This window comes from Peromyscus californicus, unplaced genomic scaffold (assembly GCF_007827085.1).
Source record: "Peromyscus californicus insignis strain IS unplaced genomic scaffold, ASM782708v3 Scaffold_9__1_contigs__length_137607984, whole genome shotgun sequence".
Lineage (NCBI taxonomy): Eukaryota > Metazoa > Chordata > Mammalia > Rodentia > Cricetidae > Peromyscus > Peromyscus californicus.
Window position 1 is genome coordinate 53,780,122 of NW_026294617.1, and position 72,089 is coordinate 53,852,210.

The following is a 72,089-nucleotide window of genomic DNA, read 5'->3' on the forward strand; positions in this document are numbered from 1 at the left end:
CAACTTCACACAACTTGGACACACTTGAGAGGAGGGAACCTTAGCTGAGAAATCACATCCATCAGAGTGTCCTTCTAGTCTGTGGGGTATTTCCTTTTTCTTTTTATTGAAAATAGATTCTTTTTCACATAATATATCCTGATTAAGATTTCCCCTCCTTCTCCTCCTCCCAATTCCTCCACACATCCCCTCCCGTACAGATCCACTCCCTTTCTGTATCTCATTAGAAAAGAATAGACTTCTAAGAAATAATAAAATATTACAACATAGAATGTGAGATAAGACAAAAATTATCACATCAAAATCGGACAAGACAAACAGAAGAAAAGGAGCCTAAGAGAAAGCACAAGAAACAGAGACTCACTCATTCACACACTTGGGAATCCCATAAAAACACTGAACTGGAAGCTATAATATATGGAGAGAGGACCTGGTGCAGATCCATGCAGGCCCTGTGCTTGCTGCCCCAGTCTCTGTGAGTTCGTTGCTCCAGAAGGCCTTGTCTTCTTGGTGTCCTCCATCCCTTCTGGCTCTTATACTCTTTCTACTTCCTCTTTGGAGGGATTCCCTGAGCCCTGAGAGAAAGGTTTTGATGGAGACAGCCCAACTAAGGCTAAGTATTGCAAGGTCTCTTACTCTCTACATGGTGTCTGGCTGTGGGTCTCTGTATTTGTTCCCATCTGCTGCAGAAGGGAGCTTCTCTGATGAGGGTTGAACAAGGCACTGATCTATAAGTATAGCAGAATGTAATTAGAAATCATTTTATCTGTGGAATATTTTATTAATCAATGATTGATTTGAGAATTCCCACCCCACTGTGGTCAATGCCACATCTGGGTGGGCAGGTGGTCCTAAGCTGTACAAAAAATGCAGCTGAACAAGCCATGGGGAGCAAGCCAGTAAACAGCATTCCTCTGAGGTCTCTGCTTCAGTTCCTGCCTCCAGATTTCTGTTTTGAATTCCTGTCCTAACTTGCCTTAATGATGAACAGTGGAAGTGTAAGCCAAGTGAACGCTTTCCTCCCCTAACATGGTCTTGGTCAGCATTTTATTATAGTAACAGAGAAGCAAATTAAAACAAGAAGTGGTCCCAGAGAGTGGGCTATTGCTATGGCAAGCCTGATCATCTAGTGTTTGGAATGCTCAGCCAGAAGTCATTGAGAGCTCGATTCTTAACAGGCTGTTCTGGGGAACATATAAGTATTGGAGAAATTAGATGGTAGAGGCCTGGCTTATGAAGATTCCAAGGGAAGCAAATACTAACAGGGCTGTTTAAATGATACATTTGAATTAAGAATCTGTGGTTTCTGGTCTACTGAGGCTGAAAAATGAGCTGAGATTAATGAGAGACCAGTATCATTGAAACAAAATCTTCATGGAGGCATTTTCTCTGAGTCAGCACACAGAAGATATGGCCCAGTGATTGTTGGGGTGGGGGTCAGGGGGCAAGGCTGTATCTCAAGCTATCAACCCAACATGATAATGTTTAAGAGTCTTCCACACAGTAGTGGCTTTAGAAGCATGGAAATGGCAAGATTGAAGAGGTCATAGGGAGAAGCTGAGACTTGGCAATGTGTGGCAGGGTTTGAGTCCCCGCAGAAAGGCCAGGAAGCCACTGGTGAAGGTGTAATCTCAGCTGCAGTAGAGACTCCAAGGTATTAAAAATGCCAGGATCATGGGATAGCTACCAGGACAGGAACAGGTGTGGAGTGGACCTGGCCTGAACCTATGAGATGAGCTATATGTGCTGTGTTTGGCAGAACTGAAGATGTGAAGTAGTCCAACCTCTTTGGGGCCCAGAAGATCACAAGGGATTAAACTCAGCTACACTGCTGGACCCTGGTTGTGCTTTTATCTAATGACAACTGTGAGTCTTCCTTCTTGGAATAAATAGTACTTAACTTGCTTTTTTATTTACTAGGAGTCCACAGTGAAGATACTGGATATTTTAAAGAGACATCAAACTTTCAAGTGATAGAATATTTAAAAGACTGTGGAACCTTTAAAGATGTCTTATATTTTATATTGTGATTTTAATATTAGCATAATCACAGGAGCAAACAGGAATGGAAAAGTTATGATTTAATGCTGTGGGATGTTCTGTATGGCAAATGTGTTGCTGATTAGTAAAAAATAAAACACTGATTGGTCATTGGCTAGGCAGGAAGTGTAGGCGGGACAAGGAGGAGAATAAAGTGGGAAGTGGAAGGCTGAGTCAGAGAGACACTGCCAGCTGCCATGATGAGAAACAGCATGTGAAGATGCTGGTAAGCCACGAGCCATGTGGCAAGGTATAGATTAATGGAAATGGATTAATTTAAGATATAAGAACAGTTAACAAGAAGCCTGCCACGGCCATACAGTTTGTAAGCAATATAAGTCTCTGTGTTTACTTGGTCGGGTCTGAGCTGCTGTGGGACTGGCAGGTGACAGAGATTTGTCCTGACTGTGGGCCAGGCAGGAAAACTCTAGCTACAATTTTATATTGTGATTTTAATATTAGCATAATCACAGGAGCAAACAGGAATGGAAAGGTTGTGATTTAATGCTGTTACGTTTATGTATCAAGTTGACAAGGGGCCAATGATTCTGGTTAGCTTTTGTCAACTTAGCAAAAATGGAAATACCTGAGAAGAGGAATCGCCTCCATAAGATTGTCTTGCAGGTATGTCTATGAGGCATTTTCTTGATTAATGAATTATGCAGGAGGGCATGTGGTCCTGGATGGTTTAAGAAAGCAATCTAAGCAAGTTGTGGGGAACAAGCCCTTAAGTAGCATTCTTCCAACTTCTCTACTTCAGTTCCTGCCTCCAGATTCCTGCCTTGAATTCTTGCCCTAATGATAGACTTCCTTTGATGATGGACTGTGACATGGAATTGTAAACCAGATAAATGTTCTCCTCCACCAGGTTGACTTGGTCAGGGCTTCATCTCAGCAATGGAAACTTAACGTGGACAAACTTGTACTCCTTTTTCTCTATTTTCTGCTCACTCCCTAAGTGAGCTTGTGATGCTTTCAGTTCTGAGTACCTTGGTTTATAAACTTTCATATAACTGGCCCTAATCTCTTCCTTAATCTCAGCTTGAATAGCCGGTTGCCTGCTCAACATCTCCATTTGGATATCTGGAATGAGTCCCTAGTTCAGCAAATGCAAATTTTGAGCTCTTGATTTCCATGCCTAATTCCAAAGTACTTCTTCCCTCATGCCTCCCATCTGAGCAAATGCTCAGTCCCCCAGGTTAAAAACATGAGAAACTGTTATTACTTCTCACACCAGGAAATTCTGTCGGTTTCTCACGTTCCTCCACTTCTACCATTCTCTCTCTAGCTGCATCCACCTTACTTACCACTTGGACCATTTGCATCAATCTCATGTTTGTATTTTTATTCTTAAACTTTATTTTATACTTTATATTTATCTTTGATCTGAGCAACAACCAGCATTACAATTCTAATACATCAGTTAGATGGTGTCACATCCTTAGGGATATCCATCCAAATGTGTCTCATTAAAGAATCCAAAGATCTGGCCTTCTGATCTGGATAAGATACAGCATCTAAAGATGTTCTACCCACCCTCTTCATTCCTTTAATTACCAAACAACCAAAAAGAAAGCAGCCTCACTGGAGAGTTCAGGTCTGGAAGAATGATGCAAGCTTTGGTGTGTTTTGTGACATGTGTGTCCTAGTCTGTGCTCACCCGAAACACCAGCAAGTACACAGACAGACAGACAGACACACACACAAACTAGCCATTTGTTCTAGTCATAGAACAGAGCAGGAGAAATTGGAGAAGAGCATAAACATATTGACCATAACTGCTTCGTTCTAGGTGAATACCAGGAGAAAGAAACACACAGCCAACCATACTCTACAGATGCTGCAGCTTTCCGGATCTTGGCACTGTGTTGCCTCCACCTCTGCAGATGCTGCCGCCCTCTGGATCTTGGCACTGTGAAACCGTGCTCTACAGATGCTACAGCCTTCCAGATCTCGGCACTGTGTTGCCTGCACCTCTGCCCTGCTACAGTGAGGTACTATGCATTCTCCTTCCACCTAGAAGAAGGAGATAAGGAAATCTTGCAAAGACCTCTATGCATACACTTCAGAATCAACACTGCAGAAAATCCAAATTTAAATGAATTTGGAAGGCATTTTAGAATTTCTCTAGTCTCTAAAAAGCAAAAATGGGCCTAAGCCAGAATAACACTTCGCAGACTTTGAGAGCCAAACTGACATTTGAGCCACAGCCTACAAAGGTATGCTAGGATGAGCATTTTTAATATAAATGCTGAATCCTCACTAAAATAAAAGGTTTAAATAGAAAATAGAGTCTCATATTTAGTACTCACAATGCTCAGGATGAAATATAAAACTACTCATTGTAGCAAAATCATAAAAAAAAAATCTCAACTTGAGTAAGGAAAACTCGATAAAACACAACTTTATTTAGAGGTGCCATGTGTTGGAATTTTCTGTAATAAATCTGAAGTAGCCACAATAAAATGTTTACCATAAAAATTGTAAATTTTCTTTAAACAAGGAAATAAAAGACTTAGGAAAGAAATAGAAAATAGAAAAAAAAACCAGAAGTTTTAGACCTGAAAACTACAATTAATGAGATTGAAAATGGATCCACTCAAGAGCAGCCTGGAGATGAAAGAGTTAAAAAGTCAGTGTATTTCAGGGGATGACTGTGAGAGGCAGGGGGATAGAAGAACAAGTATAAAGATACATATGTATGAGCTCATCTCATGCTCACTTAAAAAATTATTAAAAGGAGACAGGAACTATAAGAGAGGTTGAAGAGGTGGGTCCAAAGAGATAGGAGAGGGAGGGGCAAGAGAGGGTAACGGAGTAGATGTGACATGAGGCAGCAGGATGGACTGTTTGGAAGGAAGAAGAAAGTAGCTCACGTGGGGAAAGGGTTGAAAGAAGGCAGAGGTGGAGATGAGGAAGAATAGAGTATGGGGAATTTTATACACACACATACACATATATGGAAATACCACAGCAAAACCCAGTACTTCATATGCTAACTAAAATTAGTTAATGATTTTATGAGAAAATAAGTCAGTGCAAAAAAAAAAAAGTGGGGGGATCAGTACATTTGAAGATGCATGAATAGAAATTATCCAATTTCAACAATAGAGAGAAAATACATTGGAAAATGAGCAGACCTCAGAGGCTACAAGGAAAATAAAGGATAGAAGAATATTTACATCATCTGTGTTCTAGAGAGGATAATGTAAGATCCTATGAGTGTGTGTGTGCACACGCACATTTTGTGTGTATATGCACAGGCATGTGTACACACACGTGTAGACTACAATTTCCCCAAATATAACACATAAACCTACAAATTCAAAGGTCTGAGCAAAGCTCTAACACAATAAAGTCATAGAAATCTAACCCTAAGCACACAATAACCAAATTGTCACAAACTAAAAGCTAAAAAGCAACTCCAGTAACAAGTAGAGGGAAAAGATCAGTACCTGAAGCAGAAAGAGTGTTACACGGCCGTTACAATGGTAGACAATGTATTCATCAGAAATCACAGGAGGCAAAGGAAGTGCTACTATATCCTTCTTAAGGAAAGAAAGAAAAGAAAAGCCATCAATCCGGAAATTTGTACCCAGTCAAAGATTTCTTCAGAAATGAAGTTCAAATGTTGGGATTTAGTCCGGTGACAGAATGCTTACCTCAGAAATGTTAGATCCCAGAGTCAATCCCAACACCAAAGCAACAAAAGAAAAGAAAAAAGGAAGAAAGGGAGAGAGGGATGGACGGAGGAATGCAGGGAGGGACGGAAGGAGGGAGAGAAAAGCTATAGTCATCATCAGGAAAATGAAAACTGAGAATTTTTCCCTGGAGTACCGGGTCTACAAGAGTGGGAAAGAAGAGGAACAAAAAAGAGAACTACAAAACCCTAACCAGAGCTGAGAAGGAGATGTAGGGCCTCCTCCCAACCCTCCTCATCCTGACCTTCCTGTGTGCAGACACACCTGCCTGTACCCTGCTGCTGTCCCAGCTCACCAAGCATCTCCAAGGCCTTCTCAGTGCAGCTAGCTGCCTGCCCTTTTCGGATCCCTGCAAAAACTCACCTGTAGTGAGACTTCTCTGAGCATTTCTTTTAAAATAGCACTGTCCCTCACTCTATTCCATAACTCAATTGCATTTTCGTTTGTAAAATTAATGATTTGATATTACATACTGTCCAATTCCGTTGTCTCTTCACTAGAGTGAAATTGTCGCTTATTTTTTTCACCAATATATCTCCTAGCATCAGAAAAAAGTGTTTGGTTACTAGTGGATATGAACTTTGTACCGCTAGACTTCTAAAAGATACCTTCCATTTTGACAAAAGTAGAACTCTCTGCTTCTGTGGCCATTGTGGGATGATATGGCGTTAAATTAACATATTAATGACTAAATTAGGGGGAAAACACAAAATGCAAATTAGATATGCCTGTTTACAGAGAAAATGAATCTAGAGAAAAAATATGAGCCATACAATTTTAGAAATGGTAGAGAATTCAGTCTAAGGAACGTTCAGAGAGGATGAAATGAAAAAAAAAAGTTGGTCAAATGGTACCAACTTACCCAAGATGGAAACACACTGTATACAATGATGACCACAGCTAGTAATAATGTACTCTATGCTTGAGCATTGTTGAGAGAATAGATCTTATGTAATAATAATAAAATGATAAATAATAATAACCTTTAAACTGACAAATAGGAAAGCTCACTGCCTCTGATGGCCCGAGATAATGGCATAAATGTTCAGAACAATAGCAGCATACTCCGACCAATGAGGAAGCAAGCCTACCAGCAAACCTAGGACACTCAGAATGAAAAGGCCCCAAGAAGACAAGGCGTCATCTTTATGCCACCTCATCTGTGAGCGAAACAGCTCTGAATTCTAACAGTGTTTCCTACTCACGATACTGTAAATTTTATCATTATTATTTTAAGCAATTCATAAAATAGTTTCTATTTGATTGTAATTGAGGATGGCTGAAGTTGTTTTTAGTTGGGGGCTTTTGATTCTTACAGATGAAATTATCTCTAATCGATACAAGATTTGTATTTTATTTCTCCTTTTAGGAATTTCTCTGAAAAAAAAATAATTGAAATATGTAGAAAATTTTGTTTAAAATATCATTATATAATTTTTTTACAATAGTGGAAAAGGAAACATCAGCATATAGGAGCATCCAAATGATTGCACAACAATTAAATTTAAAAATTTGCTTGTAAAGTCCCTTAACATAAAATATCATAATGCTAAATAAAATTAAAAAGCATAATGTTTTAGAAGTCATTCAAAGTCTGGCAGAAAATATACCTAAAATGTTTCCTTTGCAAATGAGTCATGAGATTATAACTGACAGATTCAATTTTGTTTTGTTTTTGTGTTGTTGTTTTTAGGTTCACTTTTTCTAGAAAATAAAAAATAAACTAAGAGCATGCAGAATTATGTTTATGGAAACAAAAAATGTTTCAATAACGTGGATAAATTTTAAAATATTCTAATTTATAACATTTGCAAATATTTATGCATTTATAAGGAAATCTATATCTTTTGTGTGAAGTAATAAGACTATGTATCTATGTGTTTCATGTTGCTCTCACAAAGAGCATTATTAAACTAAAAATCTTACGTGTATTCCTCCTCAGTAGGCTGACCAATTACCTACCAGTGTTCTGTTCTTTGTTTGTGACTGTTCATGCTAATTGAGCCAGATAAATGAAGGGCTTTTTCTTTCACATGGGGATGGGAGGGTGGGAGTGAAGGGTGGGGAGCTGGGGGTGTTGGGACAGGGTTTCTCTGTGTTGTGTAGCCCTATCTGTCCTAGAACCCACTCTATATAGACCAGGCTGGCCTCAAACTCAGAGATCTGCCTGTCTCTGCCTACCAAGTCCTGGGATTAAAGGTGTGCATTTTGTGGCTATTCATACAGTAATTCCACAAGTTATCACAAGCAATAAAATATATTAATATCTTCTTTTATCAAAAACTAATACTGTACAAAGATATAAATATATCGTAAGTGTAAAGTGAAAGAAGCCAGTCAGAATGGGCTACTACAGTGTTATTCTATTTATATGACATCATAGAAAAGGAAAAACTATGATAAATAAGTTGTTGGCTGGGATTTGAGCCAGCTTATCAAGTGGAGAGCCAGTTTATCAAGGGGAGAGCCAGCTTATCAAGGGGAGAGCATGGAATTTAGAGTGTGAATACTATTGCAGTAGTGAATTCATGACATTGTGCACTTGTCAAAATCCATAGAACACTGAAATACAAGGAATGAATTTCAATACATATAAATTAAAACAAAACACTAGGGGCTGGAGAGATGGCTCAGCGGTTAAGAGCACTGAATGCTCTTTCAGAGGACCCAGGTTCAATTCTCAGCACTCACATGGCAGCTCACAACTGTCCGTAACTCCCGTTCCAATGGATCTGATGCCCTCACACAGACATACATGCAGGCAGAGCAGAAAAGGAACAACCAGAAGGAGTGCGAACTGTGGGAAAATAAACTGTGACTGTTACCAACTTAAGGAAATAACCTCACAGAAGAGGGTGTCTAGGTAACTTTGGAAATTGGCAAAGTCTGTAAGACAGAAGGGAGAATGATTAGTACACAAACCCTGAAGCCTAACTGCTGAAATCATGCACTCAATTATATATGTATACTGGGACTGAGACTGTTAAATAAACAGGTGGCAAATCCTTTGGAGGAGACCACAGGCAAGGAAAGCAAGCCAGCCAGGATGATCTGTGTGGCTGTGGTTCAAAAGGGAAGAATGGATTTCTGCTTAGCCTAATGCAGACCCAGATGGTTGTGTTCTAGAAATACCTATAGATAAGTATGTAAAAGGCCACACACACACACACACACACACACACACACACACACACACACACACGCACGCTTCATCAGCCAAGAAGGATTAAGTGCCAAGACATCCCAGTAGGAGTAAACACAACTAGTGCCTACATCATGGCTTCTAGTTCCATGTTCTAATAAGAGGAACGAAAGTTACTTGGCATAATGACTTAATCATGAACTCAGGATGGATATAAGTCTAGGGAATGCTGAAGTGATTAAAAATAAGAAACACGGGACACAGGAACCAGATGAAAGGACAAAGTTGGAACTATCTGAGCAACAAAATAACGTACAAAAAACAGAGTACTGTCAAATTATAATTCTCCCGTTTGAGGTCATGGAATAGATAAAGGACAAGGTAAGCAGTACATCAACCCAGGAATTTAGAATTCAGTGAATATTAATGTATCACTACTACTACCGATCAATATATAATACCAATATACATTAATAAGGGGGAAGAAGATGTGTGTAGGAACTTTCTGCATTATTGTCACAATGTTTCTATAAATCTGGAATCTAAAAACTAAAATTTTGGGGTTTGTTTTTTTTAAGGCCAGTAATCTCAGGCAAACACTTCTGTCCCTGAGGTAGACAAGAAGATGGAGCTGGAAAACTGTCAAACTCAGTCAATACCAAGACATTCTGTCAAACAGTATACATGAATGAAATTCCCAAAGAACTAGTAACATAGTGTATTTTAAAACACACACACACACACACACACACACACACACACACACACACACACACTGTTCATCACAAGGAGTATTCTACAATAGCTGAATCCTGACCAAGGATTTGGACAGAAATTACTGGAATTAGGAAGAACCAGATAACGAAAACTCTAAAGATGCCCAGAAGAGCATCATGATATGGTTACTAAGTACAGAGACCTTAAAGTAGAAACAGCATTATTCATTGAAAACTATCGGGGACTATGGGGGTCCAGCCCCTCAATAGTCCCCTCCCAGGGTCCAGGAAGAATCTACAACCAGCTGATAATTAATCTTTGATGAGAAGAAATGAATCTATGTACACGAAACTCCTTAGTCCATATACTTTATTATTCTGTGTCAGTTACAAGCTTATATTCTGCTCTCATATTTAGGTCTTTTCTTGCCTGATTTCTCTCTACACTTGTCCGCGGTCCCCTCTGGGTTCTATCTTAATTCCTTCATCTTGTTCTGTCCCTTCTAGGTTCTCATCCATCTTGTTCCTTCCCATATCATCTTTTCTCCCATCTCCTTCTCTCTCCTCATCTGGCTCTTCCTCATCTTGTTGTTCCCCAACTGGCTCATCCTCATCTTCCATCTCATTCCTCTAGTACTCTCTTCTAGACCTTCAATCTAATTCTTCCCCATCTCAGTTTGTTCCTCTCAAGTTCTTACCCGTCTAGTTCTTCCATTCTCTTTTCTCTTCTCTGACCCTCTGTGCCCTGGAAGTCCTGGTATATATAGCCAGGCTTTCAGGGTCAAATGGAGGGGTGATAAGAATCACATAGGGAGGCAAGAGCCATTAATTATCATTTGCAACCCCAAAGGGAAGTGACCAATGGGGAAATGAATTAACTAACGGCTGAATTCAGGGAATATCTAAGAAGAGGGCTCTTATGTGCTCAACTATAATCTTAAACGTGATTGGTAGAAAATGTTAAGAATCTATAAGTTGCTAGGTCAATGGGAGGAAATAAAGCTGTCTTCTTTTTTCCTGTGGCTCCTATCTGTCCAAGCTATCTGCCGTTTTTCTGCAGGGTGGGGGAAAGTGTGCTCAGTCGCTAGGCAACCTGTGTACAGCTGGATGCCTCTGGTGATAGTTAAAGGGAGATCTGGAACTGGAGGTAAGGTTTGGGGAAGGAGGAAGTAAGGCTTAATTGGCACATCCGCCAGGCCTTCTCAAACAGGTAGCCTGGATGGTTAAGTCTGTTATTAGAGAATACAGAGGTATCTCTGATAAAGTACTCTTCTCCATCTGGGGATGGACCTGGCCGGATGCTGCTAATGATGATAATTACAGGGAGGCTTGAACTGGGGTTCTGGCTGAGCATAGCTGTCAGTGCAGGAGGTTATCTAAATATTCCTAGAAGTGGTTAGGTAAGGAGTTAGCGGTCTATAAAGTTAGTAAGGCTGTAAGAAAGGGGGGTCCGAGCTGAATTGTGTAAAGCTATTACTTAACGTCCACCTGACCTAGGTGGTGTCTCCTTGTGGAATTTACCTTAAATCAGGAGACTTGCATGTGGACTGTTATTACTGCTAGCCCTTGAAAGTGGCCAAGGGAGATATCTGATTCCAGACAAAGTCTTTCCTGAGGCTGTTCTCCAAATGCCTGGAATGTGTTTGTCTAGAGAGTGATCAGTGCACATTGTTAGTCCTTCTTAGGGAAAAATCAATTGGGAAAACTATGAAGGCACACATGATTTTCATAACAGAAGACAACTGATATATAACAAGCCAAGTAACACCAAAAACTCCTTGGGATTTGGCTTCCTCTGGAGGAATTCCCTGATTCCTCCAGGTAGTGACTTTGCCATAACCAGCTGAGTTCTTATGATATATTCCTGCAGCCCGCAGCAGAAAACACAATCTTTCTAAAAAACTAGCTCTTTATAAAATTATTCAAAGGGTTACTAATTCTTTTTCAATTTCTTAAATGAAAAGGAAAGAGATTTAATCAAGCCTGGGTGCAGCAACATTATATTCACGTTCTAGGTGTGAACGTGACCACTTTACGTCCTTACAAAGACAAAAGAATTAAGAGACGGAGTGTTTGGAAGCAAAATACTATCTACAAAGCCCCAACTCTACACATAATGACTAACAAAAAGTTTATTAAAGGTTAATAAAAATATTAAAATGTTATTTCTATGGGAAAATACAGACTGTCACGAAGCTGTCAGTTACATTGCTGAATTTATTTGGAAGCAAATCAGACACGTGAACTTTACAGCAGTGAGAAAAAATAATATAAAGAGAGCAGGGAAAAAATAATTATGTTGCTGGGCAGTGGTAGCACATGACTCTAATCCCAGTACTTGGAATGCAGAGGCAGGCAGATCTCTGTGAGTTTGAGGCCAATCTAGTCTACAAAGTAAGTTCTAGGACAGCCAGGGCTACACACAGAGACTCCGTCTCAAAAAAACAACCACAACCATACATGTTTTACTACAAATATTTTATTGCATCTATTTCAGATTTTGGCTTCTTGGCAATGTTGTTACAGTGAGAACCTTATCGTGAACCCACTTTTGAAAGAATTTGAATGGAGATACCCTCTATAAGTTGATAATATCCCCCCAGAAGCCACAGATTATGAGGTAAAAATCTCAGCGGCAGATGAGATATCACCTAGTAAATTTTTGTCTGTTTTAGGGAGGCCCCAGAATCCCCTAAGATGATACAGGGTATTGTCTTGCTCTTGGCTGCCCACTGGAACTTGAAAGTAAGAGTTTATTGCTGAGGACAACATACACTTTGGTGATAAGATATGGAGAAAGCAAACTAAATTTGCATGGGAACTTCTTCCCAGATGTTTAGCATTCATAGTACTACACAGGCTGCGGGAGAAAAAGTCACCAACAGTTTTAAACAGTTGTGAACCCTGTGAGCTACAGTTACACCTGTCAAACATGACAAATTCTATAAGGCAATGGTGGAATCACTGTTACAGGGGCACTTAACTGCTTTCTGATTGAATTTCAGACCCACTGCTAAAAGGGATACAGACGAATTGCTAAATGGTCTTATTAATAGAAAACACGGAGCCAGATATAGGGATGAAAACCTGAGAGAGATCAGAGGAATAGGAGCAGCCACAGCCAACCTCACCTCACCAACTCTGCAGCTTCCAAAAGAGAGACTTGCTGTCTACCCACGCCTATATGTCTTGCTGTTCTGTCATCTGATTTGCTCTCTCTGTCCAGCTACATCACTTCCTCTTCCCGCCCAGCTCTGTCACTTCCTCTTTGTCTGTACAGACCTCCAGACCTCCATGGTTAACTAGTGTTGGATTTTAAGGCATGTTCCACCACACCTGGCTCTGTTCCCAGCGTGGCCTTGAAGTCACATAGATCCAGACAGATCCCTACCTCCCAAGTGATAGGATTAAAGGAGTGTAGGTGTGTGCTAACATTGCATGACTTTTGTGTTTACTTATAACAGCTGGCTTTCTCCAGGCAAGCTTTATTTATTAGAGCACAAATAAAATATCACCACAGAGGAAACTTAGGATGGTCCTGCAAACCTATTCGAATGCCCATGGCTGTGGAGGTCATAGGCTCTGGGATGAACCTACTGTGACTGCTGTGCCAAGTGGTTATGTTGTCAAAGAAATTCCCGCGTTTATACCCATAGATTAATGTGACTCTCAGTCTTCATTAGAGAAGCTTCTTGTTGCAGCGGAGAGCAATTAATATAGAGAATAAATGACGTTGGAGGCCTTAAATGGGACATCTATATCTGCCACGTGCGGAGTGGAGGAGGCCATAAGTGTGTGAGGTCACAAGTGAATGTATGTGGTTGACACAGTGTTGTGTGACAAGACTTTCCCTGGGAAAATACAACACATATTTCTACTCACCCCAGATGGGGAGCCTACGACAGACCTAAGTACAGATACTAGTCTGTACTCACAAAGTCCAACCTGGTGAGCCAATGAGCTTCACTGGGGTTGCTTGCAGGAATATAGCTGAGAGGTTACTGACAGATGCAGAAACAACTCCAAGACAGTGCATCACCAAAGATCACTCTAGGCATGCGTGACACCTCACAAAAACTGAAAACCCTGTAGCCTGCTGCAGAGCCCATAGGCGGCTCAATGGGTTAGAGAGAGTCCCTTACAGGCACCTCAGCTGATCTGCACCCCTTCCAGACAGCTCAGCAGGTTGGAAACCATCCTTTCCAGTGACTTGGCTGGTTTGTACCTCTTCCAGGCACCTCCGCTGGTGTCTGCTTCTTTTTAGGCTGCTTGTTTTGTCTCAGAGCCTTCTTTGCAGCTTCTCTTGTCTGAGATTGATTCTCCTCAGTCTTGATGGTTTGTACTAGAGTATGTCCCCAAGGAAGCTTCATCCTACCACAGAGACGCTTGCTCAACCATGGTCATTGTCGCTCTATTCATAATAGCCAGAAATTGGAAGCAACCTAGATGTTTCTCAACAGAATGGAGAAAGAAAATGTGGTACATTTTCACAATGGAGTATTAATTAACCACTAAAAAATAAAATTTGCAGGTTGTGGCAAGCCACAAAAATATATCATAGAGGTTCAGCTGTGTATTAAAGCTATACTTTGACTGGCCACGGGTCTGTCAAGAGACAAACCATTTATTATGAATATTTGGTGTTATCCAGCTCTTAAAATTTCAGCTCTCTTCCGCTATGAAATTCTTGCATGCCCAAATATTTCCAAACCTGCTGAACTTCTAGGTTACTAACTCCCCTGGAGAGCCTAGGAGACAAGTGGGCTGGAGGCACATAGCTTTGCTTCTTGTGCAAATGAAGCTCAGGCCATCTCCTCACCTTGAGGCCTAGTGGCTCTCCAGAGCAACTGACTGAGAACAATAGAGGTTTTTACATATGATGGTGGAAGGTAGGGTGAAGGAATACTCCTGAGAGAGAAGACAGGCATTTTCTGTAGAGCAGACAGAATGGCATGGCAGCATGGAGAGAGAGAAGAGAGGAAGACAGAGGTTCCATAGAGGGAGAGCAGATCTCGGGTACAGTTTTCTGAGTGCCAGGCGTAGAGAGTAGTAGAGAGGAAGAGCAAGGAAACAGAGGACAAAGATGAGGCTGGAAACACAAGAGCTTAGTTGTTAGCAGGACTATGAGAGGGAACCGGACAGAACTAAAACTATGTAGACAGGATTTCAGACCAGAGAAATAAAGTAAATGGATAAAGAGCTTGGTATGTCTGGAGTTATTCCTGCCCTGAAACAGCCATAGCTGTATTGATAGAATTTTGTCTTAGAGGAATAAACTTAACAGACATAAGAACATAGTGTACGTAGATTTTTTTTCCCTCAGATATCCCACACTGGATGTATCGAAATCCCCATGACCCTGGGAATTGAAGAACAGGTACACAGATGGAACTAGAAAAAGTCACCGTGACTAAGGTAACCCAGACAAATATGTTGTGTTTCACTTACACATGAATATTAGCTTGGTTCCCACTGATAATACAGTCTGTATAACCACAGAGGTTAGGTATAGAGTAAGGGACTGGGGGGACAGACAGATCTCCCTAGGAAAGGAAAGGAGGATAGATGGTTTGGGGAGGTGAGGAAGTGGAGAGAGGGAGAGAAGAAGGGACCGAGGGAGGGGACACAGGGAGGAACAGCTAATTTGAGGGCCAGCTGAGAGCTAGCATAGAAACCTAATACAGTAGAATCTTCTTACTCTGTATATATATATTTTGAAGGTGATCTAAATGAAATTGCCAAATACTGGGGAAGACAGAGACCCAACTGGCCGTCTCTGGTCAACAAATACAGCTTCCAGTACTGGGACTGGGTTACATTTAATGGAGTTGTTGGCTCCAGGAGTCCCATGGGACCCCCAAACAACCCAGGCTGTTGCCAAGACTATAGGTTGCTCTCTGAAAACTAACAGCAAGGCCCCGTTGCTGAAGACAACACACACACACACACACACACACACACACACACACACACAGATTGCACACGGAGAAGTCAGGCTGGTGCCACCGCGGAGCATTCACTCTCCATGCTACAGTCCTTGGTACAGAAAGGTACTCTACATGCGGTCAAAGGGGAGATGTAGACACCAACACAGTTGCAAACGCTTTGATCTACAATTGTGTCCTACCTCCAAGATATGTTAATGCGATGGTACACAAGCTGGTGGGAGTAGCCAACCAATATCCGATTTGACCGAAGATGCCTACTGCAGGAAATGGAACTCAGACCCAACACTGCTTGGGTAACCGAGAACCTGACACTATATAGCCCAGAGACCTAGGGGGAAACGAAATACTACTGTTTCAAAATGTAGCAATAAAATGACTCTGATGACATTTTGCTATACTCCTAGAAAAGTTCCTTTCTCAGTCATCATCAGAGAAGCTTCCTCCCCACACCAGATGGGGAAAAAATACAGAGATCCACAGCCAGAGAGTGAGAGAACATACAGCCCTAAATGGAATGTCTCCATTAAATCCCTTTCCAGAATCAAGGCTCAGGAAACCGTGCAGAAGAGGAAGCAGAAAGAGTGTAAGAGCCAGAGACCATCGAGGAAGCAAGGATGGACCTCTAAATCATCAGCATTTAAGCACGTATGAACTCAAAGTGCCTGAGGCAGCATGCACAGGCCTGCATGTGTCTGCACCAGATCTGAAAGGAGAAGTGGACACATGCTCCCATCTCTAACCCAGAAGCTCTCTCCAATGGATAACCACATACAAATCAAAATTTAGTTCTCTCCAAGGGCGTCTCACTGGATAAACAAACTACTCTTAGGATACGCCTCATGCCCACAGTAATGGCCGACAGAAAATGAACTCCACAGCATCTCTGGGGGTTCCTTGTTTCATACTGTCATGTCAGGACATTTTTATTTTAGATCTTATTTCTTTAATTTTATTTTTTCTTTATTTTAATTTATTTATATATTTTTAAGGTTTTTTTTTTCTTTCTTTTTACCCTTGGTCCTTTGTGGCTTCCAATTTAGTTAGTGTGTTTATGAGATTCCTGAGTGTGTAAATGAGTGAATCTGAGTATATATCTGTTTCTTGTGCCTTTCCTTGGGCGTTTTTTCTTTCTGTTTGTTTTTTTTCTGTTTCAGTGTGTTCATTTTTGTTTTGTTTTGTTATTTATTTTATTATTATCACTTAGAAGCCTGTTTGTTTATTTTCTAAAGAGAGACAGAAAGTGGGTAGGTTTGGATGGGAGGGAGATTGGGGAGGAACTGGGAGGAGTAGAGGGAGGGGAAACTGAATCTATTTGTAATAAAAGGGAAATAATAAGTATTAATAAAACTAATAAATCAGTTCTTGGTAAGTATCCATTATGTAAAACTGAATTTCTTCCACTATAAACTTGATTTCAATCATAGTGAACACTAGTCAAGAAACTGCGGTCCTAACTGAAAAAGAAAATGGAAATGTAGTTTCAGACTGGAGGATAACTTTTGAGATTAGTTGATGTTTCATACATCTTATAGGAAACTGTTTTAACCCACAATTTGCTGGACAGAAATACATTATGCGGTACCACCTTGTCGTAGCATGCCTTATTCATCTACCTAACTCAGACTCTAATACACAAAGGGGCTCAGTATTTCGTTAAATTCGTTTGCCCTGCTGTTCCCTCCTCCTGAGGGTTTTTAAAGGATAGTTTATCCCAAATTATGTAATATTCCATTCCGAGTTAATACTGAGCCTGACCCTCGGAACCCTGAAGTTCCATGTTTATTTTACCGATCTGTTTAATCCAAGAGAAGGCTCTTCTGCTACAGTGACAACCGACCATGCCTTGCTCTGCTCTCTGCCAGCTTGCTTTCCTCCCATCCCCTGCACATACCAAGATCTTTCCTCTTTTTTTCATAATTTTTTATTGATTCTTTGTGAATTTCACATCATACACCCCAACTCCTCTCTTTTCTAAATCCTTCCATAGCTGCTGCATTGCACCCTTGTAACCTCCCACACCCATCAAAAAAAAATAGAAAATAATTTTTAAAAAAAAGTCTCTCTGTGGGAGCTGCAGGGTGTCATGGTGTGTCACACAGGATACCCTTTTGTCTAGCCAGCTTTCCTTGTAAATGGTCTCCACAGTGAGTCATTGGTCTGGCTCAAGGCCAATGTGTTGTGCTACACCATCAATACTGGACCCTCAGTGAAACTCCTTGGCCTTGACGGGCCATTTCAAATTTCATTATTCCTCTAGTCACCGGCCGATTTAAGGTCATTCTCAATACTCCTGGGTCAGTGTTTGTTGGAACAATCTTCTTGCACACTGCGTGAAGATATGTCTTCTTAAGGAAGACAGTGAGAGCAGTCAAAACCAATGGAGCCGACAAAATGAATGTGAATTTAGGCAACTGATAAAGGTTAAATACAATAAAGCAGAGTATTATACAAGGATAATGAGAAACACTTGCAACAAGTCTTTCTTTGGCCCGCCAGATCCCAAATAATGATGCAGAGACTTTTTATTAATTATGAAAGCTTGGCCTTAGCTTAGGTTTGTTCCTAAGTAGCTCTTAAAACTTGAATTAACCCATTTATATTAATCAACACTCTGCCACATGACTCTTTACCTTGCCTCAGTATCATATGTCCAACCTCCTCATCTGGCTGGTGAATCTCCCATCTCAGAGTCTTTCCTAGAGTTCCTATCTCTGCCTGGAAGTCCCATCTATCCTCTTCTGCCTAGCTATTGGCCATTCGACTTTGTATTAAACCAATCAGAAGTTGACTTAGGCAGGCAAGGAAGGACAGAGACACATCTATACTTTCTGCGGAAGGTTGTTGCAAGAATAAAATTTGAATAGCAAACCCATATGATGCATGATTTAAATATGTCAAATTGTTTCTTTGTTGGGGAGGAAGAAGGTGGCTGATGGAGTAAAAACTGTCTCAGCATTATGAGATAAAGGAAAAAATAAGGAATAAGATTTCTGAACTATGAGGCCACTTGTGTATGTACCCTGCCTGCTGAGCAGTGAACACTGGAGGAGAAAGTGGAGTTCTCCTCAATTAAAAGTGGTTTATGAAGGATGAGATTGGAATCACAACAAAATCGTGAGTGAGTAATTTTACTTCCAACTATGAGGACCAGTTATCTATCTTCTAAACTATGAAACAGTGAATCTGGAACAGAGGCAGTGTGACTTGTTTTTGCTTTTGTTTTAGTAACCTAACTTTCCTAGGTAATTCAGATGGCTTAACTAGAGAATATCTTATTTTTATTTATATTATATATTAAATGTGTAGATTTACGGCTTATAAAGGTCAGAGGAAGGTCAGAAAAGCATTCTTAGTCTTGACCTATGTCCAATAAGTCATGAAACCCAAATGGCAGAAAAAGAATGATGCTTAGAAGGAAATGGTGGACCCAGTTAAGGTCACAATTTGGTATAGCATGCTCTGAACAAGATGAATGTTCAATCGCATGTTCTGGTAGTGCGGCATAGAGAGAGGAAAAACCCACCCATGCTCTGAAGGCTCCACAGCCAAAATAGAGTGGTCCATTTTAATTTTCAGAGGAATTTGGTGAACAAATGACTAGATATCCACCAAACCTTGGTACTAATGAAAAATACAGTGCATTCTGAGAAAATCAATATATAGTTTGCCTGAAGGTATCCCAAAGGAAACATTCAGTTATTGAGGTTTAAAATACGTTAGCCCCAGAATAATAAAATTCTTGAATTGCAGGCGTTTGCAAGAACAGCAAAGGGGTTAAAGACATTTTATATTTTATCAAAGCTCTAAGCTGCTGTGCAGAGTCTTTATGCATTTCAGATTTTCCTTGCGGCTTCTTCCTGCAGAAGCCTTGGCCACGCCCTCGGAGCACTGCTTTCTGTTCAGGCCTTGTCAGTTTACCCTTCAAATTAAACACTCTCAACAGCATGCCCACCTGTCTCCTACAAGTTCACTGGGTCACTGAAGGTCAGGTTGGGAGAACTGGGGACATATCTTAAGGAGCAGGTATTTGTCAGTATCTCAGTACTGTTTTTGTTTTGGGAAAATAAGTACTTTCTTTCAAAGCCATTTTCTTTTAACTTTGATTTTAATTACAGATCTTATTTAGTTCAATGGCATGAAGAAATGAGAAATCATTTTATAAATAAATGCATGAAAAATGTCAGTACCAAATATAAAGGTCTAAAGTTATTTCTGCGAGGAAAGAAATTTAAAGCACCCTAAAATATAGGTTGGAAAATTAGCACTTCCATTTGGATCAAATCGTGAGTTTAACTCCGAAAATTTGACCTGAGTGATCTATATTAATCAGTTAGTTAGCTCTTCAGCATCAATTTACAAAACTGTGACCTGAAATCCTCCCAAGGAAAGAAAATAAATTGTCTCAGAAATAAATCAGACACGATAGAGATAGGTTGCCTGTATTATATATTGCATTTTCTTTACCAAGTTAAAAAATTATCAGCAATCGAAGGGATGATTGAAGATAAGCATTTTTTTTTTTTTTTTGGTTTTTCAAGTAAAGTTTCTCTTTTTTTTCTGTGTAGCCCTGGCTGTCCTGGACCTCACTTTGTAGACTAGGCTGACCTTGAACTCACAGAGATCCACCTGCCTCTGCCTTCTCAGTGTGAGCCACCACTGCCTAGCCAAAGAGAAACATTTTTAAAAGCCTAATTTTGTAGAATCAATTATAAATTCAATGCAAGTATTTAAAAGTAGTTTTTAGTAAAATAATTTTTCTTCTAATAAAAGAATTTCTTGTGGATACTAACAAATGTTTGTCTTTTCTGAAAATGCTAAGTCATCTACCTTCACCCATGGGAAGACCTTTGAGAAAGTATTCATGAAACTATCTTCACAATAATGTTAGTAGCCACAATCTCATGGACCTTGATTCATAAGCAGAAATGCTAGGGTTGCTGTATCCAGAACTTTCCACCAAGAAACAAGTCTTTATAATTGTGCCAATGTAACCCCAAGCTGTTTATTCTGCTCTCTTATTTTTGAACTCTTCAAAACTCCCCAAACTGAGCAGATACTATGAAATTCTTTATATGCCAAAAGGAATTGTAGTTCATTCTCAAAAAAAAAAAAGCGCCCCGGTACTACAGTATATGCTACTTAACCCTGACTGTAGCAAAGACGGTGTTATAACTCTAAAGAGCTTGAGTTCCACTCTTCCAGTATTGTTTGCACTAAATTGACCTGAATGGCTGTAATCCATGACTGTCAGTCCACTGTGTTGTTCTTAATACTTAATACTAACCTTAAGCATTGAAAACAGTTATTCCTTAAATAACACAGAGTAACAACTATTTATGTATCATGCCCAAGTATAATGTGTATTACATATAGCCTAGAGATGATTAGGGAGTATGTGCATAGGTTGGAAATAGACCTCCATTTCACGGAAAAGATGTGAACTATGGATTTGGTATCCATGATGGGTATAGATCCTGTAACCAATTCCCCAAAGGTGTCAAGATTCCTGTACGGTTCTAGTCATGTGTTCATGAAACATGACAGAAAACAGAAATGGCTCTCCACCAGTTGAAAGACTGGTCTATTCTCTAGGGTGTCCATAGCATGAAGAGATTTTGCTGATGAATTTTACAGTCAAATGACTGAAGAGGATGTTCTCTAAATACAACTAGTAGAAAAAGACTTGCCATCATCTGGTAGCTTTGTCCAATGGCAGTTACCAGTACCTGATGTGAGCAATGAACTACTAAGTTATGTATCCCTCATCAACATACAGCTGAAACCATGCTGATGTTTTGCTTCTGAAATTTGTACAGGAATTCTTCTAGAATTATATTAAACACACAAACTCACACACAAGCACAAAATTCTACCACAACCCATTTGAAAATTTTCATGAATTTAAGTCTACCTACCATGATTTAGTTTATTGTTATTAGTGAATTAAATATAAAACTTTTCAATTTCTTTTGCATTTCAGAGACCTTGGCTAAGGAGAATATAAAATAATCTAACGAGAGACCATATTTGACAACCATGTGGGTGAATTTGCAAATAATTCAGCTCCTGAGTGATTTTGTTTCATAAGAATTCCTTGTACTAGGAGTTGTCATTTAGTCCCATTAATTCATTTGCATCTAAAAATAATGAGAAATTTAAAGATTACAGATTTTATAGAATAGAATGAAAATCATACTGAAACAGAAACCATGCAACACAGAAACGTGAATTTTTAATTAACTGTGAGGGCAAATGCCTTATAATATGCACTTAGGATTCCTGCAAATTCTTTTTGTTTGTTTGGTTTGTTTTTGTTTTTTTGTTTTTTGAGTTTGTTGTTGTTGTTGTTGTTTGTTTTTGTTTTTTTGAAACAAGGTTTCGCTGTGTAACCCTGGCTGTCCTGGAACTCACTTTGTAGACCAGGGTGGTCTCAAATTCACAGAGAACCTCCTACCTCTGCCTCCCAAGTGCTGGGATTAAAGGTGTGTGCCACCACCACCTGGCTAGGATTTCTGTGAGTTCTAAGTCAAGCTGAGTCAGTCACATAGTAAGTTCCAAGCCAGCCTAGGCGAAACATACGCAATGAAACCCTCTTTCTCAAAAAAAGTGAATTTTAAACTAATACTGACATATTAAGAATTGGTGAAAGAAATCTATGTTTTTATGGGATGCATTTTTTAAAAAGCTAGAGGTTTGAGAGGTGCCTCCATCAGTAGAGTCTGTACCACACAAACATGATGACCTGAGTTCAAATCCCCAGCACCCACGACAGGGTAGGGCTGAGTGTGTCTATAACAGTAGGACCAGAGAGTGATACATACACAACGAGATTTACACAGCCATAATAAAATGAAATCATTGCATTCACAGAAAAATGGAGGGTACTAGATATTATTATGTTAAGTAAAACAATCCAGATTCAGAAAGACAAATACCACATTTTCTGTTACACACAGAACCTACATCTTAAATTACAGATGTTTGTGTCTTTGTATAAAGCTGTGTGCGAAGTGCAGTGAAACCAGAAAGAGGATCAAGAGAGGGTGGGAAATGGCCTCAGGGGAGAGAAAGCGATGCTGGTTGGGGCTATCTCGGGGAAAGAAGGGAATCAGAGAGGGACATAGGGCCGCAGAAGCCAGAACAAATGACAACAGAGTATAATGCCGTTTATAGGTGAAAATCCCACAAGGAAACCCATCACTCTGTATGCTAGCCTAAACTAATTAACAAAATAATTTTAAAAGATTTTTAAAGATAGGTAGCTTTCCCTGCGTACTCAACACACTCCCTGGTGTTAGAATTCTACTTGGATAAAGCTTCCATTTTTCCATCTAACTAGTGAGTGAATATTTGTTGATAGATGCCTAAGAGGTAGCTCAGCAGGGTGGGAACGATGCAACTTTGATGACCAACACATCCATGTCAGTTGTGACCACTTTTCTTCAGCTCTGTGACAATCCATAAATTGTTTTATTGCTCGAGATAACCATGAGAATTAAATGAGGCTGCTCATGAAAAATATTTGGGGCAGTGTCAGCGTTTTTCAGTCGGTCTTTCCTTTTTTCAGTTCTCTTTATGTGATATAGATATTTTCTGCAATTTTCCACACTGACAACTAGCCAACACAGTGGGTGATTAGGACAGTTACATGGAATTTTAGGATAAGACCCTGCGGTCCTGCTTACATGGTACAACCTAAGGTGCATCTATATCAAAGATAAACTTTTTTTGTCTGTCCCTTAAACAAATAAAAAGATTTGGAAATAAACTTCTGATAGTTTGGAGGTAATGTTTTGATCTCTGCCATTTTATTATGAATTGCTAATTTGTTTGCTTCTTGATTATATAAACAAAGTTAATGAGAAAAGTAATAAATGTAGATATTTTATAATTTTGAAAAAAATCTTCATATAATTCATGAAATGTTCCAGATGTTATGAAAGAATATATAAATAAAATATATTGAATAATTCAACTGTCTAAATTAATATCGTTCTAAAATGAAGTGTTTTACTTAAAATTAAGATGTTAAATTATAGAAAAGTAGGTAAAGTTTCAAGTCACAATATAAAAGAAACTAACACCAGATCCAAAAACACAGTGAGCTATACATCAGTCTTATTGACTATAGAAGTCTCTGTCTACAACACTAAGTTCAGAGTAACTTTGTGGGTGATGTTTTCACTATCTGTTTATTTTTAAAAAGAAATAGCGATAGCATTCTTCCAATCTTTTCAGAGCCTCAATCATCCCTTCCCCCATAAAATTTTCCCCGTTTTTAAAAATACTCTGTGAAATACAGAGTAAGGTTAACGGCACCATTCTGTTTTTAGACCTTCCGTAGGCAGAAGCAAAAATGTTAGTTTCATATATTTTGGCCTGGAGAAAGACTAATGGCCAAAACATCAGTTTTAGAATGGTTTCTGTTTCTGAGTAGTCTGTTAGCCAACCTGTCCTGTATTCTTTGGTCTAAAATGGGGTTTGGCATTGTACCTGTATCTTGGCTCTTTCAAGCACCCCTAGAAAGTCAGTATTAGTAGCTTTTTCTCTCTTTGGTATAAGGACAGCAAATGAATGTTAGAGAAGTTGCAAAAGAAATAATTCGATTGGCTGTTTTATGTGTGTTCAAAACTTAGAATAGCTTTGAGTGTGTTTGCATTTTTCAACTATTAGTTTGTGCTTTCTCGTAACTGAGTATTCATTAATTCACATGTTCTAAACATGGGATCACTTGAAGGGAGAATACAGATACCATAGTTGTTTTGAAGGAGAAAATTTTACACTTTATTAACTCTACATTCAAGATATCAAGGCAAGATCTCTTTTTGAGGTTGAGACTCATGACAAGAAATTACAGACTGGACGTGGAGCGATGACTCAGTGGTTTAAAATATTGGCTGTTCTTCCAGAGGACCCAGTTTTCATTTCCAAATGCACACGCAGTCTTACAACCATCTATAACTCCAGTCCCAGGGAATCCTACACCCTCTTCTGGCCTCTGAGGCCCCTCATACACCATACATGTGGTGCACAGATATACATGCAGGCAAAACACCTATACAACCAAAGTAATAATCACAATAAAAATTACAGACCATCAGGACATTCCAATCCTTTCAGATTTAACTTTACCACTGAGTCCATCTGTGTCAAAGACTAAAAGCAGTTGACAAAGAAAAGCAATGAGATGAGTGAGTCTCTGTGGAAGTACAAAACACCCTCTCACGGGCTTTCTTTCACTGGTTCCATTGTATTGAGTTTGGGTTTCTGCACTAATTTGTATCCTATTTTCTTGGCTGGTTTTCATCCAATCTAATGTATCTATCATTCCAGCCTCTGTACTTAGAACTATTTATAGGAACACAAACTGAGGTTGAAGAGATGACTCCATGATGAAGACCACAGGCTGCCCACGTTCCCAGCAACCACGTGGTGGTTCACAACTCCAGTTCTAGGTGATCTAATGCCTTTTTCTGGCTTCCTTAGGTACCAGGTACACATAGAGTACACACGCAAATATATACAGGCAAACACTCATACACATGTAATAAAATAAATGAATCTCTTCTTTAAAAAAATCACAAATTGATAGCTATTAATTTTTAATATTTAAGTATATATTACCATTTAATATAATAATAAGCAAAAAAATCCCAGTTTATATTCTTGAATGTACTTAGAATCAATTATTTACTATATAAGCACATTGATTAAAAATTTGTTTTCGGCCAGGCAGTGGTCACGCCTTTAATCCCAGCACTCGGGAGGCAGAGGCAGGCAGATCTTTGTGAGTTCGAGGCCAGCCTGGTCTACAGAGTGAGACCCAGGAAAAGCGCAAAGCTATACAGAGAAACCCTGTCTCGAAAAAACAAAAAAAAAAAAGTTTAAAAAAAAATTTACTTTCAAGCCCGGTGGTAGTGGTGCATGCCTTTAATCCTAGCACTTGGGAAACAGAGGCAGGTGGGTCTCTATGAGTTCCAGGCCAGCCTGGGCTACAGAGTGAGTTTCAGGAAAGGCTCCAAAGGTACACAGAGAAACCCTGTCTCAAAAAACAATCAGGTTGTTCCAGTCAGCCAATGGAAACCACATGATTTATTCTGAAAGATAAAATTCAGTCTGAAGAAGAGTCAAATAGTAAGAACTAGTGCTGGAAATATTGATTGTTAAATATAAAATGAATTTAAGCTTCGATTCATACCTTATACCATACACAAATTCTAAGGGAAAATCAAACATAAGCAAGCCAGAATATAAGACTAAAACTATAAAAATTTTAAGAAATATCCTGACATTGAGTTACACAAAGGTATTTCATATATGAAAGCATAATCCACTAATGAAAGAATTGATGATCTGGATATCTCCATAGTGGAATTTCATTCTTCAAAAGATATGGTTGAGGGGCTGAAGAGAGGGTGTAAACATCAAGAGCACAGAAGACCCAGGTTTGGTTCTTGGTACCCACATGGTGGCTTACAGCCTGCTCTAACGCCCATTCCAGTGGATGCAACATCCTTTCCTGTCCTCCACAAGCACTGTCCACACATGATGCACAGACACACAGACATTCGTGCAACTAAAACACCCACACACGTAAAATAAAATCATAAATATAAAGATGTTAAGTTACGGTTGAAATAATGAAAATGAAAGCCTCAAGCTAGGAGAAACATTTTTTAAAATCACTCATCTGGTTAAGAACTCGCATTCGGAGTAAAAATTTTGAAATCATCCATCTGGTTAAGAACTTGCATTCGGGGTATATAATTCAAAATTCCTTAACAGAACAATCTAATTTTTAAAAGAATAAGGAAAAGGTTTCAATATTCACTTTTCCAAGGAAAATATATGAATGGAAAAGATGCACACACAAAGGAAAATTTCCGAAATGATAGATGTGTCATTAGCCTGATTGCGCTTGTGGTCTCATTAATCACTAAAGAAACGCAAGTGAGAACCACAATGAGATATAACTACACACTTACCAGAATGAGTATAAATGATGGGCCATCTTGCATTCATAAACTTAAAGCAGCTGTGGTTGTCGGCACCAGACCTGTACAACAAACCAACCAGCATTCTAGCCCGGGGGGTGGGGAGGGAGCGTGGGGAGGGAGGGGGGGAGGTCTCATCAGTCTCTGCCTGTAACTGAGCAGCTATGAGCAGGTGATGGCTTCTGAGAGAGGAAGAATTGGTTTTCTTTAAGGGTGTGGCTCCTGGTGGACCACGATCCCCCTCAAGTGGGCCCAGACACTTGAGTGTATCAGCAGCACAAAATGGATTTGGTGAATTACTGACAAAATAAAAAGAGCATAGGAGATCCAGAGGGGTGAGGAAGGGGTGGATTGGGAGGAGTCAAGGGGGCAAATGGGACGTATCTATGACTACAATATATTTTACGAAATCCTCAAAGAATTAATAAAAATATTTAACTTTTAAAAAGAGAAGAGCCACTCCTCTACCTCTGGATTCCTAGATGTATATTTTGTTACACAAGATGAGGCATCTTATTTTTATTTCTGCATAAAAGCGTGTACTATATCCTCCAAAGTAAAGCATCAGCCCTTCGGGATGTTGTGTTTACTGAGGTCTGAGCTGAGTTTTCCTTTGTTTTGTTTTGTTTTTTACAACTAAAAGCTTCCTTTATTAGATTGTTATGTTCAAAACTATAAATTCTTTTTTTTATTTTTTTTTGGGTTTTTTTGTATTTTTTTTAATAATTTAATTTAATTTTACATTTCAGCTACGGATTCCCTTGTCCTGAAAGTCTTACTATATAACCCTGGCAGGCCTGATGCTCACTATGTAGACAAATCTGGCCTTAAACTCACAGAGATCCACTTGCCTCTGCCTCCTAAGCACTGTGATTGAAAGCATGTGCCACTGCGCCAGGTCTGAGCTGAGTCCTTAGGAGGCCAGTCTTTTCTAGATGATAGCATACATGGTGAGACTACTGAATTCCTAAACATAAGCCCATCTCTGAAATTCTTACACGTAAAGTGAAATGTACAGGGCCTGGAGAGGTGACGCGATGGTTAAGAGAAATTGTTACTCTTACAGAGGACCTGGGTTAAATTTCAAGCACCCACATGGTAGCTCTCAACAATCCACAACTCCAGTTCCAGAGAATCTGACACCCTCTCCTCACCTCCTCAAGCACTAGCGTGCATGTTTTGCACATACGTACATGTAGGTAAAGCACTTGTGCGTGAAAGAAAATAAATATATCTTTAAAAAAAAGTGAAATGAACAGAATATTATGGTCACCAATATCATGAAAGCATCCAATGAAATTAAGACTACTGGTGTTGGCAGAAGTAAATCTACTTCCAGAACATGTTTCCAATCCAGTGAGTTCTAAACTCTGCCCTACCCCTGGTAGAGGTATCCAGTCATTTGCCAATAGAACAAGGCTTGCTGATTCTCCATGGGCTCCTGGTGTTATCTGATGGCCACATGAAGCAACATATATCTGTGGTCAGCAGCTGAACCTTTGAATAAGGAAACAGTCAAGCTCATGAAGAGCTTACTTCCCTGCTATGTGGCCTCTTTCAACTGATCTTTATTTATTATCATTTACTTAATTTTTATAATTTATTTTTATAGTTTATGATATTTACAATTTTATAACATACAGTGCTTGCAATATTTATTATTTTATCTTATAATTCATTTATTTTTTAATAAGGAACAAGGCTGTCTGGCATCCACACAAAGGGTGAATGCACTTATCCAGTTAACTACTCAATGTCCCCTGCACCAAATGATTTTTCATGAACATTCAGGATGGACATAATTGTCTTTATACTTTGTGACTATTCTGAATTGGGCATTCCTGCACCTCTTCCTTGTCTTCCAATTCTAATATATCCAAAGCCTTTCACCATTTGATAAAACCCTGATCAACTTCCCGTAAAATCTGTACAGATATTACAGGCTTGTACCACCTCAGATTCACATGTGAAGTCCTAGTACTTCACAATCTGTCTGTATTTTCAGATAGGGTTTCTCAAAAAAAGTGACTAAGACCATGTGCAACCCAGATTGGCCCTTGTAAGATGAGAATAAAGCAGTCAAGCAGCGATGGGGAAGTCGTATGGAGAAAGAGGGAGAGAGGGGCCTATAGAACTGAAGAGCGGAACCTGAGAGGAAACCAACCCTCCCACACCTGGATTTTTGAACTTCTGATTCCCAGAACTGGAAAGAAGTATGATGCAGTTTTGTTTTGTTTTTTTTAAATACAACCAGTAGTACTTTATTATACTAGCCCTAATGATCTAGGACAATACACTTCTACTCATCTCTCAAATCAGAAAGAATAGGCAAACATATATTGTTTGAATACATATACCGCTTGAAATTCTGTACATGAGATGGATTGCCTTTCCTCAAATATCCTTGTAGATCAAAACATTTCAATTAACACTATGTCTCTGCTGTAAATATGCCCTTCCTGCTTTGGGGAAATAAGTGCTGCTGTTTGGCCTAAAGACGGCAGTCAGCATAGAGCTCTTCACAAAAGTTGAGGCTCCCCTTATTGTAAAGTGTCTGGGCTGGTGCAGGAGATGTAGTTGGGGAGTGGTGGTACATAACATGGATGATAAATACACTCCACTATCCCAACTCCATAGCTCCAGGCTTCTACTATTCCAAGGAGCTCTGACATCTTCACTCAGCATATATAGACTGTCATTGAATCTAATCTTCAACCAACCAAGAAAACTATTCCCCTCCCTTCTCACTGCACAGCTACTGAATTAAATCCAGACTCTCTGGTAAGTGCTCCCATATCTATCCGTAAATACGGACTGCATTGATGTTTTATTATATCCTTCATGGTCCAATATCCTTAGAATTCATCTGTCATGCATTGCCGAAATTCAGGTGTTGTGCACATGAATTATTTCTTCTGAGTGAGACTTTGTATTTGGACTTGACACAAAGCTAGGACCCTACCATTGGGTCTAGTTGTAAAGAACAATGGTTGGGTACAACTTCAGGAACAGAGTTCCTCCTCTGCAAAGACTATACTTGATAAAGGTGTTTGTAGGTTTTCAGACACGGGAAAGAATAGTCTCTTGAGACACGAACAGATATGCTATTTCCACCAATGGTGCCTATGTTAAGTGTTCATGGTCCCATATTTTTCCAAGTGACACTCATTTACATGAGACAGACTTGGCTAGCCTGTGAATGAAACTCATGCTAGCACTTCATAATCTGCACAATTCAGTTTGGTGTCTAATCTCCACAGCACTAATACTATCACTGTGAGAAACAAGAGATCATTTCAACTTCCTTGGCCATATTTTAAACTGAAAGTTTAAACTGTACTTCTGTACTTGTTCTGGTTTGTTGGAAAAATTTCACTCCCATGTCAACTCTTTTTAAGTCATTAAAACAGCTCTGTTGGTAGAGTATAGACAGTGTTCAGATTCTTTTTTATTCTTTTGTGAACAGGATTTCTCTATGTAGTCCTGGCTATCCTAGAGGTAGCTATGTACACCAGACCTACCTCAAACTTAAGATCTGCCTGCCTCTACCTCCTGAGTGCCATCACATCTGATGATGCTCAGATTCTTAAAGCAGTTGTTTCAGAATACACTTAACAGTAAGTGATACAGTAGATACATTACTTCTACTTCATGCTGTGGATTACGCACATCTCATATTCTGTTGGCACAGAGTTCAGCATTTTATTTAAGTTTAGGAACAAGCCCAAATCAACACCTAAATCTCATCTTTGTGGAATACATCTGTGATCATTCTATTCTGCATAGATTTTATTTGGTATGTATCCAAATTATTTTATGATCTTTAAAATGTGATTGTCTGGTACCCAACTGTATAAGAAAGGGTAAACTGATAATAAATCACAAAAGTATTTTGAAATATCATAAATTCTTCTTTCAATCACTTGAAAGGTGACTTCCTTGAGTTGTAAAAAATCTAGTTGGCAGATGAACCCGGAAGACCAGGGCTTAAAAAAAGATGTGGACTAAGGTCTCCCTCACTAGCCAACTTTATTCAGAGCATCAGACAATTTATACTCTGAGAGTTAAGAAGAATTACATGTATAACATGTTCAATCACAAGTACATAGCACACACGTATGCATGTTATAAATTTAGAGCATTTAAAATAATTTATACAAGCTTGAAATGATGGTATCTTTTTTACAAAGAAATTTAGAAAATGGATCTGAAAGCTACCTTTAACACATCAAAAATTCAAAATAAGCAAATCTGTAACTTTGCTACCTAGAAATTCCTTGATAGACAGCATTCAACTCTTGGATTTAAACAAACATTATATTATTACCTATAGGTCAGTTCCCAATTGTTGGAACACATTCCAGGAATGGAGTCTTGTGAGAATTCTGAGTGCCCGTGAGAAAACACTACGAAAACAAGACAAGAGTCTTGTGACATCATTGAGGGATGTGGGGCACCCATGTGTGCTCATTCAGAGTCCAGAGTCAACACTGGTACCCTTCATCACTGTCCACTGTCCAAGATCTTTCAGTGAGCCTAGAGCTCACCGTCATGGTTAGACTAACTGGTCCATGAGCCTCTAGGATCTCTTGTCTCGGTTACTCATTTCCCAGCACTGGGGTAAAAAGACGCTGCTGTGTCCAGCTTTCACATGAGCTCTGGGGATCTGAACGCAAGTCCCGACGCCTGCGCACCAAACACTTGAATCTCTGAGCCATCTCCGTGGCCACGAATTTGGAGCTACTTTAGACAAAGTAAAGGGGCCTATAAGCTTTTCCTGACTACCAACTTACAGTAACAGGTTTTTAAGTTTTGTTTTTCTTATCCATGGGGTTTCATGGTGAGTGGGACTAAAAGGGGGAAGTAGATAGAATTAGACTTTTGTTAAATGATAAGTTGGCAACCATCAGAGTAGCAAAACTGAGTGTTCAAACTAGACCTGTGAACAGCAAAGTGAGGTAGCAGGACAGATGAAGGTATGTCTGAGTTTAAACCATGTTCAGGGTGAGAAGCTGCCGTTGTCTGTGTAGAATTTGTTTTGGAATCTAGACCTACTGCAGGTCCAGTTGGCTATCAGACATTACTGTCATAATATCAACTAATTAACAAAATGTTGCCTTGACTATGACTCGGTAGTTTAAGTTAATAATGACAAGTTGAGTTGCACAATTTTTTAAATCTGACTTACTTCAATTATTACTAGAATAGAAAGCAATGGCTAACCTCTAATTTATAAATTCACTGTCATTGTACAAAGTTATATGTTTTAACAAGTTTAGAATAACACATTTTATGAAATATTTTAATTTTAAGCATATTGAATCAGACCCATATTGACTATAGCATCCAAGTTTAAACTTCATGAAACGTTTGACTTCTGGTGTCTAAGGGCAGAAAACCCATTTAGAAAACAGAACTGTGTGGTAGAAACAGTACGGACATTTTCTGGGGAATGGTTGAAGGCATCAGCTGTTGATTGAACTCGCCTGTACACAGATGTTTTACGTGGGTGCTTTACTTCACATTGTTGTTTTATTGCCTAGGTCCCATCTAAATCGGAAACTGTGGGACATGAACTCCAGCACTGATTATTTCTAGAAGTTTCTTAACTGATGCTAATGCACAGCCAGAGCCGAGAATTACCATTTTAAGCCTATCTCTATTGTCCATGATTTAAGGAAAACAGTGGTACCATTTGCTCAGGCTTCTTTGAGACACTAGCTGAAGGTTGGAGTCCTTGTGTACTAAGAAGCTTCAGAGTTGCCATATTTCTTACCTGTCAATGTGTCCTGTGAGATCTGAGAAACATAAACAATTGTTGCAATTTCCATTCAAATTTGACACTTCCTAATTAAAACTAGTCTATTCTAGTTACCACTTTCCCTCCTGTTGATTTCACTATTTACCTTTTTTCTTAGTAATTCTTGTACATGCTGTAAGAAAATTTGATAGACATTTTATTAAATGACATACTATGTAAATTGTAATCCTCTAATTTTTTTTATAGATTTACAAGTGTTTTTAGAGAATCTGATAGAGTATTACTCAGTAGTCACAAAGATAATATATTTCACGTCTAAGTATTGTCATATATTCAAAAATTAAATAAATATAAAACAAAAACAATTCATGATACCCTTAAAATATATTCTCATTGCTTCATAGCACTACTAAAAGAATGAATGCAATTTGTTTTTATTCTTAGAAAAAAGTGCTTCTCTAAAAAGTAAAAAGCATTTTGAAAATGAAAAGGAACACCCAGTACAGGAAACTTTCAAAGTGGAATCATACTGTGTTATTTCAAAAGTAAGAAAATTTACTTATAATATATAAATGCTAGATATAAAAATTTTTTAACATTACTAATAGCAGAAATGATAATATTTCAACTATAGGAACACCTATTAAAAACTCAAGAATTTGACACATGTTCATCAAAGTTTTCCCACTTAGATGTAAACATTTCTACTTGAATATGTCAACCAAATCCTTGTTGTAAGGTTCTCATTGAATCTTGCCATTGACTGTCTTGAAATTCCATAATTATAAGCCTACCTCATAGGATTAATGTATAGTTAATGTCTATAGAGTATACATAACAGTGAGTGAAAATTAAATGAAACAATTTTGCTCTTTGAAGCTACATTATATTTTAAGAAATAAGATACTGCTGTGGTTACAATGAGCATCCCTCTAAAATTCAGGTTGGAGTTTAATCCCCAGTGCAACAGTATAAGGAGAAAGAGTATTGAGGGAAATGATCAAGTTATAAGAGCTCTGCAGTCATGAATGGGAATAATGCCCTTAAAGAAGAGGATTCCTAGGGGTGCCTTTCCACATGCTGCATTTCCCAAGGACGCCATGGACAACACCACACCTGGAACAGGCCACATCGCACAGTGAATCTGATGGACCCTTGGATTTGGACTTTTCACCTTCTATAACCATGAGGGGGTAAACAGTTACTTATAATATCCAGTACGAAGTATTTGGGAACAGCCATGGGGACAAACTGAGACACACACTGAACCGCCGAACCAGTCTCATTTCGGGAGTTAGTTATTTTCAGTTCTGTCCCCAGAACCAGGATCAGCAGAGCCAAGAGGAGAGGACAGGAAGAAATTGCTCAGGAAGGAAGGAATGTGGAAAGAGAAATAACTGTAAAGGTAGAAAGCTCGGAAGGCGAAGGATTTATTACCTAAATACAAGATAGAAGCATCCCTTCATTCACAATTCTTCCCAGAGTCAATTTGCCTTCCATGCAATTAGGCAATGTCAAGCTGCAGCAACACAGCCTTCTCGGTTATTCTGCAGAGCATGCAGAACCAATAATTTATTTTTGTGGTGAAATTCAGAGGCTTAAAGGGGGAAAATGGTAATGTATATTTGATTGAAGTAATGCTTGCATACCAAACATGGGTTATGTTAATTTTAACTTTCTTTTTATCATCAAAGACACTTCTCCACACACACACTTAAACATAAGGTAAAGAAAATTGTCACTTATTTACGCTAGAATTAATATGTTTAGATAGCCATAATATCAGACAGTAAACATTATTTCAATGCATTTTTCCTTTCCATGCAGTTAGAGATAAAATTTGACATATGAAAATGATTCTTTTTGTTAAGATATTCAAGTGAGTGTTGAAATAGTTATAAATGTAAATTTCTAAATATGTAAATTTGAAATATCAAATGTGTGCTTATAAATTATACCTAAATATACCACAGCGTGTGATCCTAAAAGAAAATGGTCTATTTATTTTATGGACATTAATTTCTCTCCATACCTCCCCATTCAATGATATCCTGTTTTTGCCTTAAATAATCTGCTAATTTGATAATGTATGATTTAATAAGGCTGAGATTTTAGTGGCTTGAAGGTTTTCTTAAACAATGAGGTAGCCAAATAAACCATAATATTCTTGAAATGGACCATTTGTTTGTTGGCTTAAACATAAGCTTATTCTGAACTGGATACTCTAATATTTAAGTATTTCTCCGTTGTCCTTGATTCTCTCTGTTTCCACTGTGCATGCTTTATCTCTCCTTGAGTCGGTTTCTACCTCTCAGAAATGAGGCCACGCTAAAACACAGCAATTTTCACTGGGATTAAGTGAAACTCTTCAGTAGTAGTTTTTTCTTCTTACCTCTCTTACCCTCGTCAGCTCTAGCACAGTCACAGGAGTTGACATTTTGAGGAAGAAATGTCCAGCCTGTCACATCTGTGACTCAGTCCCCAGGCTCAGCATTGATCAACACTATATTTGATTTTCAGATTTTTTTAAATAATGTTTTTATGAAAACCCAAGACGTGTAACCACTTACCTAACTACATAATTAGTATTCTTCCATGTTATGCATCATAAGCTGTGTCATACAGGATCTCTGTATGTAGTCTTGGCTGCCTAGGAGCTTACTGTACAGGCCAGGCTGGCCTCAAACTCACAGAGATCTGCCCGTTTCTGCCACCGGAGTGCTGGGATTAAAGGCCTGTGCCACACTCTGATGTTCTGAGCTTCTTAACTGCTCATAGTGTTTACAAGTTTGGTTTTGTTGTTGTTTGGGTTTTTTTTTTTTGTTGTTTGTTTTTTAGAGTTGTTGATTATAGGAGAAGCCTCATTTTGGATATTATCTAATTTAGAGTGGAAAACAGCTGATTATCCTGACATTTTGAAAGCTGGTGAAGCATATGAAGTTTTCAGAGGGAAAGGCTTATAAGCTAACCCATATTATGAATTCTCTGTGAGAGAAACTACTCAAAACTTTCCTTTAAGTCTCCTAATAGGAATTTCTCACAAATTAACAATATTAATTTGTGCCTAGTTTTCACCAAAGATAGCTCCCACGATTCTGAAGTATGCATGATTTATGTTTGAATTCATTCTTGGTATACCTTTGACATCATAGGTACATAAAAATGTGAAATAGCAGAAAAATGTTTCTAAGCCCAATATAGCTATAAATGAGAACCTTTCACGTAAGCAAAGTGATTTCCACTTCAACACTGGAACTGTTTCCAAAAGCTCAAGAAAAATGCAGTTACCCCTTGTGGTGATTTGAATGAGAACAGCCCCCATAAGGTCATATATTTGAATGCTTGGTAACCGGTTTATGGACTGTTTGGCAAAGGATTAGGAGGTGTGGCCTTATTAGAGGAAGTGTATCACTGGGGGTGGGCTTTAAGGGTTCAAAAGCCCAAATCAGACCCAGTCTTTGTCTCTCTCTCTGTCTCTGTTTGTTTCTCTCTCTCTCTCTCTCTCTCTCTCTCTCTCTCTCTCTCTCTCTCTCTCTCTCTCACACACACACACACACACACACACACACACACACACACTGCCTTGTGGAGCAGGCATAAGATCTTAGCTATTATCCCAGGGCCAGGCTTTCTTGCCTGCTGCCATGCTTCCTGCTATGATGATAATGGACTAAGCCTCTGAAGCTCTAAGAGAGCCCCCATTTAAGTACTTTTTTTTATGAGTTGCCTTGGTCATGGTGGTGTCTCTTCACAGCAATAGATGATAACTAAAACACCCCTGAAAAGGGGAGCTAAAGGAGCTGGCAAGCTTAGTTTTCATCATACTATCTCTGTCCAACTTTGAGCTTCAAATACCATGTTTTTGTGTGCCCATTTTTAATTGGTGAATTAAATTTGTTAAACAATAGTTTTAAGTCTGAATGTGAATTCCAAAAACTACACCAAGAACATGTGATCAGAAAAAAAAAGTGTCAGTAGTTCTGAAAACTATGGTATAGGCAATTAAGAAAAGTCTAGAAAAGCAGAACGTACTTAATGGAATAAAATTTTCATAACACATCAATGTACAAATATCAAGTATAGAAAAGAACAGTCACTGTCAACTAAATACAAACTATTGTCACTAATAATAATCCCAATCTTTTGCTTCCTGATACTACGTTCATAATGGTGAATCTAAAATTCTTCATTTCTGATTATTGCTTGCAAATAAGTTTTTGGGGTCAATAAAATGGCCAGTGGAGAAGTGCTTTCTCCACAATCCTAACAGTGTGAGATTAATCTGCAGAGCCCACGCAAAGGTGGAAGGAGAGAACAGACTCCCCAAAGTTTCTTCTGACCTCTACATTTACACTGTGGCATGAGCACACCCACCCATACACCCTATGTGTACACAACAATTTACAGTTTTTCAATATGTAAATATAAATCTCTGAATAAGTACCTAACATTAGTGATGGTTTCTGCTTTCTTAAATATTTCATCATGGTACAACACAAAAGCATTCACCAAAATATCATCCTGTTTTTAAAATCCTTTGAAAAATCTGGATGCTGAGGTTCGTGGGTGAGATATGCAGGCATGAGATTGGTTTCCGCATTTTTTCTCTTTGAACTTGAACGCATAATTATAGAAGTGAAGCACAAAGTTAAGTAGTTGTATTTCTGTCATGGTTCCCTCTGCATCCTTCTGTCTTACTTACATGGCCCTTACTAGAGAGCCAAAAGTGATAGACGTTTTTGTTTACATAAGTATATGCACCTCTTATAAAGTTCAAAGCCGGGCGGTGGTGGCGCACGCCTTTAATCCCAGCACTCGGGAGGCAGAGCCAGGCGGATCTCTGTGAGTTCGAGGCCAACCTGGGCTACCAAGTGAGTTCCAGGACAGGCGCAAAGCTACACAGAGAAACCCTGTCTCGAAAAACCAAAAAAAAAAAGAAAAAAAAAAAAAGTTCAAATATGTAAGTAATAGTTGGACATAGTGATACATGTTAGTAATCCTGGGACTCGGAGGGTTGAAGCCAACATGATCTACATGGTGAAACACACAAAAGCAATTCTTTGGAGTTCATGTATTGAGGTGCCACTTGGAAACTCAGTTCCCCACATAAGTTTTGTCTGGCTAATCTCAAGCATCATAACTCCATGTGTGTTTTATCTGCCCTAACAAACTATCTTAATGCTTTTTTATATCTATTTATCTGACAAGTGTTCCTCTGTACAATATAAGTTCCTAATCAGGACCAAAATATATAGACTCAAACCAGTACCAAATGTGTGTTCTGGAAAAAACGCTCTGAATATTCACTGGATGTAAAATATTAGCTTCTGTTTTCTGAGATAAATTTCTATGCACTTGAACATATTTGAATAACTTCATAATCATTTTTAATTATTATTCATGGAGCATTGTTTAGCTTCTAATTGTTTTTAGAATTATATGAACATGTGCCTAATCTTTTCTCACTTTCTATTTCTGGGGACATAATCTCACCATGTAGTGCAGGCTGGTCTCAAACCTGCAATCCTCCTGCCTTGTCTTTGAGAGCTAGGTTTACTGCCTTGCTGCATGGTATTCAGCTCATTATATATTCTAAATGTGGAAAACCATAGCCAATTTTGGAGGACTTGTTTCAGGAAGTGAAAGAAAACTGCTAAAAATTTAAGTTGCCTTCAAGAGGGAGTTACTGAGAATGACTGGTTTTCTAAATGTGAGTCCATGGGTCACACTATTCCTTCTGAAAATTTCAGAGTCAGGTATTTGCTGTTGTTTGCTACCTATTCTGCTTCCTGGGCAAAATCCCCATACTTTATTCCATGAATCCAATCACTAGTCTCTATTTATACCCACCCAAACAACCACCTTCTTACCAGCTTTTTGTCTTCCTGTGTATGTGTTTTGTGTGGTTTATATGTACAGCATGTGTGTACGTATTCACGTGTATGCACGCTTGTGCAAATGCACACACACAGATGTTTGGGAGGCTGGGGGTTAATTTGAGTGCCTTCCACAGTTGTGTCTCTGTTTTCTTTGTATGTGGGGGAGTGTATGGACATGGTACATACATGTGAGCATGGGAGTGCATGTGTGTGCTTTCAGAGGCCAGAGAAGGCCATCAATTATCTTCCTCTGCTACTCCCTATCTTATTGCCCCATGTCAGAGTCTCTCACTGATCCTAGAAACAACAGATTTAGCTAGACTGTCTGGCCATTAAGTACCAGGGATCTTCCTGTCTTTGCCTCCTCGGTGCTGTAATTATAATCCTGTGCGTCCGGGGGATCTGAACTCGGGGCCTCATGATCGCACGACGAGCACGTGACCCCCAGAGCTGCCTCTCCATATCTTTCTCATTAGCGTTCTTAATACTGCAGACTCAAGATTTCTGAAATGAGTCAGTTTTCCTCTCTCATCTACTTACTTCTTATAGCCACTAAAGTAGCCAAGTGCTGTGATTCGGATTTGACGTGTCCTCCCAAGGCCCATGTCTTGGAGGTATATATGGGCTTCAGCGTGCTGCCATTGTAAGACAATGGAAGGAAACCTTAGGAAATGTGGTCCGTTGAGAGGCTTTAGCTCATGGGGGAGTGTCCCTAAGGGGGTTGTGAGACCTGAGTTTCCCCTCTTTAACATCTGTATCACCAAGAGACAAGCAGCTTGCTCTACTGCACAGTGCTGCACACCCAAAGGAATAAGTTCTCCTGAGCACTGGCTGAACCGCCGAGACCGTGAGCCAACTAATCTTTGCTGTTTCTAAGTTGATGACTCTCAAGGATCTATTACAGCACTGGAATGCTAACACACTAAGGCAGAACATGATTAGCTCTTCAAACCAGCATATAAAGTAACAGGTTTCATTACGGCATCTCATATGTATTTGTGCTGATCCTCTTCCCTTATTCCTCTCTTCTGTCCCCTGTTCCCTCCTTCTCCTCTCCTGGTCCCTGAAGTAATTCCTTTCGTGCCCCTGCTATGTGTATTCTGTTTGTCTCCTTTTTCCTCCCAACCTTCTCTTTGGGCTTCTTTTTCCCCTCTCATGGACTTCATTCTCATTTCATAATAAATTAAACCACATAAAAAATAAATGACACCACATTTTAAAAAATCTGTGTTGTTCCTCTTTAAATGTATTTAACACATATCTTGTCTTCCTCCCAATTTCAGGTTCCATCACCTTTACAGCATGTTCTAAGTCTCCAACTGGTTTCACATTGATCCACTTGAAAACGGACAAGAGAAACCTTTTTTTAAAAATACCACCTTGACCACCACCAAAACAACGGGAATCAACAATCATTGGTCATTGGTAACTATCAGTGGTCTCAATTCCCCAATAAAAAGGCACAGGCTAATAGAATGGATGAAAAAACAGGATCCATCCTTCTGTTGCATACAATAAACACCCCTCAACATCAAAGATACACATTACCTTAAGGAAAAGCATTGGAAAAAGATATTCCAAGCAAATGGACCTAGGAAGCAAGCTAATGTAGCCATTTTAATACATTCTAAAATAGACTTTAAACCAAAACTAATCCAACATGACTTTATGACAAAAGTCTCATTGAGAATAGAACTAGTGGGAATAAACATCCACATAATAAATACTATAGAGTTTCTGGTTTTAAATAATGCTTAAATAGGATTTCCAAACTTAGAGATCAGGTGATTACGTGCTGGTCTGTTTTTTTTTGTTCAGCTTTGTTCATTTTCCTGTATGATGTAGGAGCAATATTGATATTATCAATTTAATTCTTATACATTTCACACCTATACAACTCTTCTCAAAAGTTACAGCCAATCTGTTTAGTAGTCCTATGCCCTATTCCCTCATTAACACCAAACTATGACCTCATGTAACATTTGTGCTTTCCCTGATCTTGAGCTACTTTTTACATTTTGTGGTTTCCAGACCAAATATTAGGAAGATCAGACTTCTTAAAACCAAATAAGGAAATCATTTGCTATAGAAATAGTAAAAAAAATTAGGGCCTGATGTGGTAGAGCAGGCAGAGGCAGGCATATCTCTGGAAGTTCAAAGTCACCCTGGTTTACATAGTGATTTCTAGAACAGACCCTGCATGAAACAAAACAAAAATAAAAAAGAAAAATGGAAAAAAAAACTATTTTTCTCATTTTGTTTCATTAAACTCCTCTTGGATATATCTGTCTTTCTTCATTTTCATACAAATTAATCTAACTCAGACCATAATCCCCTCTTAATTGTACCACAGCTTTGTGAGTTTTTACCTCACCCAGTCGTAAAGACAGAATTTCTTGGAAATGTAAATCCAAGTATACCTGTCTTAGTTCCACACCATCCAGTCCTGTTCTACCACACTTACATCAAAGACTACCAACAGTATCTGTCTTTGACACCAAACCTTCCTTCTAGTATCTTACTGTGATTTCTGTCTATTTCTTTACCCTATTCACCCTAATCCTGAATTTCCTCAAACATACAGGATTCCTCCTGCATGGGAACCTTGGCATGTGTTGTCTCCCTGTCTGCAACTTCTGCATGACCTCCTCTCCTTCACTAAATCATTTTCTACTCCTCCTTTGGTTTAACATGTCAAGCAGTAGTTCTAAAGGGAAGTTTTTCTGACCACACCTCTCATCCCAGACTTGTCTCTGTACTTCTCCATTATAGAACTTACCTGTACAGTCTGTCAGTCGTACAATTATTTGAAGTCTAACTTCCCTACTGTAATACATATTTCACAGTGTTAAACATGAATTAATTTGGTCTGATTGTATTTCCAGTGGTAGCCAAGTATTTTATTATAGTATATCCTCAACAAACATTTGTTGAATAGATCAAATAAACAAACAGAACACTGGGGGTATGTGTGGAGAGAAATGGTAGAATAATTGCCTAGCATAACTGAGGCCATGGGTTCAGTCTCTTGCACTGAAAAAAACAAAAATAATTCGAAATAGCAAAACATAATTTCTATTATCATGTCTATCTCCAATGAGACATTTCAAGAATTTAAATAATTTTGCTTATCCCACCTGTCTACAAATATTAATCACCATTACTGAGTATAAAGTCATTCTCTCCTTTCACTCTTAAAAACACGCCTTGCTTATTCAAGCATCTAGGTCATCATCGATCATTTTTTCTGGCCCATAATGCTCTTGTTTCTATCTTTCTTAATTCCATAACTCTTTCACAACTCCAACCCAAAGCTGCTCACACCACCTTTCTATGTTGATTTATATTTATGAATTTCTATAATATTAATAAGTGTTTACTAATTTTAAGCATGCACTTACTATTTTTCTTTGTTTATTAATCTACTTTCATCAACCAGAACTTACATTCTTATCGTTCATTTATTCTATTCACTTCTTGCACTTTTCCTGTGGTCCTCATTCAAAGCTTTCTCTCTCCCAACCCTATATTTATAACCACATAAACATCCTCGAGCATTCTATATGCTTATAAATTACTCCATAAATACTTGCCAATTAATAGATTTAGCTTTACCTTTAACATAGGAAGGAGCCCTAAGGCCAACTGTACATTGGAATTTTTTTGTTATTAAAAGCCGAAAGCATCAAGAGGCAGTGGGAAGCAGATCTCTATGAGTTGGAGACCAGCCTGGTCTACATAGTGAGTTTCAGGCTAGCAAGGGCTATATGGTGAGACCATATCTATAAATAAATAAATAAATGAATGAATGAATGAATGAATAAATAAATAAATAAACAAACAAATAAATAAATAAATTTTAAAAATAAACCCAAACCATGAATTGATACAGACAAAACACCTCATTTGAATTTTCTTCTCTGCTGTATGATAAAGTCTAATGACAATATCAGTCCAGATCTTACCAGAGTTCAAAGTTAGTCATGATAAATTGTTAATCCTATTATATCCCCCAGGTTATCATCTGGTCTCTTTTAACACGAAAGTAGAAATAATTGCATTAAAAAAATGCCATTCATAGGCTAAAATAGTATGTTAATAACATTGAAAAAAAAAGTAGTCAAATATTTAACCCAAGTCAAGAACATTCACTCTTAATGGTGCACAAATGGGAATGAACTGCACTTTCTGATGTTGGTCTATTAGTCTTGTGAAAATACATGGGTGTTGTTTCTTTTAAAAACTATTTTTAAATTATCTGTTTATTTTATTGGTGTTTTTGCTTGCACGTATATCTGTGTGACAGTGTCGGATCTCTAGAGTTACAGATAATTGTGAGCTGCCATGTGGGTGCTGGGAATTGAACTCCGGTCCTCTGGAAGAGCAGCCAGAGCTCTAAACTGCTGAGCCATCTCTCCAGCCTCCCTCTGGTTATTTTGAAGGCCTGTTCTGCAAAAATGTGAGAAGTCTGTCTTTGCTGTCTATATATGAAATATTTCTGCGTGAAAATATAATCAGTGGCTAAAACTCTCCATGAAGCTCCTTGGCGACAGGTTAGGTACTCAGGAAGACTAACGGTCAAATCAGGGAAGTGCCATTTACTAATGTATCTTTAATCATGATTCCTAGTAACCTCGGGTAACTAATGATCACAGGAGTGCCATTTACTAGTGTATCTTTAGTCATGATTCCTAGTATCCTCGGGTAACCAATGATCACAGGAGTATATTTACTAGTGTATCTTTAATCACGATTTCTAGTATTCTCAGGTAACCAATGATCACAGGAGTACCATTTACTAGTGTATCTTTATTCATAAATTCTAGTATTCTCAGGTAACCAGTGATCACAGGAGTACCATTTACTAGTATCTTTAATCATACTTCCTAGTTCTCAGGTAACCAATGATCACAGGAGTACCATTTACGAGTGTACCTTTAATCATAATTCCTAGTATTCTAAGGTAACCAATGAAGATCTCAAAACTGCTCCTAGGGCTTGGGACACAGCTCAGGAGACAAAGCATTTGTCGCACAACTGTGGGGACAGGAGTTTACATCAGACCTTCTGAGCCTGTTTAAAGGCTGAGCAGGCATAGCGGCCTCCCTATAATCTCAGAGCTTGAGAAAGAGACTCTCCAAGCAATCTGTTTAGCTAGACCGGCTGAATTGTGTGATCCGTGTTGATGTGAGAGACCTTGCATCAGTATGAGGTGAAGAGTCTCAGAGGAAGAAACCCAACGTCAGATACTTGCCTCTGCACTCACCCTCGCACACACTTGCGCGCGCGCGCGCGCACACACACACACACACACACACACACACACACACACACACACACACGCACTCAGTTTTAGGGCCTGGAGAAGCAGCTCATTGGTAGGGCACTTGCTGAGTGTGTGAAAAGGTCCTGAGTTTGGTGCCAACACTACTAAAACAAAATGCTAATGTGGTCAAGGAGATTATATCTGGAAAGTACTGATCTTCATTTGTTTCTTTGGTCAGAAGATAAATTTATAAGCGTTTCAGTCACTTTCATGAGCAGTGTACTTCAACGAATTAGGTATTTTAATCAAAGTAAAATAAAACAGAAAATTATCTCCAAAACATTTTGCTTGAAATGTGTTTATATAATTGTTTTTGGTTTTTTTTTTTTTTTTTTTTTTTTCCAAGATAGGGTTTCTCTGTGTAGCCCTGGCTGTCCTGGAACGCATTCTGTAGACCAGGCTGGCCTCAAACTGAGATCCTCCTGAGTGCTGGGATTAAGGGGATGTGCCACCACCCCCTGGCTTGTTTTAGGGTTTTTAAGATTCAGTCCCAAGGTGTCCAGTTAACTAGGCTGACCTCATCCTATGGCCACTGACTGTTCCTCATCTGCAACAAGGGATCTCAAAACACGTTCTACAAACAGATTTGAAAGTTTGCTTAGAAGTTATTTCCAAAGAACTATTTTCTCTAGGAAATATAATCTCAGCAGCTGGGCAACTTCATGAGAGCACTCCTGTTGGGGGAACCTGCTCCAGGTACAAAATATTCAGCGCTAAGCAAGACAAGTAGGCTCCACGTCCTCAGAAGCTTATTTATTCTGTGCACTTGTGTTTTGGGAAGGGCTGTGGGGAGAATAAGCAGGAACCAAAAGATAAGCTATTTTTAGGTAGGTGTAGTAATACACAGCTGGAACTCCACCACTCCGAGACACTAAGGTGGGATTGCAAGCTTAAGGCCATCCTGGAATACATAGTAAATCCCAAGCTAGCCTGGGAGACCTTTCCTCGGAAAAAAGGGGGGTTGGTTTTGAGGAGAATATAATAGGTAATTGAAGTGGAAAAAAATTAAATAGCATATTATAACCTGGGCAGTGGTGGCACACACATTTATTCACAGCACTTGGGAGGAGGCAGAGGCAGGTAGATCTCTAAGTTCGGAGCCAACCTGGTCTACACTATGAGTTTCAGGACAGCCAGTGCTACCCAGATAAACCCTATCTTAAAAAAGATAGATAGGTAGATAGATAGATAGATAGATAGATAGATAGATAGATAGATAGAAAGAATAAACAGCATGCTATATAAAAGGTACATGAGGAACACACTTTTCACAATGGAATATATATGTGTATATGTATATATATATATATGTGTGTGTGTGTGTGTTTATATATATTTACATATTCCAGCTAGCTATCAAGATAAGATAAATTTATACCCATACATTAAATACAAGCAATCTCTCTTTCTAAGTTCATACATCCCATGGTATTCATTGGTCCATGAGCGAGCAGAGGAAATAGTGTCACATCTGCAAAAGAACAAATTACACATAAAAGCAAAATTTTGCATGCATAATAAATGATTTTTAAATTATAGATATACTTACAAGTTAATTATGAAAGATAATTAACAAACAGGATCAGTGAAACATACTTTCAAAGGTCACTTAAGAATGTATGGATAAGGCCAGGCAGGCATGATGGCATAAGCCCTCAACTCCAGCACTCTGAAGGCAGAGGCAGGTAGATCTCTGTAAGTTCAAGGCCAGCCTGTTACATGAGACACTGTCTTTAAAAAAACACAACAATAAAAAAAAATTACATATACACCACTCATTCATCATCTCTGAATTGTTTCCATTCAAATTCAACTGAACATTCTATACAAAAAAATATGCATAGAGCTAAGTAGTGTCCAATAAGCATGTGTATAAATGCTTACAATAAAACAAAATTTGCATAAACGTGCATTCCTATTTTATACATGGTTTATTTAGAATCATTTCTGTTTCTGGCTAATTGTGTCTGACAAAATGTGGTAAATAATACAAAAATCTAAAGCAAATAATTTATTATGGTAATATTAAATATCAATTTGCATTCAAAAGAGAATGCCATTTTCCAAAAACGGCTGAAGAAAGCCCGTCTTGTTATTAATGCATCCTTGCACATTTGTAGATGTGCCCTCATAAATACCCCACTGTATTAGAAAAGCATGCCCTCTTAAAGGCCTCTAAGTTGGCAGAAGTGATTTTAGAGAAGCATACAATTAGTCTGTAATAATGACAGGCACATGTAGATGCAAGAATTAATGAAAAGCATCTTAAACACACAGGCTCTTAGTATTACTGGTTTGACTTTGCAGGAAACGTATGTTGTTTATTTTTGAATGTAATAATAAAAAATACTTTCTAGACTATATCAGTAATATTTAAAATAAGATACTCATAACTTTCAAATGCTGCTTTTACTAGTCATTATTTGTCATTAAACATAACTGTATATTTGAGAGCTTTCCAATAATAGCCTTTAATTAAACCAAAGACTGACTCTTAGAGGGTTTCTGTTGCCCTTTGAAGTTCTTAATTATTACTTGTATCCAGCCTTTTATGGTACACTTAAGGTTAAGTAATTTAAATATATCTTGAAAAGAAATATGAAGACTTTTGCCTTTTTTAATTAAATACCTGAATTTCAGGATTTGAAAATAATAACATATGTTTTGATTTTTTTTCATGGCCGAATGGTAAAATGCTCGCAATATTAAACAACAACAAAAAATGGTGGCTTTTTACGGGACTAATCGCTAAGCAGATGCATGTAAATGAGCTATTTTCTATGCATGGCTTCCAAAAGTGCTAATTAAATAGTTGGTATTCAAGGCTATGCTCGCTCATTGTTTAGTGACACACAAATCCAGCGATGTGTGCCAGCAGACATTTTAAGTTGAATGTTTTCTCCTCTACGGCCTTTGTCATGAAATGGTGGCACCATGATGAGAACACCAGTGTAAGCAAAACATTGAAATATGCTTTAATAATGTTTTAACCATGTAGTGACACTAGTCTGGTTTTCTAATGAATTTTTAATTTCTTTTTTCTTATAAGGGTGGTATGAGTTATCGCTGATGCATATTAAATCATATACATGAGTCATTTTCTCTAAATTTGCATAAAATGGCTAAATGCTAATGCACCAAATGGAGCTTACTATATGTGCTACAGCAAATATTCCCTTGAAGATTTTCTGCAATCAATCTCCTGTATTTCATTAGCAACCAGATAAGGTGTGGTCTGCAGAATAAAAAGGAAAAGTGTGTAGCTCATGAACTTAAGGCTTCAGATGATTTCTACATGGTGATTAGAGTAGACTCTGCAATTAGGATTTATGTAGGTAAAACACACACATGCTTCCTTTAAAGGCACAGTGCAACCAGAGTTCTGAAAACAACCTAGCAATGCTGAACAATGAAAAGACACCGTTCAATTTCTGTGATTTTCTGTATCCAAAATTAAATGAAAGAAAGCCATGCTTGAGATTTAGTACCATTTGATTGATAGCACCCTTACTCAAATTTCACAATTTTCTCATTATGATTATAAAAGAACATTCAAAAATAACCATGGATAAAAAATATTTTATTTCCTAACTTCCCCCCTTTTCTTTGTCATATAACGATGAGAAATTTTTGGCATTCCCATTTAAAAATGTTTTTCCTTCTTACCACCAAAATACCCTTATTACCACCAAAATAGCATTAAGGTCACATGCTATAAAACAGCATCAAGGTAAGAGTATTATTGGGCAAGCCAAACATGTCTCCGTGAAGAATAAACTTACTCCACTCATCAACCTTTCTCTCATCCCCCATGTTTTCACCATCTGGTATACTTTTTAATCTGAAAAAAATTGAGGAAGGGGATGGCTATTTAAAAATAAATGTATGCTTTGCCCTACAGTTATTTTGAATTAGTCTTGATAAATAATTAAGGAATGCATAATATATTATTTAGAATCCATGGTCTTAAGAATTTGAGTGGTATTTCAAGTACAATTATAGTCATTTATTTATCAGTAGAAAATTTACATAATCACACTTCAAAATCCAGTGGACTGGAGAGATATCAGAAAGACACCCATGAATGTGGTAATGACTCTGGGCATTACATTAAGTTAATAATGTAGCGGCACATGGGATAGTCTAGTACCTAGCACTGCAGCATTGATCACTTGTAACAATAAAAGCATAAATATTTTCCCATTTCAAGTTGCATTTTCTGCAGAAGAGCTTTTTATTATATAAAATGCAATTTGAAAAATCAGAATTGAATTAGACAGTCTGTAATGAAATAGAGCTAGTTGAGTATCAACTTTTAATAAACAAAGTCCAATTTCTCTTTTCAGTGGTAAGAAAATGATTTAGTCAATAGCAATTGGTTAACACAAATTATTTTTCACTTCATATATTCTAACATGATAATATAGACCATAAGACTAAAGTCTTGAAGGGCAGAAATTCAAGTCCTCTCTCCTGCCCATGAGCATAGCATACTAATGGAGACAGGGTGGCCTATTGGAGAGGACGCACACTTTCAGTTAACACAGTCCTGGTATGGATTCTTCCTTAGCAGCTAGTTCATCTGAGACAAATTGGTGGAAATAGATACAGTGTTTGTACCCTGCTGTTTGACTCACTGGAATCCCAGGTCGTATCTGCAAGCTGGGACTTCAGGCTATAATTGAGCATAAGTCTTCAGTAGAAAAACTTCAGCTACACAGCAATTTCTAATATGATTCTGGAATAACTGAGCTTTTTATTTCTTGTATTAACGTAAATGTGCACAAATTGTGAAGAGTCATTTTATAAAGCAATGAAAATGTTAATTTGCTAATTCCTATTTCTTGCCATTTAGATATTTCCATGATTAAAATCATTCAAGGGGCATCTACCACAAACTCTAAGGATAAAGACTTGTTTTTTTGTTTTTATTTATTTATTTATATATTATTTGGGAATGATGGCTTATACATGTAATCCCATCACTTCAGAGGCTGAGGCAGGAGGATTTCTGTTTGAGGCCAAGCTAGACCCCATATTGAATTCCGAGGCCAAGTTAGACTCCATATTGAATTCCAGGCCATCATGGGCTACAAAGTGAGATCGTGATTAAAAAATTATTTTTTCTTATTCTTTTCAAAACAACTTGCTGTCAATTAGTCATGGTCATAGCTTCACATTTAAAGCTCTTAAAGAGTTTTCGAGCTGTCCCACATATTGTTGTACACTGTCCACTTCAGATGCTAGTGCCAGCGAGCGATAGATAATTTAACATTGTGTGTACAAGATGTATTTCAAGGATAATGTAATATGCTAAAATAATTTTAAACAACTAATGTTTATAAAATATCTGCTTTTGAAAATATAAGACCTAAAACCTATCATGTGGATTCTTCTTCAATACTGTTATATTCCTGCATCTGTTTCAAGTTCCTTCATAATACTCACTGAATTAAAAATAAGAACTAAGTACACTTTTATTATTACTATACAAGAAATTTAGCCTTCACAGGAAGCTAGTTGGTAGAATCTGAATTTCAATGATATTAAATCTGTTATTGTCTTCATGGAGGCATTAATTCCAAATAGATTATAGAAGATTTTTTTTCATTAGAATGGGCTTGATAAATATATAAACTGTTTGAGATATTTATTCAGTGAAAATATTTCTTATCATATATGTCAGTAATTTTCATATTCTAATATATTTTATTCACATACATGTGGTGGAAAAATGTTTTCTGTAAAAGACAAGGATTTGAGAAACATAATGAATCATATTCTACAATGTGTTTCTTGTAACCTAATTAGTAGGAAGTATTATTGGTTTTCTGTTTGATATTTTCCACACGACCCTCATTTCAAGTGACTCCTTAGCCTTGGCCATCAATTCGCAGGTTTTCACCAGTTTTTACAGTGATCAGTAACTAAAGTTATTTTCGATCTCACACTAGCTATTAATGATAAAAGACATAAACATTTTTACCTTGTCGTGTATGGGCTGAAATTTTTTTTTAAAAAAAGTCTCAGAGCTAAGCTGCAGTTAACATTATCCTGATAACTTGTTTTCCCAAAGCAAATGACTATTAAAAGAAACTCATAAACACAAGAAATCTGCCGGATAGCTACTTAGTGAGAGCCAGATGGATAGTCTTAGGTGTTTTAATAACACAGCACTTTTGAAGCATTTTCCCAGGGTTATTTCTAATTGGCCCTGTCATAAAAATAGCCACAATCTCCTTTAAAACAGCAATCGGTTTGAAACCTATGACAAGAGGTTGTTAGTACTACTCTGAGAAATTTACCTGTGAAATACTGAACTGAACTACTTTTTCAAAGTAGACCAGAAAGTGGCAATACAAATAGACCAGCAACTAGAAAGCCACCAGCTCTGGAAACTCGCCTGAGCATCCAAAAGCCTTTCACACCTGTGGTTAATAAAGTAAAAAAAGAAAAGGAAAACACATGCTCTACATGTTGGCCAATACCCTTCTCAGAGTGTCATTATTGTCACACGTATGTGCACACGTATGTCAAGGACTTCCTCCTGGTGATCATGCCCATTCCAGCAGCAAGACCTAGCACAGCCTCCCAGGATAACTGTCACCTAAAGTAAGAACTAAAGATGCTACAGACGTTTCTGCCCAGTTCTCTTATCCAAGGCCCCCCTCTTTTCTAGGCTCATTGAAGGGCCTAAGACCCGGACATGAGCCAGAGGAGGTGGATTTAGGCCAGTTAGAGTTAAGATGGTATCATTAGCTGCGCACAGCGTGACTTCCCCTTAATCCCGTCTGCAACTCACAACAAGTTTAAATGTCCATGCATGATGTTATTAACTGGCTTTAGTAAGTGCTTAAGACCCAGATCTTTTTTTTTTTTTTTAAGTAATCTCTGAACAAGTTCTACTGTATCCACCCAACAAGGAGATTAATAGTCCCAGCAAATCTGATGGAGTGAAGATGTACCGAGCTCCCCGTGGACCATAGGAGTAGACCAAGTGGGTGTTCCCTTGGACCCAAGTTCAAGAACACCCCGCACCAGGAGTTTTCCTGCTGGGGGATGGGGGATCCTTTTCTGTTAGCAGCAACTCACTAGCTTAGAAAAGAAAAAAAAAAAGTATGAGGAGGAGGAGGAGGGGACATTATCTTAAACCTGAATTATTTCAGAAAACAAAAACAAAATTGGGCAGAGCTAGAAAAGCTCAGAAGAGAACCCTAAAACACTGGGAGTGGAGTCCACCAGACAGGGAAGGGACTCGAGGACAGAAGACCTGCCAGAAACCCTTGTCCAAATCAGGCTAACCCTCGGTGCCACCTCATCTGCAAGCTTGGGAATTCCTAAGCAAAGGCCGACTGGAGAGGCCAGGTCGCCGGTACCCGGGCCGGCCGAGGCACAGGCAGATCACATCCAACAGTCCTCCTGGATGCACTGCACTCGGCGCGCCAGGCAGGGGGTAGGGGATGGTGGGGGGGGGTGTCCTGGATGACACAGCCCTGCGGGGTCCCCAGCCTCCTGGCGGCGGGGCGCGAGCACGTGAGCTCCGCGAACCACCCGCGCCGCGGCGCGCCCGCCAGCCTCTCGGGCCGCGCGCCAGCCGGGAGCGCGCGCGCCGGCGCACCAGCTCCCCCAGCTCCGGGCAGCCGGTCTCCCGGGAAACACCAATCAGACGCCCGCTTTCTGCCGCCCGCCGCCAGCCGCGGCCGCGGAGGGAGGAGGGCTCCGGCTGCGGGCCCGCGCGGGCGGGCCTTGTGATGCCCAGCGGCAGACCCGCAGCCGCAGCCGCTGCCCCTGCCTGGCGCAGCCACTGGTGCAGCCAGTCACAGCCTGCCGTCTGCTCTGCACACCGCCCACGCCAAGCACCTTGCGAGGCGAAGCCCGGCTATTTTTAGACCTCTGGACTGCGTTGTGCCGACGCCTCGCGAGGACCAAGTCAAACCACCAAGCACAGCGATGTGCTTCTCTTTGAACAGAGAGGGCTCAGAACTCCCTGTTTCTCCGAATAAAGTCGATTATCTGCACTTTTTAAACTCTACCCCCTGTGGTCTGGCAGTTGGGCTGCAAAGCAGAAAGCCACACGCTTCCACCTCAAAAGATGGCCATCACCTTTCTAAGGAAGCGCACTAACTCCGGCCCGAGGCCCTGTTTGAGAGCAGGCAGATGTATTCCTTAGCAGCAATCACAACTATATACTTGCATTTTCATTCACCATTTTAGGATTAATTCCACGGGAAAGCTGAACAATTCCCAGAAGGGGTGAAATAGGTTCTCTAGGCAAATGCGAATGAATTTTTTTCAGTAGCTTGTTTAACTTGGCGGGAGGGGAAGGGGGTGGGAGGGGGGTGGGGGAGGGGGATGCAGAATAACAGGATAACAAAGCCATCCATTAATCCAGAGACACTGAAGAACTGCCTTACATGCTCCATTGCTGTAAGATCTATTTAAGAGTCACGAAGTGCTGGTGAGACAATCGACCCAGTATTACAATGTCTTTTCCTCAACAACTCTAATTCTACTTCTTGATCACAAGGGACACTTGTTCTTTGTTGTCCACCTCACCATCACCACCCAGAGTCCATCTACCCCAATGCAGCATAACATGGTGTGTCTACTTTAGCAAATCTAAGAAAATATAAGTCACAGGAAGACACAAAATGACCTCCATGAGTGGCAGTGCACGCCTTTTGTGCCAGAAGTCAGGAGGCAGAGGCAGGTGGATCTCTGAATTCCAGGCCAACCTGCTCTACAGAGTGAGTTTACAGGGCAGCCAGAGCTGCACAGAGAAACCCTGTCCTAAAAAAAAAAAAAAAAAAAAAAAGCCTTATGTGGATATCAATATCCTTAAGCCACAATGGCATTTCCACAGGTTACCCATAGGAAAATCCCTAGATAGACAGATAGATCTCTTTCATTCATTATCTAGTCACTCTGTTTATTTTTGTTTTATGTTGTGTGTGTGGCTTTGTTTGCATGCATGGGCTTATCTGAGAACCATGTCTGTGCCTAGTGCCCAAGGAAGCTGGAAGAAAGCATCTGACTTCCGGAACTAGAATTACAGGTTGTGAACCGCCATGTGGGTGCTCAGAATTGAACCTGGGTCCTCTGGAAGAGCAACAAGTGCTCTTAACCAGTGACTCATTTCTCTATCCCCCTATCTAGACACTGTAAAAAAAAATAAATAAAATAAAACCTTTTTTAAAAAATCAACATTCTTAAAATGACAAACCACCCTAAAATGTTTATAGTCTATGAATAAGAATTGGTTTTGAACTTGAAATGTGCTCATCCTTGTCTCATTATTTAAATGATTTTAAATTTTCATTAAGCAACACAAAATCAAATTAGAATTTTACATATTCCCAAGTAAGAAAATCATTTTAATTTTTAAAATAAACATGAAGAGCATAACTAATACAAAATTTAATGCTTTAAGAAGACTTGAAAAGCTATTTTGAAAAAATATTGCATTTTGAATGTAAATAATGCAGTTATCTTATCATGTATATTCATAGTAACTTCAGTGAGGGGAAGACATTAATATTATACCTATATATCTGTTTTAAACTTCTATTCTATTTCTGCATTTGATTTTTATCTGTGTTTAGCATTATATCCTTTATAATTTGGTTATTGAATGACTTTTCATTGCTAATTTCTAGTATCACAAAATAAGTCAAGGAAAAGTAAGGTGCTTACAGCTTTTCATTTACTTTTAAAGGTATCATTTTATCATCCTCTTTCTAAGAATTTCATGAAAAGATTCTAGATGTCAAAAACGGCAGCTAATGTTCCTATTTAGGAATACACAAAATAATACCTTTGACATTGGCAACTCAGATACATTATTCAGCAAAACAGCAATTACTCATTGTTTTGCACTTACACATTAAGAACTACGTGACACTTCGAGACACAATAACAAAATTGCAAAGTCAATTATATTTAAAATAGACATCTTAATAAAATATACACAATCAACTTCTTTCACTCCTTCTGAATTGTTTCGTTACCCTTTTCTAACTGTTTACAATCAAATAGAACACGTGAGCATTAACCTTGAAGATAACTGATTGATATGTGTGTGCAAAAACAAATTAAAAACTATAAAGGGGAAACATATTTGGAGGGCACTAGAACCCACCAGTCTGCTCCTTCTGTGTATTTTGGGAAATATACTTCCATGGTGTTCATTTACAGTGTCAATCATAGTGGCAAACTTTGAAAGAGTAGGATGCTAAAATTCAAAGCAAAATTTAAATAGACTCACACTAACAATTCTAAGCAGAACTATAGCAATAAAACCCAAGTGGAGTCCTTTTATGCATAATTAGAGTTTCAGGTAGAAATGAGAATTGGTTTTTAATCTATTTTAATTGCGCAAGAAGCATTTTTGTAACTTCAGTATCCAAGTAATGAACTCCACTCCTCAACTAGGCCTACATCCTAAACTTCACTTCAGAAAATTAAAATGTTTGTCTAGATAAAATAACTTCGTAGTGAACTCTTTTATTTCTTCTCATTTCTTTTTGTATTTTCTGCAATGTAACCCCTTGCAATGATATTAGTTCTAGTGTGGGAAAATATTATAATTGAGATCTGGTAAGTTATTTGCAGACTTCAAGTTTTTCTTTACACTGTGCTGACATTTAGTACAGCCCTGGTGAGGAAAACAATACAACCATTCATAGCTCTAGACGTAGATTTCAATCGACTTAGACGGGCACAATGAAACTTGGTCATTCACTGGTTACCCATATTGTGTTCTCAAATTTTCTCTCAGCAAAAGTATAATGACTCAGTATTGTATGGTTGCATAGACAGGAGCTCGGAACAAGAGACACTAGTTTTGTCTGACGGTGTGAGAAAGTCGTGAAGGGATCTTTTCTTCCAGATGGTGTTAAATTCAGCTGCCTTTTTAACATTGGCCTTGCCCAGCAATCTGCTGCTCCCGGTTCACAAAGACTGCCTTGGTTCCCACTAGTTAACATGCATACTCACGCAACCTGCAACCTCACTCCAACTGTTTTACAATGCAGTGGTATGCTAAATAAACTTGATCCGGGTCCTGCCAATGTTAAAACTAGCTTTCAAAGAACTACTTAACTGATATTTACACTTCTTTTGACTTAAATGTGCATGCCTTTGGAATATTTCAGATTGCAAAGAAATATCACCTTATGATAAGGTCATTGTAGAGATTATCTTGGACACCCTTCAGACTCATGCTCAGATATGGTACCTCCTTCAACACACACAAATAAAACAAAATGTCAGAAGTTTGATGTGTAATAGAAAAAAGAAAATTTGGAGCATGTTGCAGCAAGAGCAGTGGAACAGCAAAAAATAAAATGAAAATAACATTGAAATGTATTTTTATTGATCGATAAGTTATGTAACATTAGTATGATACAAAGCAAGTTTGATATGACAATGGCAAACACATAATTTTAATATTGTTTATTTTCCTTAGATGTTATAGTTAACAGATTTACATAAACGACCAAGATGTAGGCAAAAACTTCAGTAAATTGACTCCATTGAGTGCTTTGAGTAAACAATAGGTTTCCCCAGCAAACATCTTACTGCCTTTAATTGAACCTCCTTGAGAAAGAAAACCACACACTTTGTAATGTAAATGTTAATTGTAGTAGACAATGGTTCTAGGTAAATAGCACCCCTGGACATGGGGCAAATGAAAGGAACACAGGCACTTTACAATGAAAGCTTGTTTGCACAAACAGTGCTTCAAAGGTAAACAAACACGGGTCTTCTCAACAGTCTCTGCAGTAGTAAAACTGGGGCACGTGTTCAGCAGTCAAATTGAGAATTTGCGTTATTAAAGTCTCTCAGCTTTTCTAAGTGAAGCCAACAGTGGCTTTACAGGCTTTTCTAGTCTCAATCTTATAAGAAGTTGAAGCGGTAAAGAAAAATGCACTCTCCCTGAAGAAAAATTATGTATTTGGGAGTGTCAGTAATTTAGGTCATGTGGAAGATAACAGGCAATTTTGGACATTTTTTATTGCAATGGTTGTATTTATGTGCAAATGCCTATACCCATGTTTGCCTGATAACGTGCAACAAAATATAAGGAATTTCAGGAAGGGATTACAATGGGTTTCTCCAAAACCTCAAAGTTTACGCTAGGACTGGTTACTTTCAGATAAAAGAAGAAGAAGAAGAAGAAGAAGAAGAAGAAGAAGAAGAAGAAGAAGAAGAAGAAGAAGAAGAAAAAGAAGGGAAAAGAAGAAGAAGAAGAAGAAGAAGAAGAAGAAGAAGAAGAAGAAGAAGAAGAAGAAGAAGAAGAAGAAGAAGGAGAAGGAGAAGAGGGAGAAGGAGAAGAGGGAGGAGAACAAACTGTGTAGAACACTTCCTGCTAGGACTATTCTAAAACAAGTTTTTAAACACAATGTGATTGTAATCAACTTTGTATAAACTGGTGACTTTGTAGCTTTATTTCCAGAACGTAGATTAGCATAAGTAGGCCAAGTTCCCGAGTGTCACAGAAAGAGGTAAACAACCGATGAAGTCAGTCATAATGAGTGTTATGAGACATGACTTTAAAATATAACAGCCAAAACAAAAGCCAAAGGTGATCACAAGGCCCTAAACCACAGGCTGAGGATGTCCCTGAGGGATGTTCTTGGCATCCCTTTTCACTTGCTTTCCTTAAATAATGAAAATTTCACCAAAAGAGAAAGTCAAATTTAATCATGGCCAGATTAAACAGTGGGTTAAAAATTAACAGAAACAGTACGTAGCAGCTACCAACCAGTTGCCAATGCCGTTTGGGAGGCTGCAGATGGCTGTGGGTGGGAAATGCCTTTACTTTCTTAAGCGGTGGAGATGAGTATGGTGTGTGTGCTTGATGTTTTTTTTCATACCCCTGCCCCCCAACAGGGCTGTCTGTCATAGGCTGCCGGCCAGGCTTTACCACTTGCCCCCGAGCGTGGGAATCGGAGCGTCCTGCCGTTCACATCTCCTGCTTTCCGTTTAGCGGAATCAATTAGGCAAGACAGACCCTCAGCTTCCCCACCCCCTTTCCATTTTTGTCAGGTCTATATACGTCCTAATTATTTCAGTTTGGGATGCCAGAGCTGTTTCCTGGATAGACCTGATCATCCTTAAACAAAAAGAGAGGAGGCGCACACGTGGGTTGTGGCGTTAAGTGTCACTTTCCTTTCCAATGCTAGGCACAGAGTAAGACAGAACATTTTTTTAACACTTTGACAAGAGGGGAGGCGATCTCGTCTCCATCATGTCTTTCTGCTTCAGTAGCTTCCTCAAGGAAACCCTCTTGGAACAGAGAAGCATCTGTCCTTGTATTTTGAATAGAAGAATAAAAAATCAGACGCCCCCTCCTCCATTTTTCCCTGCTAGCTCTAAGTCCTCGGGAGATATAAATTATTAACCTTCCAGTATAAGCTTTACTGAAAGTCTGACCTCATAGAATTTAATGTACATAGAAAGTTTCCAAGCACAAGCTTCAAACTTGAGGGAGGGGCCTCAGAAGGGAACTGCCCAAGTCTACATAATTATGGAATCATTTTTAAATGAGGTCTCAGGCATCGCTGGAACAACTTTCCTAAGAAAAACATTTCTCATATGTAAACGTTTGCTTCAAAATAGAACAATCTAGAACAGACCATGCATCTTTGCCCATAAAAACACTACACAATTCTCCTTCAGTTGTACAGCCCCTCTCAAAGCCTGGCCCTTTAAATTTCAGCCTGTGTGTCCCTGAATTGCCTGCATCCCACTTGCAATCATAAGAAGAGAAAAGTTAGATTCAATAAGCATTCCTGACCTTTCTGGTTTTTACTGTCTCTTGGTTGGAGTCTTTCACTCTGGACCGCTCCTCGGTGACCTTGAAGGAGTTTTTACTTTCGGTTATCTAGCTTTATGAAGACCAATACACTCATACAGCTAGATAACCAAAGATAACAACTCGCTCCCCTCACAGGGCTGTCTTCCTCTGGCTGGACTCCAGGTCCTGATCCACTCTGGATTTACAGAAGTGTAGTCCTCCGGGATATTTGCCGCGGTTAAGATTCCTCCTTTCATGCAAACATGACCTGGTTTCTGTCTGAGTGTGTGCGGCTAAAACATCCAAATAAGAGCTGTTGCATTCAGAGTTTATTCCAAACTTTTCTCCCTTCCAGCAAGTAATCTCCAGCCGCGTTAGCCAGCAATTCATCTATTAATATCAGAAAGTAAGAACCAGCGACTAAGATGCAGCAAGCTGTCCCAGTGAGCAGCAGCGTCCATCCCTTCACAGGCCTCTATTTGCATTGTAAATTGCTTCATTCTCACGTAAGATTCTTTAGCCTTCCTCTACTGAGATGTATAAAGCCATCGGCAGTTTCCAGCGCTGGTTAAAAAGGAAGAGGGGGAAAATCCCATTCTATAGAAGTGACAGCTGATTCAAAGATCTGCTCCGGATCATTGGGTTAGGCATCATGAGCTTTTTACCAAGTGCTGGCAGCTTGATTGCACATATCTTGTATGTGAATGTTTTAGGGGGAGATCCTCGATTTCTCAGGACGTCTAGGCTGGGGAGAAGATGCTGTCTTGCTGGCGTACTGCTGCCCCCGGTCTGAAAGAAGGAGAAAAGGGCCATCATTGGAGGGGCTTTCACTGCCAAATTGTGGACCAGCCCGGCAAGGTCAAAGGTTTGAGACCGCGGGAGACCAAGGTAATGATGATGTCATGAGAAATCTCAAGTACATGGTTATTGATATGCATCAGTGATCAGCCAACTGCCCCAAGCCTGCTGCCGGGAGTAGCGGAGGCTGCGGCGGCAGCTGCAGCAGTCGTGGCGGCGGCGACGCAGCAGCTTTGCAGCAAGCCCTATTTTCTCAATCAACATTTCATCCACTAGCACTACCGACTGTTCCTGGAAAAGCAACCCGCGGCCTTTTACCTCCTCGACGCTAGTGCAGATCGCTCTAATATCCAAAGACTGGAGGAAATCTCTCTCTAAGGACAGATAAAAGCATTTCGGGTCTGGGGAACGTCTTTGCCTGCATTTCTCTTCTGGCAGATTGCATACATAGGCCGGCAGATGGAAGGCACTTTACTATTGCTTAAAGCAGGGCCTCGCTTTCTGGGGCTGGGAAACAGATCTGTATTACGCAGTGAGTCGATGTGTGATTACATTGACAATTTGCTTTGGTGTTGTGTTTTTAACGGCTTCACAACTCAGTCATGTTTTGTATCTGTGTACCATGGCGATAGGGCAACATATTTTGTTCTGTAAGTTCAAACTGAACGATCTAAGCAGACGAGCTTCATCTTTTTTTTTTTTAATGATTGCATATGAAGGGTGTGTGCCTTAGAATGCAGCACAGGTAAACACTGCAGCAATAGTGTCTAATGTTGTACACAACTCTGCTGTAGTGAAATGCTGAGCCTTTTCTACTGCTGTAAACACCAGTTTTCTTCCCGGAAAAATGCATTTGACTTGCTTATGAAATTCCGACAAAATTATTGTCTCCTGAAAATGCAGATAAACACCTGGGTGTGAAGAGAGTGGTACCACCTCATCTTCTCTTGCCCCACCCACTCATATCTGTCTTCGATCTAGAAGCAGAATTTAATAAATTAATTAGCTTCCTTCATTGTCTTAGAAGTTTTTAAAGTGTGACTTTAAAATCACTTCCAAGAGTCCCTTTCCTTTTCCATCCTTTATAATAGATGATCTGTCTAGCACATCTATAAAATCTAACATTCAGCTGCCTCTCAACAAAACATCCATGGTAATCTCCATAAGAGGCATAGTCTCTGTGGGTAAGTGTTATGAAGTATGTTCAAAATTACTAATTATTTCTGGTGATGTTGCTGTTCTTTAAGTTACATGCTAACAGAGAATTCGTCATTCTTAACATCCGTTGCACACGTCACCAGGGTGCCACTACACTCTCAATTCCATAATGCGTCTATTTTCCCCAATGGCTAAACACTTTTACATTTTTTGTAACATACAGTTTTCTCAGTAATTCACTAATTTATTCATTTAAGACGTGAATGAGAACATGCTTATTCAACCACATACAGAGCACACATATATAAACCCTGTGAAAGAGACTGACAAGTTTTTTTTTTAATGGTAGGAAAAAATCTCCAATGAAGAGTTTAAACATAATATCACACCAATTAAGATATGGCATAGTAACAGAGATGCCAATTTGTCCTTAGATTAATTTGTTTACTTTTGTGTTAAGCATTCTTTTACTGGTTGTTTAGAAAAGATTAAGATGTCGAAAGAACTCATCTATATTTCTTATCAAATCATGAGCAAGAAATCAGATATAAAATGCACACGTAAACTACAGTCCATTTTTTAAAACACATTCATGGAATTTTTGATCCTTCTTAAACCGTATGGTCACAACATAAACAACTCACTGAGGCACAAGCCACTTCTGACATCGGGTAAAATCCTAATGAGCTTTGAAGCTTAGAAGATTAAAGAGCACTGTGGCCTTGCTTTCCAAGAACTAGCAGCAGAGTAATTAGTGATCTGGCAGGTATTACATAAAGCAAGCAAATGATCAAGTCTACTCAACTCTGTAAGTCAAAGCCCAAGAAATCAAGAATGGTTTTAGAATATCCCTTTGCTTTACGTGTGTCTAGGTGTGAGAGGGCAGGCTATATATTTATCTGTTGGTGGGTGTGTATTATCCTCATATTTTTGAGTTTGAAAATTATTAAGACTATATCCCCATACTTAACAATAAAATGCATTTTTAGAAACAGCTTCTATAATGAGAGTTAACACACTGAATGTCTGAGTGTTTCTGCCATTAGAAACTACAAAAGATGCTGTCTTCAATAGCACCTTCTCAGGGAATGCTATATAGTCATGCCAACTTACTCTAAGACTGGTCTCCATGCTTGGTATTCAAAACAGATTCATCATGGGAACCCCAATAAGTGAAATGAGCCAAGATGAGGATTATGGGCAGTCTGTTCATTAGCCATGTAGCCAATTAAATATTTTACTTCTCTATCAACCTCTCAGGCTCACAGAAGAAAATTAAATACACTAAGGTTTAACATTGAGTGCCTGATTGTGTATAATATTGCCAAGATTTACAACATGGTTTATCATATGTGTTATTATATACACCCCACAATATGTTACAATTACACAGCTCCAAGGAGTCCCAGCAGTCACATGTGAAGAGCACCTCTCAACAACCACACTTTGAAGTCAGATATTTTTGCTTTTAAAAAGCTTTCTAGCTGAGCTACATAATATTTGCTTGAAAATCAGCATCCTGAAGGATACACGGAATTCAAACAGCCTGCCTGCTCATTCTCTAATGAATGTACATCAGTAGCCAGTAGATTAGGATGAGATGGTCATGCTTATTTTCTGATCGTTTTTATAGGTCTCCAGATTTCTGAAACATCCTGGTTTACTTGGGAATAAACAATCTCTGCTGGTTAAAGTAAAAAGTTATGATTTCCCCCATATTTGGGTCAGAATTATGCTATTTACTTAATTCAAATACATTTGGTTTATGACCAATGTTTAGAACACCTCTAAATCCTATTTACATTAATGCAGAATACATAAAGGACTGGTCTAACATCAATTCTTTTTAAATATTTGGTTTGTAAGAATTACAGGTGTGCAAACTGTAGTCTATTAATACAGTCAACACTACTATTGTCTTATAAAAAGCCATTTTATTTACAGCCATGTCCATGGTTCAAGTAATGTACCTAACTGGCTTACATTATGACAAACGTATCTTACCCTTTCTTCTGAATATGAGCTTCTTTCTTATAGGCTGTTGCAGGCTATATTTATATTGTGCTTTATGCATATACATGTATGTATATATTAATACATATTCACAAAGGCTCCTCAGGAGAAACAACTGAACACACTGAAACTTCGATGTTTCTGGAATTCTAGCTGTTGCAAGGGGAAATATGTAATACACTGCAAACCTGTCCGCCAGTAAACAATACACTATTTTGGTTTTGTACATCAGTCATATTTTATCAAATAAAAAATCTTAAATTACCTTTGTTTGATTGAATAGTCTGCTCATTTTATGCTTCTTTGAAGTCTCATCTGAAAAATAGGCAATAAAACAAATGATCACAGTTTATATATATCATCACCATAATATATAGATTTAATTTAAAGTATAACAATTACTGGGATTCCTTAAAATACCAGAAGATTATATAAAACACCAGTACTGTGTATCTTGGGCCTTAGCACCCACAGGGTTAAATATGCTAATTTGCATTTAAATGGAGACATGCATGATAATGGGAATGCAAAATCTGCAGGATCTAGAGGGGTTGGGGAAATTAATTTTTCTTTCTCCTTTTATTTTTAGCTTGGAAAGAAGAGAGACTTAAGAAACATTAGGGATTTGAACCTTGTAACCTGCCATACAAAAGAGAAGAGAGAGCCCCACCATGCAAGGATTTTAAGTCTGGAACAAAGTCTTATTTTCTAAATGTTTAAGGGACTGAATTTCCTGGCCTCTCAAACAATGGGAATCCCAGGATAAATGTCTAATCCATTAGGAAGATGCAAATAGTTTACTGTAAGGCCACACGGCACAGTGAGATGTGCATTCACATCTATGGCTCCTGATTGGCTCTTTCCTTTAGTAAATCAATGAATAATGTAAAACCTGATTGCTGTAAAGTGGTGGATTTTCATACCCTTCCCCCACCCCACCCCTACAATCCAATATTAGGAAGTCTTACATACTCCCGAAAATAGGTTGGGTTTTTTTTTTTTCTTAATGGTTTTTTGATTCTTACTATTATTTTGGACTGGAGGGGTGGAGCCGTGTTGTTTTTGCAAAATGAAAGTACTACACCGGTTCAATTATGATGACTGCAGTGACTCGTTCCTGCCATTGCCCTAGTTACTGGTGCCAAGACGGAGATAGAGGTGGTAGGCAGGTGTGGGCACCAAGAGAGGGAGAAAACGGTCTGACTTCATCCTTGTGGGCCAAGGCAGCCACAGCTCTGAACCCCCACCCCCACCCCACGGCCGTGGCCGTGACTTGACAGGGCCTGGGGTCTAACTTCTGATCAATTCCCCTGAATTGCCCTGACCCCTTCAGACAGTACTCCATTCAAGCACCGTCGCCACATTTGCAAGAGAAAAAAAAAAAAAAAACGCCGCCGCAGATCCTAATGCAAAAATACATTGCTAGGGCTCTCCTCGCCCGGGATTTTCTGCGGATAGTCCCTCACCACCGAAAGAAGGTCTTGCCTTCAGTTGATTTTGGGCTCTAAGCTAAGGAAGAACAGGCTTCGCTCCGATTCCAAAGGCGTCTGAAGCTGAATGGCTCCAAGTACCAGTAACTAACCATGAAGGTTGCATTTCGGTTAAAGCTAAACTCCGGACAGCCCTGTAAAGTGGCCTCTCCCCTCCAAAATCCAGAAAGCAGAAAAAGGAGAAAATTTACCAGATACAGTTAGCTATCGTACAAGTTTTCCACCAGTATCTAATCAGACAGCGGCTTCAGCGCCAGGTAACCGAAACTTTGGGGCCATTCAAAATAGGCAAATTATTCAAAACGAGAACCCAGAATTCAAGAACGCAAAGCACTATTGTATTTAGCACTGCGTCTAAGAGAAGAAAGTCCCGCCACCAACACCGAAAATGTACATACAAAATTTCTTTTCCCTGTGCGAATTTTTCCTGGCATCTCTCTGCGTTTAGGGGTCAGCCCGAAGGATAATTAACAGTCCTGGCTCGGACAACTCACGAGATCAACAGGTTTGGCATTGGAGACATACAATCAATTAGCTGAAGCAAAGCCCCGGACTGGCCCTCGGAGCGGCCCTTGGCCGGCTCTTGGTGTAGGTACCGGACAACTACCGGCACTGCGGGCCTGGCGCCGCCGGCCGAGCTTGCAGCCTTCACGCAGCCAAGATACTCACTGGATGTCCCTGCGCCAGGCAGTGTTGTTCCCCCAAATCCAGACGGACCGAAATCGAGCCTCCAGGCAGAAGACAAGATCCAGTCACAGCAGAACGTGGCCACAGCACACAAACAGGTTCCTTTAGGCGTCTCCAAAAAAGAAGGGAAAAAAAAAATTTTTTTTTTTTCCTGATCAGTCTTCTCTTAGTACATTTAAAACTGCCGCTCAATTCCACATGGTGGGCGATTCTTCCTTGATTGCGTCTAAAATAGTTTACGCCGCTCTTCTCTTCTGAGGGAGAGAGAAGGGCGCTAAAGACCAAGGAGGGGGAAAAAGCCAACTTTCCCCCCCACTCCAAGCACTTGCTCCCTGAGCCTCTGAGTGCAGAGTGAAGTGGTGTGTGCGAGGCTCGGCAAGTTTTTGGGGGGGCTGTCCAAGGTCTAGTCCAGCCCCCTCTGCCGAGGAGGACGTGCTCTGAAACTCAACCAATTTCCCCACTGCTTTTGTTACTGATGAACTGAAGCCCTATTGTTCATCCATTGCCACGGTCTTTTGCAGTCCCCACACTACGTTCTGCGTTGCCAGAGATAATGAATTTGCACCCAAACCTCTCATAGTCCCCTCCTGACAGACGGAACAAATTAGAAATGTCTCGTCTGAAGGAGGGCAATGGCTACATTTTCCTATTGTAGGATGCAAAGCACACATTTCTTTGGAAACTTATTTTGCCTTTTCTACCTTTTATTTTCTTCCTTTTTTTCTTCTCTTGGTTTCTTAGACACATTTTAAAAAGAATCCCTCTGTCTTGTTTTCCCCGAGCACTATTTTATTAACTTGTGGGCCTTTCTGCCTCCCTACCTCCTTTTCCCCCTTTCTTTCGGGGTTCCCTTCGCAATTTTATTTACAAACTTGTAGAATGACCTTTTGACTTGCAGAGTTTTTTTTTTTTTTTGTAAATAGGTCTTTTGGTTCAAGCCGCCCTCCCCCCCATCCTGTTGGTTAGTGTTTCGCTAAAGACAAGGAATACATTAAGGATTTGTCTTCTCTAAACTCCAGTTTTATTCAAAAGGTACCAGGCATCATGCATGATAAAGGTTGCGAAGGAAGAAAAAGCGTGTGTGTGTGTGTGTGTGTGTGTGTGTGTGTGTGTGTGTGTGTGTGTGTGCCAGAGAGGCTTAGGTGCAGGAGGAGGGGCTGGAAGTGTGTAGAAGGAAAGGTGGGGGCTTTCAGGGAAGGAGGGGATCCTGCAACACCAGCAGGAGGCTGTCAGGGGTGCGTGCGGGCGCGTGGGAGGAGGGGGAGGCGGTGCAGGAATCTGTCCCGGTGAGGGCTGTCTGCTCCCTTGGGCCTATTTGCCCGCCCGGAGCTGGAGGCAGCCTTGGCCTAGGAGCCCGGGGCCATAGTGGGAGCCTGCGCGACCCAGGGCGAGGAGGGGGTGGTGCTCTGCAAAAATTCGACGGCCGGGGCTGGAGCAATGGCTCAGAGGTTAAGAGCACTGACTGCTCTTCCAGAGGTCCTGAGTTCAATTCCCAGCAACCACATGGTGGCTCACAACCATCTGTAACAAGATCTGGTGCCCTCTTCTGGCCTGCAGTTATACATGCTGTATACATAATAAATAAATAAATCTTTAAAAAAAAAAAAAAAAAAAAAAAAAAAAAAAAAAAAAAAAAAAAAAAAAAAAAAAAAAAAAATTCGACGGCCGCCCGTCTGTCCCTGCGGCCGGGGGGAGCAGAAGGGAGGCTCTCCTGAGAGCTGCCGGCGCCCTGCCCGGCCGCCGGCCCCCAGCTTTCCCGCCAAGTGCAGCCGGAGGACAGCCAGCCAAGCGTGTCCTTGGCGGGAGGGTCCCCGCCCGCCGCGCGCGCACGCGGCCTCCGCGCACACGCACGCGGCCTCCGCGCACACGCACACGCACACGCACACGCACACACTCCCCTCGCAGGCACGCGGCCCGGTGGCGGCGAGCAGGTCAGGAAAACAAAGCTGGGCTGCGAGGTGGAATCAGACAGGGCTGCCCGGGGACGCTGACGCCGCGGCCTCTAGCGCCTCTCCCTAGCCTGCCGGCAGGTTGGTGCCCTTAGCTCCACGGCGGCCCGCGAGCAAACCCTCGCGGCTCGGAGCGGGTGGCGGTCGCAGGCGGGGCCCGGCGTGCTCAGGGAGGTGCCAGCGGCCCCCGCCCGGTGCGCGGGCACCCGCGAGCCCAGCCCGCAGGCCTCCCTGCTCGCCCGGCGCCGCTGCCTCCACGGAGAAGCAGCTGAGCTCGCAGAAGAAGACACCAGGCCTAATCCGAGCCGCAGCCGAGGGGGATGATGGCTCCCACCTCAAGTCCCCTTCTGCAGACAATGCGATCGGAAGGGCCTGGCTGTCCAGGGGAAGCCTTTTTAGGCGTACCTCTTCCGAGGGGGAAACTCGAGCCCCAGCCCCGCAGCCTTGGCCGGATAACTCCCCAGACAAGTCACCAGACCTGGCCATGCAAAGACTGGTCTCTTGCCCCAAGTCGCCTCCCTCCGTGCTCACCAGCCTAAGCACCTTCCAACACACACACACACACACACACACACACACACACACACACACACGTCCCTCCCACTACAATAAAATTCTCGCTCCTGGCACTGCTATTAATGAAGCTGACAAGTATAATTTGTTCACAGGTAAACAGGTACCAAAAAGAGAAGCCCTCACCATTTGGCTGGGCCATTTACCTCTCCCTACTGGGAACATGTGTGGCATATCGTGTTTTAGGAATGTTTTGCTGGTGTCTGTTGTCTCCCTCTCCTCTTCTTGTGGAGAGATTAAAAAAAAAAAAAATGATGCTCCATTGTCAATCTTCTTTCTGACAAGCGACCCAAGCGTTGTTCAAAAACACTTGGGATTCTTTTTGTTTGTTAATCTGTTGCTTTTGGTTTGTTGTTTTAGGTGTGTGTGTGTGCGTGTGTGCGTGTGTGTGTGTGTGTGTGTGTGTGTGTGTGTGTGTGTGTGTGTGTCTGTTTCTTTCTTTTTCCTGGGGAAAGAAAAGAACTTGTATTTGGTGGGGCTGGAGGCGCAGAGCTCGGGTCTGTGTATGCCGCGGGAGGGCTGGCGAGGCTGGCAACTGCCGCGGGCAGAAACCAGGCAGCGGCTTGTCCCCCCCTGGGACTGGCAAGGGCGCCCTTGGCACCTCCGGCTCGGGCTCGGCCACCGATAGAGACTGCCACACAGGCTTTCGGGCTCCACCGGCTGCCGCTCCGTGTTTTCCCCCATCCCGGTTTCACGTTCAAGGTTTAGCTGCGAGGTCACGTCCATTGACGTCAGCTCCCTGTCTCCCTCTACGTCCGGCTACATTTACATACATCAAGGAAATTAGGGCATTAAAAAAATATGCAAATCCTGCGCGAAGAGGAGAGGGTGCATTCCTGGAGCGACCGCCTTTTATTGAAGCTTTTAATTAAAGGGGCCAGTTGGCTAGCCCCTGAAACAACCGCCAAAATCCCCCAAAAGAGAAAAATAAACGCTGTAGCCTTCGGGAACGGTTGTTTCGGCTCCTGTTCTGTGGGCGGCTGAGGACGGCCGGCTGCCCTGCTCCGAGAACAGGTTAGAGGAGGCAGCTCCGGCCCGTGCATAATCAGGGCCCCGCGCCTCCATTCTTTCCTCCTCCTCCTCCTCCTCCTCCTCCTCCTCCTCCTCCTCCTCTACTCCTCCGCCTCTCCTCCTCCTCTTCCTCCTCCTCCTGCTACAGCTACCCTTGGGTCCAGCGTGTATTATTTTTAATACTGATGCATATGTAAAGATATATTTGCATTTTTAAAAAATTCCTTGAAAATTTCTGGTTCTACATTTTTGTTGACTCCCCGCCCCCTCCTTTTTTCTTCCTGTTTTATATGTCTGTCTGCCTCTGTTGTCCTTTCTGTCAGTCCTTTTTCTTTCTTTTTTTTCCTTTTGGCTAGTGTCTGCTGCTATCTCTAGCTGGATTATATACACAGTTGCCTCCCTTCTTTTGTTTACTTACGATTACAAATATGCATATGCGTTACGCATGCATTGCCAACTGGAGAACATCCTAGTGTGTGATCATAAAAGAAACACATTTCGTTCTTCTTTCTTTACCTACCCCTCCATTAACTATACTGCCTACTGTTTTGAGACTCAAAGTTTGATTGTCTGATTAACTTCTTATTAGTCGAAACACAGGTTGGAGCCAATACATTTGAGAAAAGTACGTATGAGTGAAGGGATTCCAGATTACTAGGGAATTGTGCTGATTAACTGAGGGAATGCGGTATTCACCACCTATTGCTTTCTAGCATTTCTTGTGAAAAAAAAATCTATTTTAAAATGTGTAGACACAGCAATGGACACCCTTCTGCAAGGAAGACATTTTCAACCGTGTTGTATGTTGTGTCCTGTCTGCAGGATTCATAATGTACTGAGTTTTATTTTATCTCAATATGGATGAAAACGTATTATCTTGATTGCAAATCATCCTTAATTCCAGACTTTGAAGTGAAAATACACAAACAAAACAGTTAACTATATTAACCCAGTTGATGTACCTTAAAATATACAGGCCTTGAGCTGGATTTCAAGCAATAGTAATCTTGTTTATAGGATAGGATTTTTCCTTCTTGGCAATATACCTATCCGGCACAATGACTATTGAATATATGTATATTTAAATTATATATTAACATTCCCTAAAGCTATCATGTAAAAAAGACCCAATCCATAATTGCATAACCACAAAGAACAGGAAATGTGCACACATGCAGCTCTTTCAATTAAACAAGTCCGAGTACATGCACAGGTAATTAGTTTGCTTATGAATGACTTACCTGCACAGATACTCAGCCCTCCCCAATGGCTTTTGTGTATAAAAATTCACATGGATTTCCTCCCATCTCAAACCTACAGCTGTGTGCCATCTTTCATGTTGCACTCCCTAGCATCCGTTTTCAGCACCCTTAATTCTTATGGCATTTTCCAGTCTTACCTCTGGCTACAGTTTTTCCAAGCCTACACGAAAGTGCTCATATGATATGTCACCCAATAAAAAGTGGTCAGATGGCTATGCGTAAAACATTAAAAAATGGAAACACATCCACCCTCCAGGTTCACCCTTACCTTGCCATATATAGCAAGATTACGTTTCCTGAGGTAAAATTTCAGCACATTTTATGAATAATTGCAGAATTCCATGACTGGTTACAGAATTCCGGTTGGGGTGGGGGGAAACGGGCCGAATGAATCAATTCAGCAGGCTGAATGTCTGAGTTTGGCTGCAATTCAATTGTGCGTGGCTGTTTATTCTTGCCTGGACTCCGGCACATACCTGCCCGCTTTTATGCAGGATCAGGACAAACACACCGGCCACGTTGCAGGGCATAGAGTGTCGGTGCATGTATTTAGATGGCAGTAACAAGGAATGTGGAATGTATTGCTGTCTGAGCATGCATGTGTGTACAGATGCATGTGCACGCGCGCTGTGTGACAAGGGACAGAGAGAGGTACACCTCTTATCTCTGATCTCTCTGTAATCTTTTCTGTTTCTAATCTCCCTCATTGGCTTCACCATCGCTGCGGTGTGCGCGCTGTGGCTTACCCCGAGGGCCCATGGCTTGGTGGCTTCCTGGCTCGGTGGGTGTTGCAGCAGAGGGTGGGTAGCGCCGCTGTCGCCGCTGCCGCGGGTCCGGGTGCTCTGTCCCAGCACGGCGGCAGAGCGAGCGGTGTCGCGAGCCCCCTCCCTCCCGCCCTCACCCCCATCCTCTCCTCCCCTCCCCTCTGCGCCTCCCTCCACCCCACCCCCCGCCCCGCATTACCATATGGAGGCCGAGTCCCTGCGAATCACGGCAGCAGCGGGCGGTATTTGAATAAGCCCCGCAACCCCAGGCGGACCCCCAACTCTTGCACAAGCGGAGTGCTCTGCACCTAGGACCACCGCGCTGGTCCATAACCCGGCAGCTACCGACATCTAAAGTCTCTTAAGCGCTTCGGGGAGAGGGCCAGATAAGGGTGATGGGCCTCCCTCTTCCTAGTTTCATATTAACTTGACTGATGGAATCAGACAATAAATTATACAAGAAAGGGAGCGGGAAAGAGAAAAAGAGGCGAGAAATAGAAGTGAAAGGGAAGGGCTAGAGGCGCTGTAGAGAGGAGAAGGGAAAAAAGAGCGGAAAAAGAGAAAGGGTCGAGTGAATGAAAGAGGGGGAAACGGAAAGGATGAGACCAGAAGAAATATCCAAATACATGAATCTGAGCCTTTCAAGCTAAAAATACCACCTCACTGAACTTCACAACCTACAATTAGACACGTGCCCGTCCTACCCCACCCCCAGAGATAAATCTGCTGTCTCCATCAGAAATGATTGTTTAAAATTGTAGAACAGACATAAGACTTTAAAGGAAGGAGCTAATTTTATGGAACATAGCAAAGGGCGTGACATTTAATGAAGATATTTGCCAACTCTGGCTAAAAATTCAGCCTCCCTTTGAATCCGCAGCCTCTTGCGCTGCCGTCCTGGGAGGCTGATGCTTCAGCCTAGACACCACAACAAAATTATCCCAATATGCTTGGGACTTTAAGTGAGAATCTCTTCCCTGTCTTCTAGTTTCATAATCGCTATGGTTTTTCCTCTTTAAGAATGTTTTACTTTTACACAAAACACAGCAGTATGGCTCTTTTTTTTTTAAAAAAAAAATTACACCAAACTCTTGACTGGAGATATTATTTTGGACTCAGATTAAATATGGAGCTAATTCCATTTCCACCGTGCATGTTGCGACTGCACAAGACTGGATTTAAGGTGTTCCATGCCATCCCCTTACCACCTTCTAATCAGAGAAGTGAAGTCTCCATGCAAAGAAATCTGGATCGTAATAAAATCTCCAGCCATCTATAGGATAAGACCATTGTTGAGTGTCTCTCTTGGAATCTGCAAGCCAAATGCCCCCTACCCCCCACCCCCTTGAAAGACACAAAAAGAACGCCTCTGATTAATAATCGCTTACGCGGCATACTGAGCCAAAGCCAGGGGCCCGCAGGACGCCGGAGAAAGGAACAGAATTCTCAATACCTAGAATTTTAATACAGATTCCAAAGATGAGCTAACCCTATCCAACGGAGATTAATACTTAGTAAGCAATGCTTTGGGGAGGGCGATGGGGAAGACTAGTGTATTTCAAAATTTCCTTTCTGGGCTAGAGCAAGGGTGACCAATGCATTCACCCGACATTCTGCGTACAGGCATGTGGGCAAAATCAGAGGTAGCTAACGGTCCAGGCCTAGCATTCTGCACCCCCTCCCTTCCCCCTCGACCTCCTTCCTTGGTCTTTTGAGACAAGGATATGAAAACTCTTTTTGTGACTAGTTCCCGCGAAGCTAGTTTTGAACCTCTTGTTTATTTTCAAAGTAGAATCGAGTCTGAATTCCTCAATTTTGGGTTTTGCCATGGTGCTCCCCATTACCCCCACCCCCACGCCCTCGCTGGGCTCGTGAAGAGAAAGGAGGGACCCTGGGGGCGGGGGGGGGGGGGCGGATGAAGCAGGCTTTCAGCCTGTTCCGTAGGGACGGCCTTTGGGCCCCACCAAATTCGTCTCTCCTTTCTGTCTCCATAGATGTTTCCTTAGGCCGACCACGGTTGCTGTGGCCATGGCCAAGGGAGCCAAGGCAGGCTTTAGGGGGAATAGAATGAGGGAGCGGTCCCAACCCTGGAGCTCGGGGGAGTCTGGGCGAACACCCGGGCGGCCTAAAGCTGAGTGGTGCTAGGGGCCAACGTCGGGCTCCAGGCTCCTGCCGGCAGGGAAACAGCGACACCTACTGGCCTCTCGAGTGCCGCGCTTGGGCCGTCGGGGCGGCCCTGACCTGGAAAACCTGCATATTCTCTGGACTCGGGAAGCTTCAAGAGCTTTGTGTTTAAGGCTTTTGGGACCTCTCTAGCCATTGTGCGCAGGATAGGCAAAGCTATAGTTTCTAGGGGGCTCTAAGGGGCTGCAGAAGGGGCCTGATGACACAGGGAACCTCAAGCCGAAGGCCCTTTCTTCTGGGAACCCTAGGGACCTGCAAAGGCATTGACCACAGTACTTCGGTTTTATGAGACCCAAGCAAATGTCACAGTCCTAATTTACTTGGGCTTATAATATAGTCTTCTTCACCACCACACCTATTTCAGCGCCAAATGAAGACTGTATTTTTACAAATGCCTGGTGCCATAGGCCTGTAAATTGGTTGAGCCTCTTCTGGGTGCTGCATCCAGAAAGCATTTGGTACCCTTTTGTTCCTTAAGAATTATAATCTTATTAATTCCTCAAGTTAAGGGAAACTTGGGATGATGGTGATGTTTTTGAGACCTAAGGCTACACACACACACACACACACACACACACACACAGAGAGAGAGAGAGAGAGAGAGAGAGAGAGAGAGAGAGAGAGAGAATATCAAAGTAGATATGTTAAAGTATGATGTATTCTATACAAAGTATGCCTGAGTACAATTTTAGCATTCTAGATTTTTTTGTCTCATGAGTCTTTTCTGTAAAACCAAATAGCCCTTCCATATGAAAACGTGATGTAGGTGGTCCCAGCAGTGAGTGGAGGAGGGAGGGGACCCAGCGTCCTCTCCTACTCCATATGTTTCCTTTTCATGTGCCAGGTTCTGTGCTGGCAGGGCCCTCTGAAGTCTTACTGTGACTCTGGACTA